The sequence below is a fragment of the Amphiura filiformis genome, chromosome 10, assembly GCF_039555335.1.
Source record: "Amphiura filiformis chromosome 10, Afil_fr2py, whole genome shotgun sequence".
Taxonomy (NCBI): Eukaryota; Metazoa; Echinodermata; class Ophiuroidea; order Amphilepidida; family Amphiuridae; genus Amphiura; species Amphiura filiformis.
The window spans coordinates 51,441,085-51,513,173 of record NC_092637.1 but is presented as its reverse complement, the minus strand read 5'-3'; the positions used below and the strand labels follow the sequence as shown (position 1 = coordinate 51,513,173).

The 72,089-nt window shown below is 36.7% G+C and overlaps 3 protein-coding genes across 3 annotated transcripts; 1 reads left to right on the top strand and 2 right to left on the bottom strand.

Annotated features, from left to right (window-relative positions):
• The first annotated feature begins 20,623 nt into the window (after positions 1 to 20,623).
• On the top strand, positions 20,624 to 43,284 carry LOC140163007 (solute carrier organic anion transporter family member 5A1-like). Its single transcript, XM_072186345.1, has 11 exons — positions 20,624 to 20,803; positions 26,187 to 26,515; positions 28,437 to 28,763; positions 30,130 to 30,480; positions 31,465 to 31,617; positions 33,706 to 33,925; positions 34,777 to 34,969; positions 36,749 to 36,945; positions 38,348 to 38,412; positions 39,388 to 39,608; positions 40,326 to 43,284. Exons 2-11 carry the CDS (start codon positions 26,218 to 26,220, stop codon positions 40,392 to 40,394), a joined length of 2,094 nt encoding a protein of 697 aa, XP_072042446.1. The 5' UTR covers positions 20,624 to 20,803; positions 26,187 to 26,217; the 3' UTR covers positions 40,395 to 43,284.
• Positions 43,285 to 50,537: 7,253 nt separating this feature from the next.
• Positions 50,538 to 51,002, bottom strand: LOC140161960 (uncharacterized). Its single transcript, XM_072185254.1, has one exon. It carries the CDS (start codon positions 51,000 to 51,002, stop codon positions 50,538 to 50,540), a length of 465 nt encoding a protein of 154 aa, XP_072041355.1.
• A 12,386-nt stretch (positions 51,003 to 63,388) lies between these two features.
• LOC140161959 (uncharacterized) lies at positions 63,389 to 64,447 on the bottom strand. The gene has a single exon (XM_072185253.1). The coding sequence runs from the start codon at positions 64,445 to 64,447 to the stop codon at positions 63,389 to 63,391; it is 1,059 nt and encodes a 352-aa protein (XP_072041354.1).
• Between the last annotated feature and the right edge of the window lie 7,642 nt (positions 64,448 to 72,089).

Sequence of the window (72,089 nt, the reverse complement as noted above, 5' to 3'; positions counted from 1 at the left end):
CCTGTAATTTTTTTTTTCAAGCCTGGGAAATAATAAGTTTATTTGGCTTCACAACGCTAAATTATTCATGACTTGCCCAACCTGGTGGTGTAAAGTGCTCCCCATAACATATGAATATTAAGCAATAACGCAATGGCTAATTTAAATAAGAATGCGTCACATGCAAATGAGGATTGCCCTCTCCAGGAATTGCTTCATGGTTGGGCTTATCGAAAGAACAATGCTAGTAAACAACTTGTTATGATAACGGGGGACCAGTTAAAATAAAGTCCAGGATAAATTTAGTTTAAACAATCTTACCCATGCTAACCAAATTAAAAGCATAATATGGGATGTGATCAGGCAAAATCAGTCGGAACTCGGAAATATAAAATTTTCAGTTTTTATAAGCATTTACAAAGCCGGATTCTGCAGTAAGTCCCATTGATTTTGAACAACTAGTTTCAAAGATATTAGCAATTAAATAGTTTCCAAAACAAGTGGAAACAAAAGGAAATATTTTCCTTGTTTGGGTGTATATCAAAATTAATATTTCCGAGTTCCGACTGATTTTGCTTGATTGCATCACATAATGAGCTCTGGAACTGTCTTAACTTTTAACTGGGTATTAAGACTGTTCATATATAATTTGTGATTTCATACGACTAGTGCAATAAAATATCCAATTACGTGCAGACGTTTCGGAAACGGTCAGTTTCCTTTATCGATACTATTGTTGTAATGACGTAACGTACAGCTGATGTTGATGCTGCTTAGCAACCAAGTTGCCAGTTGATTTTCTGGCAGTGATCAGATCGTCAAAAACTTAAAGCCATATTATAACATTTCCTGTAAAGATAGATTAGTATTTATTTATATGTCCCTTTTAATTTTGAGCCGAACAAGTGAGGTAAAGCATAGAAAATTGGCATTCACTACTAGCGCCCATGCATGTTACTCCCGCGGTTGTAATACGGAGCGATCCTAGGGGTGTGTACGTGTGTATCCCGCACGCCGTGTACGTACTGTGCAGTTTGCATACGTGTTCGACTAATATTTCCATCGTAATAATAAAACGCCGGTTCCATCGTTTTATTCAAAATCTTGGATTTTGATAAAACTACAGCCCCTAAAGTCTTGATTTTTGCAGAATATCTTGATTGACTAAAGTACATTACAATCGTGTAAAAACCAGAATACAAATTTTTTTGAGGGCGTTCTCCTCAGCAAATGTTATAATATGGCTTTAAGTTGTTTTGCCCCTCGTCTGTGTTCATGGTGTTGCCCCGCTTCCTGATAGTGATTGCTTCTTTGGTCCGTCTCTCTCTGCCCATCATCTTTAGCCTCATCCCAGTCAATAACATGATTGTTCTCTACCACATGGTCTGTAATAGCTGACTCTCCGATTTTATCAGTCTCAGCTTTATGTTCATCAAGTCAAAATATAAGACTAATTTCATTTAATGGCTATTAGCTATATTGTTGATGAAAGACCATCTCAAAACAGGTATTAATGCTTAAATCATCATTACAGACATTTTGCAACAAATTGAGAAACGATTTGAATTGATTAAAATAAAAGAAATTTGCAATTTCTGTACTCACTAGAAACATGATGTAAACATGAAGGTAATCCTTAAATTTCCATTATTTACCACATCCTCTACCGCTATAACTAAGATTAAAAAACCCTTTAAAAGGGTTAAGCAGCGTCAAGGGATTATCTTTGAAATGTTGAAAACTGTGACGATTCAATTTGGGGGTGGGGGGGGTGGGAAATTGAGGTATTCAAACCAAAGCAATAACGTGTTGACATGAATTTTAAGTTTGTGCGGATTGGTTTAATTACGTACACTGTAAATCTACGTGTTTAGGGTTTCTGTAACACTGTTTAAACACTGCAAGGTGTTTATTTTTCATTTACACAGATAAAGGTATGGTACACCTAACACCAAAGTAAACACATAAACACAGTGAGTAAACACATGAGAGTATTTAGATTCTAAACATTCAACATGTTTACATTCATATTGTTTTGAAAGTAAAATGCACATGTGTTTACTTTGTAAACATTTGGTGTGTTTACTTTCTAAACAATTTTGAAAGTAAACATGTTGAATGTTTAGAATCTAAATACTCTCATATGTTTACTCTTTGTGTTTATGTGTTTACTTTGTGTCAACTTGTAATGTAATAATTATTCTCTTTGAATATAGATAAACTTGTTTTTGCAATAGACCTGCCCTTTAAGCTATATACTGTAAGAACACTTTTAGTAAAGCACTTGTTATCACATAACACAGAGGATGATGGGATACCAATCACTCTGAAGAAGTATGTCGTCCAAGACATACGAAACTGTCAGGTCTGTGTCAAAAAATTTGGGTTTTGTCACGGCATCGCCAATACACGCATATGAAAACTCCAAATTATAATTATCTACAAACCTGATGAATCTCTTCACAACGATACTTTAAGGTATTGTTTAGTTAGTTTCTGTATGGCACATCATATACAGATGTGTTGTAGTAAAAAAGGTAACAATCTTTTTTTTTTGACCTATGACCCACCTGCCATTCCAGTCCAATACCTTAAGACAGCATGGTATAATTCAATTTAAAAACACATAAAAAGATTCGTGGAAGCATGTTTTCAGATTTTATTATAACAGTCAAAAACATAATAATGAGTCACATAATAATGTGATCAAATTATGGCTATCAATATTCTGCACACGACCTTATCAAGCAAAGTGTTATAACAAGATCAGGTTTTGGTGTAGGACCGGTTACATAACTGCGGAATTTCTTTATTACTGAGGTGTTTACTATTCAAATTGTGGGATAGGCTTTTACGACGGGAATTCATAACAATTAGTAGGTTTTTAGCGGGTTCGCCGTCGGACAAGTTTAGAACTGTCAAGCTTTCGTCAGAAGTAGCTCTGACTTCTTCAGGACAAAGTACCTAAGAATGAGACATGTAGACCGCCCCTTGTCTACTGATGACTCTGAAAAGAGCCGTTTGCTGAAGACTGCCCCTTGTCAACAGAAACTAGCAGATCTCGCCTATCTGCTGATTTTGTAAGTTTTGGTGGCTCTGAAAAGAGCCGTTCAATGAAGACTGCCCCTTGTCTACAGAGAACTAGCAGATCTCGCCTATCTGCTAATATAAAGGTTTTGGTGGCTCTGAAAAGAGCCGTTTGCTGAAGACTGCCCCTTGTCTACAGAAACAAGCAGATCTCGCCTATCTGCTGAATTTGTAAGTTTTGGTGGCTCTGAAAAGAGCCGTTTGCTGAAGACTGCCCCTTGTCAACAGAAACAAGCAGATCTCGCCTATCTGCTGATTTTGTAAGTTTTTGGTGGCTCTGAAAAGAGCCGTTCACTGAAGACTGCCCCTTGTCAACAGAAAACAAGCAGACCTCGCCTATCTGCTAAATTAAAGGTTTGTTCGCTCTGAGGAAGAGCTGTTCAATGAAGGCTGCCCCTTGTCAACAGAGAACATGTAGACTGCATATACTGTAATAGAAGTATACGGCTTACCAGGAACCGTTTGGCCACTCATGGACCAATTGATTGATTGTATGCACGATGAGCGTTTATATCACTTAATTGCGGACGTGGTACAGATTAGCGGCTCTGTGATTGGTTGTTTGAAAAATAGAGAGCGCCACATACGATGTGATAAGATTAGCGGCTCTGTGATTGGTTGTTTGAAAATAGAGAGCGCCACATACGACTGATGTCTTTGCCGTCATTTCTATTGATAGTAGAAGTTTCATTAACTCTGATTTCCAACGCTTCACGGGTCAACCTCATCCCCAAGTGAGAAACTTGTGCCAGTTTTGTTGTTTCGTCCCACAGAGGTTCATGGCCTTCTTTGCAAGCATGTTCAGCTAATGCCGAGCCTTCTTCTTTCTTTTGTCTAGTGGCTCTTCGGTGTTCAGATATTCTGACCTTTAGTGGTCGTTTGGTTTGGCCTATGTATTGCTCACCACAACTGCAAGGTATAGAGTACACACATGGTGAACGATCCTTGGGCAGAGGATCTTTTGGGTGGCTTAGGATGTCTCTTAATTTGGCCGACCTAGAGTAGAATGTTTTGACCCCTGATCGGTTTAGAAACCGACAGATTTTGTCTGATACACCTTTGATATATGGCATGAAGGTAACGCCTTTGTGTTCATCGTCCACCAATTCTTCTGATCGTTCTCCTGTCTGTTTCTTGATTGCCTTGTGAATGAGGTTTGAGGGATAGCCATTCTTGTTCAACGCTAGTCACCATATGTCTGCCAAGGTCCATGAGTGGCCAAACGGTTCCTGGTAAGCCGTATACTTCTATTACAGTATATGCAGTCTACATGTTCTCTGTTGACAAGGGGCAGTCTTCATTGAACAGCTCTTCCTCAGAGCGAACAAACCTTTAATTTAGCAGATAGGCCTTTTTGTTGTTTTGGAAAGTACACTAATTTTCATTGGACAAATATTACTCATTCCTTGATAGCGATTGATATCTGACCAATGAAGCACGTCTTCTTAAAATGTTAAATAGAAAGATTTACTAGAGGTTAGAGTACTTTTTAAAGCTGAAATGTAAATAAACACGTCTACATGATGGTGTTTTGCTAACTTGATAAGTATAATAATCTTCAATGCTACATTCCTCCGAGGTAAAATCGACGAATCTGCACAAAACTGGTGTTGTTACTGCCCAATTCAGCATCGAAGTGGTTACGTAATTCTCTTGGTTACCGGATCACGCTATTTTGATATCCTTCGAGTACCATATACTTTGTGTGGTGATTGTTTCGATCGTAGTTCATTACTCTGGCGCGTGATCCCGTTGGCATAGTAACATTACGTAACTTCGATACTGAATTGGCATGGGGGATTAAATCCGCTCAAAAATCGATGGGGGAATTGTATTGTGTTGTAAACTTTCATTATTCTTTTGTCTACGTGTAACACTGGTTGATGGAATGCAGCTTAATATCCCCGCCAAGGCCACATCATTTCACATTTTGGGTGGAATAGACCTATTTAGGGGGATCCAGCCATGGCTGTTATTGAGGTGTAGGAATGCGTGGAATTGGATTCGTCAATATATTAGATACTAATATAACAGACTGCAATTTTTTGCGTGGCATATGAGTGTTTTAACCTGTCCGCAGGCTAGGAAATAACATAGCAGATACAGCGTTTGTAATTAGAGGGATAAACAGTATCTGACAGTTAATAATAATGCGCACCTTGGAATTGAACTTTCACACAATTATTGTACGACTTAAGGGGTACTACACCCTGCCCAATGTTGTGCCTATGTTTGCATTTTTCTCAAAAATTATAGCGCATTGGTGACAAGTAAGATATGCATATTAAAGGGGCAAGGGCTACAACTACTGCACTGGAAATTTTATTTCAGCACAGACAACAGTTGTGGAGTTACAGTCAAGAATGAGGGAAAATCAATATTTGATCAATAAATCAATGACTACTTGCCTTGAGTTGCTGAATTTTCAGTGCAGTAGTTGTAGTCTTTGCCCCTATAATATACATATCTAACTTGTCACCAATACGCTATAATTTTTGAGAAAAATGCAAAAATAGGCACAAAATTGGCTAGGGGTGTAGTACCCCCTTAATAATACGAACCTTGGCATTGAACTTCAGACAATTTGTAAAAATAATTCAACCATGGTATAGCTTTCACCAAATAATAAGCTCTAATGGTTAATAATAACGCAAATAACCGTTACACCTTTCAAACTACCACACCATAATATTATTAGCTTCGTGTGACATGTATATCTCGTGCTTAGCATGTTAGCGCGTGTTACTTACCGAATTTTCCAGAGTAATGAACAGTAATTATTAGTATAGAAATAAATCATAATATCTAAGTAAGAAACGAGCTGTGTGGGTTTCCCGTCTCAGGTTTCCCGCGAAATGGGAAACCTACATATGTAGTCTATACCCCTCACACAGAACAAATTACATCACACATTATAATACAGTGCCAACAAGAACATGTAACAGTTATGTTCACCCCGTACAGGGCCGTCGCTAGAGAATGGTGGGTGGCGGGGGTGGGGGCTGTCACACCCCCAATCGTCAAATCCGTCGGCAAAATCGTGCCGTCGCGACGCGTCGTCGGCAAATCACAGAGAAAGGGGAATAAGGAGGAAAAGGACAGAAAAAGAATGAGGGGGAAGGGAGGAGAAGAGAGAGAAGAGAAGAGAAGAGAAGAAGAGAAGAGAAGAGAAGAAGAGAAGAGAAGAGAAGAGAAGAGAAGAGAAGAGAAGAGAAGAGAAGAGAAGAGAAGAGAAGAGAAGAGAAGAGAAGAGAAGAGAAGAGAAGAGAAGAGAAGAGAAGAGAAGAGAAGAGAAGAGAAGAGAAGAGAAGAGAAGAGAAGAGAAGAGAAAAGAAGAGGGATAAAGGAGAAAAAGAGAAATAGATAAGAAAAGGTAGCAAAGAAGGAGAGAAAATAGTTAAATTGCACGTATAGACGAATCCAATTTCACGCATTCCTACACCTCAATGGCAGCCATGGCTGGGTCCCCGCTGAGCATATCTTGCCTGAAATGTGAAATGATGCGTCCTTGGCGGGAATTTTTAACTGCATTCCATCACCCGTGTTAAAAAGTTTACAACACAATACAATATAACATCGATTTTTAAGCGGCTTTAATCCACCCAATTGGGCAGTCACAAAACTAGCTTGGTGCGCCGGGGACCCAATAATGGCCGACCAAATCCTGACCATGACTTGGCTCGTTGGATTTGTCTATAGTAGGCGTATGCCTAAAAAACATACAGTCGGTCGATCGGAAGTAGTCTTGCAATTATTTTAGGAATTGCTTAAAGGCGGGTCCTCGTCCTAAAAGCATGTGAAAATTACTGCCGACCCGCCGATATGCAGGGCTCGTCGTCACATTTTGAGGGCGCACCACCAAATCACTCCACGATTCATATATGTAACAGTGAAATTCGGTTAAAATAGTCCCCCGCTTATTTGAGCTTGTTGCGGCTTTATTTTAAAAACGTATAGTCAAATTTTGCCCGTTTTCAGCTCACTTGCTTCCGACAAGTATATACATGAAGAAATCTGAGAAAAAGTCCTAATTTTTTTTTTTATTTCAGAGTTGAAGTTCTGGCGCGAATTTGAACAACGTCCGGTTTCCAAAATTTGGTGAATTTTTAGGGTTAAATTTGCACAATTTTTCTTTCGGCAAAATAACAAAAAAAGTCGGTGGTTAGCAATATATTCCGTTAAAAGAATAATATTCTACACATGTTCAGCTTTAATTTGATACCAAGTTTAATAGATGAAATGCGTTTTTCAAGTGCGGGGGAGATCCAAATGTAGGCCTTTTACCGTTTATTTCAATGGGCGCGTTTAAGGGGTTGTTTGGAATGACAGGTGAGTCGGGGGTCAAAAACAAAATTTTTACCCTTTTTGACCTCAGCACATGTGTATGTATGATCTGCCATACAAAAATTAAAAAACAATACCTCAAAGTATCATTTTTAATGTTTTTGTCATAATCACGCTTTTCTACAAATTTCATCTGTTTGTACCGGGGGCGTGTCTGTTGCCAGGTAGGCCTACATGACAGCATAGACACACGTTACAACCTTGAATAATAATACAGAATGACGTTATATTCTTCTTAACCTATCTTAGAACTGCCTATTATTTCAATTGTTATACTGTTCTGGTTGGTTTATTGCATATACTGTATAGAAATTATGCAATATGACGTCGAGCATGACAGAGTCATCTTCATTCAAATAAAATTCAGGTACCCGTAAGGTACCACGGAGCAATTCGCACGATAATACAATAAAACAGATGAAAGGTATGAATGGTTGTGGAATCGAATTGCAGACCTGTCCCTCTGTCACCTTAGAACTGCATCTCGTAGGCAATGGTAGGTAATAAACCAACCGGAACGATATAACAATTGAAATAACAGCATGTCTTGGTCTCAATTCAAGATGTGCAATTTGGACACACCTACTCGTTGGCTGATTTATACTTCAACAGTTCCTCAAAGTGATATCAGAAAAGCCACTATCTCATTGTTCATTGGCCCGCAGTATGCGCTCGCCCCAGGGCACTCAACTTTAGAATTTATGGGTATATGTGCCAACATTTTGTACAAGCGTCGCGAAGTAGGCGCATATCAGTACAAAACGTTGGGTTTTTTAAAAAAAAAAAGGGTCAATTATGTACAATCAAAATGAAAAAGGGGTCATTGGGTATAATATTTTGAAAACTGAAGGTGCCTGGTCATCGGGTATAGTCGGCTTCAAAGAGGGGCATATATTGACAGGCACATACCGTCACCTCTAAAGTTGATGCCCCGGGTGCTCGCATTATATTTTGTTCATGGCTCGGCTTTTAAAACTTCCACACATCACAATAAGGCTATTGAAAAGTGTATAGAATAGCTAATGATAGACTGGTCCCTGCGATTAGTCGCGGACCCGAGCGACAATATAGTAAACACATCGAGTTTATAACACAAGTGACAGTAGTCGTGAATTATGGAGGGTTTCATTGAACTTCTACCAGCAAAATATGGAATAATACTAACACAAGACACCAATCGAGATGATGATACCAGCCATAATGGAAGGCTTGTATTTGACCTTCTTATGAATCCAATTTCGTGGCGAGAAGTTAAAAAGGTAATGTATATTTCAAGAAATTTGGGTTCAAAAATTCCGTATCAGCTCGTATCATCAATTCCGTAAATATGGCGTATAGAGGCACAACTTGACAATAAACTGAACTATTTAAACGTAAAGGACGCACTGGATACACATAAATTTGTGTTTCCTTGCTGGCGGAATAGTTGTAAAACTCTTTTTGTCAAAAAGTTGGACAATTTATGAATTATGATTGGCAAAATAGCGAAAGGAAATAGACTTTTCCAACCATGTAAAACTACACTGGGTTGTTGTCATGGTCGACATACATTAAGACATACGCATGTTCCTAAAGTAGGAGGTAAGTACTATAATTAATTGTTTAAAGTGCTCAACATACCAGCAAAAAGTCATAGGGTCATCAGAGTACAGGGACTTTGTGAAATACTGGGTACAAAAATAAAGTGCGTGAGCCGATATGCAACATCAAATATAAAAGCCGATTTACATAATTTCCCATGACCTTACAGAAGTGATCGTGCTCAAATATAAAACTATAGAGTTTGGTGCTTGATATGCACCATCAATTGTGTACAATAGACATATCATATCAAACCATTAAACAATGAATAAATGAACTGATCGACCAAGAGCCCTTTTGTAGTGTGAGTGAGTGATTAAACAAAATAAATACATGCATAATTATTTACATAAATAAACAAATAAAGATTTAAATAAATAAAACAAGAAATAAATAAATAAGAAAAATTTGAACAAATGGTATCGTAGCATTGCATTCACAAAAACAAACATTGCTGACAGGAGGACTCGAACCAACAATCTTTGCATCACCAGTCTGATGCTCTACCACTGTGCTACGACGTCGTCTAGTGGTGAGGATCTAGTTTTTAGCCTATACAGTGTTCGTATGTGACAATGCGGCCTCGTGAAATGAATTTAAAGTTATTTTGAAATCAATCTTTTTTTTTCAATAGAGCCGTAACATTTTGTTTAAAGATCTCAATTTTTATTTTCTTTAGAGCAGAGACAAATATTTCCCCTTTTCTACAATTTGAGCCCAAAATAAGAATCTACTTCTTTTTATTACTGATTTAATGTTATACGTTTCACAACAGATATTTAGCTGGCATAGTGGTCTTGCACTGTGCTTTTTAAACGGGAGGTACCGAGATCGATTCCCACCTCTGCCTGTAATTTTTTTTCAAGCCTGGGAAATAATAAGTTTATTTGGCTTCACAACGCTAAATTATTCATGACTTGCCCAACCTGGTGGTGTAAAGTGCTCCCCATAACATATGAATATTAAGCAATAACACAATGGCTAATTTAAATAAGAATGCGTCACATGCAAATGAGGGATTGCCCTCTCCAGGAATTGCTTCATGGTTGGGCTTATCGAAAGAACAATGCTAGTAAACAACTTGTTATGATAACGGGGGACCAGTTAAAATAAAGTCCAGGATAAATTTAGTTTAAACAATCTTACCCATGCTAACCAAATTAAAAGCATAATATGGGATGTGATCAGGCAAAATCAGTCGGAACTCGGAAATATAAAATTTTCAGTTTTTATAAGCATTTACAAAGCCGGATTCTGCAGTAAGTCCCATTGATTTTGAACAACTAGTTTCAAAGATATTAGCAATTAAATAGTTTCCAAAACAAGTGGAAACAAAAGGAAATATTTTCCTTGTTTGGGTGTATATCAAAATTAATATTTCCGAGTTCCGACTGATTTTGCTTGATTGCATCACATAATGAGCTCTGGAACTGTCTTAACTTTTAACTGGGTATTAAGACTGTTCATATATAATTTTGTGATTTCATACGACTAGTGCAATAAAATATCCAATTACGTGCAGACGTTTCGGAAACGGTCAGTTTCCTTTATCGATACTATTGTTGTAATGACGTAACGTACAGCTGATGTTGATGCTGCTTAGCAACCAAGTTGCCAGTTGATTTTCTGGCAGTGATCAGATCGTCAAAAACTTAAAGCCATATTATAACATTTCCTGTAAAGATAGATTAGTATTTATTTATATGTCCCCTTTTAATTTTGAGCCGAACAAGTGAGGTAAAGCATAGAAAATTGGCATTCACTACTAGCGCCCATGCATGTTACTCCCGCGGTTGTAATACGGAGCGATCCTAGGGGTGTGTACGTGTGTATCCCGCACGCCGTGTACGTACTGTGCAGTTTGCATACGTGTTCGACTAATATTTCCATCGTAATAATAATCCGCCGGTTCCATCGTTTTATTCAAAATCTTGGATTTTGATAAAACTACAGCCCCTAAAGTCTTGATTTTTGCAGAATATCTTGATTGACTAAAGTACATTACAATCGTGTAAAAACCAGAATACAAATTTTTTTGAGGGCGTTCTCCTCAGCAAATGTTATAATATGGCTTTAAGTTGTTTTGCCCCTCGTCTGTGTTCATGGTGTTGCCCCGCTTCCTGATAGTGATTGCTTCTTTGGTCCGTCTCTCTCTGCCCATCATCTTTAGCCTCATCCCAGTCAATAACATGATTGTTCTCTACCACATGGTCTGTAATAGCTGACTCTCCGATTTTATCAGTCTCAGCTTTATGTTCATCAAGTCAAAATATAAGACTAATTTCATTTAATGGCTATTAGCTATATTGTTGATGAAAGACCATCTCAAAACAGGTATTAATGCTTAAATCATCATTACAGACATTTTGCAACAAATTGAGAAACGATTTGAATTGATTAAAATAAAAGAAATTTGCAATTTCTGTACTCACTAGAAACATGATGTAAACATGAAGGTAATCCTTAAATTTCCATTATTTACCACATCCTCTACCGCTATAACTAAGATTAAAAAACCCTTTAAAAGGGTTAAGCAGCGTCAAGGGATTATCTTTGAAATGTTGAAAACTGTGACGATTCAATTTGGGGGGTGGGGGGGTGGGAAATTGAGGTATTCAAACCAAAGCAATAACGTGTTGACATGAATTTTAAGTTTGTTCGGATTGGTTTAATTACGTACACTGTAAATCTACGTGTTTAGGGTTTCTGTAACACTGTTTAAACACTGCAAGGTGTTTATTTTTTCATTTACACAGATAAAGGTATGGTACACCTAACACCAAAAGTAAACACATAAACACAGTGAGTAAACACATGAGAGTATTTAGATTCTAAACATTCAACATGTTTACATTCATATTGTTTTGAAAGTAAAATGCACATGTGTTTACTTTGTAAACATTTGGTGTGTTTACTTTCTAAACAATTTTGAAAGTAAACATGTTGAATGTTTAGAATCTAAATACTCTCATATGTTTACTCTTTGTGTTTATGTGTTTACTTTGTGTCAACTTGTAATGTAATAATTATTCTCTTTGAATATAGATAAACTTGTTTTTGCAATAGACCTGCCCTTTAAGCTATATACTGTAAGAACACTTTTAGTAAAGCACTTGTTATCACATAACACAGAGGATGATGGGATACCAATCACTCTGAAGAAGTATGTCGTCCAAGACATACGAAACTGTCAGGTCTGTGTCAAAAAATTTGGGTTTTGTCACGGCATCGCCAATACACGCATATGAAAACTCCAAATTATAATTATCTACAAACCTGATGAATCTCTTCACAACGATACTTTAAGGTATTGTTTAGTTAGTTTCTGTATGGCACATCATATACAGATGTGTTGTAGTCAAAAAGGTAACAATCTTTTTTTTGACCTATGACCCACCTGCCATTCCAGTCCAATACCTTAAGACAGCATGGTATAATTCAATTTAAAAACACATAAAAAGATTCGTGGAAGCATGTTTTCAGATTTTATTATAACAGTCAAAAACATAATAATGAGTCACATAATAATGTGATCAAATTATGGCTATCAATATTCTGCACACGACCTTATCAAGCAAAGTGTTATAACAAGATCAGGTTTTGGTGTAGGACCGGTTACATAACTGCGGAATTTCTTTATTACTGAGGTGTTTACTATTCAAATTGTGGGATAGGCTTTTACGACGGGAATTCATAACAATTAGTAGGTTTTTAGCGGGTTCGCCGTCGGACAAGTTTAGAACTGTCAAGCTTTCGTCAGAAGTAGCTCTGACTTCTTCAGGACAAAGTACCTAAGAATGAGACATGTAGACCGCCCCTTGTCTACTGATGACTCTGAAAAGAGCCGTTTGCTGAAGACTGCCCTTGTCAACAGAAACTAGCAGATCTCGCCTATCTGCTGATTTTGTAAGTTTTGGTGGCTCTGAAAAGAGCCGTTCAATGAAGACTGCCCCTTGTCTACAGAGAACTAGCAGATCTCGCCTATCTGCTAATATAAAGGTTTTGGTGGCTCTGAAAAGAGCCGTTTGCTGAAGACTGCCCCTTGTCTACAGAAACAAGCAGATCTCGCCTATCTGCTGAATTTGTAAGTTTTGGTGGCTCTGAAAAGAGCCGTTCGCTGAAGACTGCCCCTTGTCAGCAGAAACAAGCAGATCTCGCCTATCTGCTGATTTTGTAAGTTTTGGTGGCTCTGAAAAGAGCCGTTCACTGAAGACTGCCCCTTGTCAACAGAAAACAAGCAGACCTCGCCTATCTGCTAAATTAAAGGTTTGTTCGCTCTGAGGAAGAGCTGTTCAATGAAGGCTGCCCTTGTCAACAGAGAACATGTAGACTGCATATACTGTAATAGAAGTATACGGCTTACCAGGAACCGTTTGGCCACTCATGGACCAATTGATTGATTGTATGCACGATGAGCGTTTATATCACTTAATTGCGGACGTGGTACAGATTAGCGGCTCTGTGATTGGTTGTTTGAAAATAGAGAGCGCCACATACGATGTGATAAGATTAGCGGCTCTGTGATTGGTTGTTTGAAAATAGAGAGCGCCACATACGACTGATGTCTTTGCCGTCATTTCTATTGATAGTAGAAGTTTCATTAACTCTGATTTCCAACGCTTCACGGGTCAACCTCATCCCCAAGTGAGAAACTTGTGCCAGTTTTGTTGTTTCGTCCCACAGAGGTTCATGGCCTTCTTTGCAAGCATGTTCAGCTAATGCCGAGCCTTCTTCTTTCTTTTGTCTAGTGGCTCTTCGGTGTTCAGATATTCTGACCTTTAGTGGTCGTTTGGTTTGGCCTATGTATTGCTCACCACAACTGCAAGGTATAGAGTACACACATGGTGAACGATCCTTGGGCAGAGGATCTTTTGGGTGGCTTAGGATGTCTCTTAATTTGGCCGACCTAGAGTAGAATGTTTTGACCCCTGATCGGTTTAGAAACCGACAGATTTTGTCTGATACACCTTTGATATATGGCATGAAGGTAACGCCTTTGTGTTCATCGTCCACCAATTCTTCTGATCGTTCTCCTGTCTGTTTCTTGATTGCCTTGTGAATGAGGTTTGAGGGATAGCCATTCTTGTTCAACGCTAGTCACCATATGTCTGCCAAGGTCCATGAGTGGCCAAACGGTTCCTGGTAAGCCGTATACTTCTATTACAGTATATGCAGTCTACATGTTCTCTCTGTTGACAAGGGCAGTCTTCATTGAACAGCTCTTCCTCAGAGCGAACAAACCTTTAATTTAGCAGATAGGCCTTTTTGTTGTTTTGGAAAGTACACTAATTTTCATTGGACAAATATTACTCATTCCTTGATAGCGATTGATATCTGACCAATGAAGCACGTCTTCTTAAAATGTTAAATAGAAAGATTTACTAGAGGTTAGAGTACTTTTTAAAGCTGAAATGTAAATAAACACGTCTACATGATGGTGTTTTGCTAACTTGATAAGTATAATAATCTTCAATGCTACATTCCTCCGAGGTAAAATCGACGAATCTGCACAAAACTGGTGTTGTTACTGCCCAATTCAGCATCGAAGTGGTTACGTAATTCTCTTGGTTACCGGATCACGCTATTTTGATATCCTTCGAGTACCATATACTTTGTGTGGTGATTGTTTCGATCGTAGTTCATTACTCTGGCGCGTGATCCCGTTGGCATAGTAACATTACGTAACTTCGATACTGAATTGGCATGGGGATTAAATCCGCTCAAAAATCGATGGGGAATTGTATTGTGTTGTAAACTTTCATTATTCTTTTGTCTACGTGTAACACTGGTTGATGGAATGCAGCTTAATATCCCCGCCAAGGCCACATCATTTCACATTTTGGGTGGAATAGACCTATTTAGGGGGATCCAGCCATGGCTGTTATTGAGGTGTAGGAATGCGTGGAATTGGATTCGTCAATATATTAGATACTAATATAACAGACTGCAATTTTTTGCGTGGCATATGAGTGTTTTAACCTGTCCGCAGGCTAGGAAATAACATAGCAGATACAGCGTTTGTAATTAGAGGGATAAACAGTATCTGACAGTTAATAATAATGCGCACCTTGGAATTGAACTTTCACACAATTATTGTACGACTTAAGGGGGTACTACACCCCTGCCCAATGTTGTGCCTATGTTTGCATTTTTCTCAAAAATTATAGCGCATTGGTGACAAGTAAGATATGCATATTAAAGGGGCAAGGGCTACAACTACTGCACTGGAAATTTTATTTCAGCACAGACAACAGTTGTGGAGTTACAGTCAAGAATGAGGGAAAATCAATATTTGATCAATAAATCAATGACTACTTGCCTTGAGTTGCTGAATTTTCAGTGCAGTAGTTGTAGTCTTTGCCCCTATAATATACATATCTAACTTGTCACCAATACGCTATAATTTTTGAGAAAAATGCAAAAATAGGCACAAAATTGGCTAGGGGTGTAGTACCCCCTTAATAATACGAACCTTGGCATTGAACTTCAGACAATTTGTAAAAATAATTCAACCATGGTATAGCTTTCACCAAATAATAAGCTCTAATGGTTAATAATAACGCAAATAACCGTTACACCTTTCAAACTACCACACCATAATATTATTAGCTTCGTGTGACATGTATATCTCGTGCTTAGCATGTTAGCGCGTGTTACTTACCGAATTTTCCAGAGTAATGAACAGTAATTATTAGTATAGAAATAAATCATAATATCTAAGTAAGAAACGAGCTGTGTGGGTTTCCCGTCTCAGGGTTCCCGCGAAATGGGAAACCTACATATGTAGTCTATACCCCTCACACAGAACAAATTACATCACACATTATAATACAGTGCCAACAAGAACATGTAACAGTTATGTTCACCCCGTACAGGGCCGTCGCTAGAGAATGGTGGGTGGCGGGGGTGGGGGCTGTCACACCCCCAATCGTCAAATCCGTCGGCAAAATCGTGCCGTCGCGACGCGTCGTCGGCAAATCACAGAGAAAGGGAATAAGGAGGAAAAGGACAGAAAAAGAATGAGGGGAAGGAGGAGGAGAAGAGAGAGAAGAGAAGAGAAGAGAAGAGAAGAGAAGAGAAGAGAGAGAAGAGAAGAGAAGAGAAGAGAAGAGAAGAGAAGAGAAGAGAAGAGAGAGAGAGAAGAGAAGAGAAGAGAAGAAGAGAAGAGAAGAGAAGAGAAGAGAAGAGAAGAGAAGAGAAGAGAAGAGAAGAGAAAGAAGAGAAGAGAAGAGAAGAGAAGAGAAGAGAAGAGAAGAGAAGAGAAGAGAAGAGAAAAGAAGAGGGATAAAGGAGAAAAAGAGAAATAGATAAGAAAAGGTAGCAAAGAAGGAGAGAAAATAGTTAAATTGCACGTATAGACGAATCCAATTTCACGCATTCCTACACCTCAATGGCAGCCATGGCTGGGTCCCCGCTGAGCATATCTTGCCTGAAATGTGAAATGATGCGTCCTTGGCGGGAATTTTTAACTGCATTCCATCACCCGTGTTAAAAAGTTTACAACACAATACAATATAACATCGATTTTTAAGCGGCTTTAATCCACCCAATTGGGCAGTCACAAAACTAGCTTGGTGCGCCGGGGACCCAATAATGGCCGACCAAATCCTGACCATGACTTGGCTCGTTGGATTTGTCTATAGTAGGCGTATGCCTGCAAAACATACTGTGGGTCGATCGGAAGTAGTCTTGCAATTATTTTAGGAATTGCTTAAAGGCGGGTCCTCGTCCTAAAAGCATGTGAAAATTACTGCCGACCCGCCGATATGCAGGGCTCGTCGTCACATTTTGAGGGCGCACCACCAAATCACTCCACGATTCATATATGTAACAGTGAAATTCGGTTAGAATAGTCCCCGCTTATTTGAGCTTGTTGCGGCTTTATTTTAAAAACGTATAGTCAAATTTTGCCCGTTTTCAGCTCACTTGCTTCCGACAAGTATATACATGAAGAAATCTGAGAAAAAGTCCTAATTTTTTTTTATTTCAGAGTTGAAGTTCTGGCGCGAATTTGAACAACGTCCGGTTTCCAAAATTTGGTGAATTTTTAGGGTTAAATTTGCACAATTTTTCTTTCGGCAAAATAACAGAAAAAGTCGGTGGTTAGCAATATATTCCGTTAAAGAATAATATTCTACACATGTTCAGCTTTAATTTGATACCAAGTTTAATAGATGAAATGCGTTTTTCAAGTGCGGGGGAGATCCAAATGTAGGCCTTTTACCGTTTATTTCAATGGGCGCGTTTAAGGGGTTGTTTGGAATGACAGGTGAGTCAGGGGTCAAAAACAAAATTTTTACCTTTTTGACCTCAGCACATGTGTATGTATGATCTGCCATACAAAAATTAAAAAACAATACCTCAAAGTATCATTTTTAATGTTTTTGTCATAATCACGCTTTTCTACAAATTTCATCTGTTTGTACCGGGGGCGTGTCTGTTGCCAGGTAGGCCTACATGACAGCATAGACACACGTTACAACCTTGAATAATAATACAGAATGACGTTATATTCTTCTTAACCTATCTTAGAACTGCCTATTATTTCAATTGTTATACTGTTCTGGTTGGTTTATTGCATATACTGTATAGAAATTATGCAATATGACGTCGAGCATGACAGAGTCATCTTCATTCAAATAAAATTCAGGTACCCGTAAGGTACCACGGAGCAATTCGCACGATAATACAATAAAACAGATGAAAGGTATGAATGGTTGTGGAATCGAATTGCAGACCTGTCCCTCTGTCACCTTAGAACTGCATCTCGTAGGCAATGGTAGGTAATAAACCAACCGGAACGATATAACAATTGAAATAACAGCATGTCTTGGTCTCAATTCAAGATGTGCAATTTGGACACACCTACTCGTTGGCTGATTTATACTTCAACAGTTCCTCAAAGTGATATCAGAAAAGCCACTATCTCATTGTTCATTGGCCCGCAGTATGCGCTCGCCCCGGGGCACTCAACTTTAGAATTTATGGGTATATGTGCCTACATTTTGTACAAGCGTCGCGAAGTAGGCGCATATCAGTACAAAACGTTGGGTTTTTTTAAATAAAAAAGGGTCAATTATGTACAATCAAAATGAAAAAGGGGTCATTGGGTATAATATTTTGAAAACTGAAGGTGCCTGGTCATCGGGTATAGTCGGCTTCAAAGAGGGGCATATATTGACAGGCACATACCGTCACCTCTAAAGTTGATGCCCCCGGGTGCTCGCATTATATTTTGTTCATGGCTCGGCTTTTAAAACTCCCACACATCACAATAAGGCTATTGAAAAGTGTATAGAATAGCTAATGATAGACTGGTCCCTGCGATTAGTCGCGGACCCGAGCGACAATATAGTAAACACATCGAGTTTATAACACAAGTGACAGTAGTCGTGAATTATGGAGGGTTTCATTGAACTTCTACCAGCAAAATATGGAATAATACTAACACAAGACACCAATCGAGATGATGATACCAGCCATAATGGAAGGCTTGTATTTGACCTTCTTATGAATCCAATTTCGTGGCGAGAAGTTAAAAAGGTAATGTATATTTCAAGAAATTTGGGTTCAAAAATTCCGTATCAGCTCGTATCATCAATTCCGTAAATATGGCGTATAGAGGCACAACTTGACAATAAACTGAACTATTTAAACGTAAAGGACGCACTGGATACACATAAATTTGTGTTTCCTTGCTGGCGGAATAGTTGTAAAACTCTTTTTTTGTCAAAAAAGTTGGACAATTTATGAATTATGATTGGCAAAATAGCGAAAGGAAATAGACTTTTCCAACCATGTAAAACTACACTGGGTTGTTGTCATGGTCGACATACATTAAGACATACGCATGTTCCTAAAGTAGGAGGTAAGTACTATAATTAATTGTTTAAAGTGCTCAACATACCAGCAAAAAGTCATAGGGTCATCAGAGTACAGGGACTTTGTGAAATACTGGGTACAAAAATAAAGTGCGTGAGCCGATATGCAACATCAAATATAAAAGCCGATTTACATAATTTCCCATGACCTTACAGAAGTGATCGTGCTCAAATATAAAACTATAGAGTTTGGTGCTTGATATGCACCATCAATTGTGTACTTGTGATCAATATTGCTAGGCAAACAATCACAGCAAACATGCCAAAATCCTCCCATTTCTCCTCCATTTACACACATATAAACCCATCCCTTAATTGATTATTGTATCAAATTGGGTCTTGATCATTGAGAGACGTATATCATGATATCATAGTGTAAAAGGTCAGGGCAAGTAGGCCTATATGGGTTACGGGTGTTGGGTAATTAGAGATAGTCACAAGAACCACCCAACCCGAGAACCGCGAAATCTAGTAATAGTTATGATAATGATGATTAGTGTGTTAATTGTAATAATTTAGTATGTGCAACCATGTTATATTTATTTCATAAATATTCCTATATGTGATGTTGCTGATGTATGTGAAAATAAAACAATAAAAGAATTGTTACCTTTGTTACTACTACCTCTTGAAACTTTCCAAAAGTCTCTGCATGACGGCCCTCCCTTAAGTTATTGGCAATATCACATCGACCTATTTACCCAGCAAACACAAAAACGTTTTTAAAACGTTTTAAATAAGTTATATTTTGGCTTTTGGTTTAGGTAAAAACGTTTTAATAACATTAAAATGTCGGGTTATATAAAGGTCATGATAACGTTTTAAAACGTTTTATATGAAAACACACTATAACAATATTTTTAAATGTTTTCAAAAATGTTATTGTAAACTATTTTTGCAAACATTTTGCCAAATATTTTGTCAATACTTAAATAACATTATGTTAAAATATTTGAACCCAGCAAACACAGAAATGTTCTTAAAATGTTTTTTCAAAACCTTTTATAACATTTAAATGTCGGGTTATATAAAGGTCATTAAAACGTTTTTAAAACGTTATTGCAAATATTTTGGGCAAACATTTTTCGCAAAATATTTTTTCAACCCCAAAATAACATTCTGTTTAGAATGTTTTGTATCAAGTGTTCAAGAATGTTATTGGAATGTTATTAAAACGTTTTATACCCTTTATATAACCCGACATTTAAACGTTTTCTGTAAAACATTTTTGTTTGCTGAGCAGTAGATTATCAAAAATGTTTTTAAGGTTATAAAACGTATTATACTCTTAATATACCCTTCATATAACCCGACATTTAAACGTTTTCTGACAACCTTTTATAACCTTTTGCGAATGATGTCGAAAACGTTTTGTGTTTGCTGGGTACACGCATTTCAGTAATTTTCTTCTTAATGAGATTTTTAGTATGAATACGTTTATCCTGATATGATTTCCGTAAGTCATCCCCCAATTCATTGTCTGTTTTGTCACCCTTAACCCATTTCCTATGGAGTCGTGCTGCGTTTCTTCGCTCCGTAATTGACTCATCAATGTCAACCGAACCAAGAATTACATTTACCTTTGAACTTGAATTAACTTGTAATTCACAATCAACAAGTTTGTCATGGAAAGCTGTGAAATCCTGGTCTTTCTTAATATCCCGGTACATTCTCTTACTATTGCTATCGCCTTTTCCTTTCACAGGATATTGATTACCAGTAGAAATCATTATACAGTGATTATATAATGAGGGAAGCTCATGTCCTTTGTTCTTGATCACCGGAGAGCTGGAGTGTGTTTTCTGATCACCAAGTTCGACAATCACCGTGCTACATGTACTCCGTATATACGGTATAAGGTGTGTTGACGTTGGCAGCCATACTATAAAAAGGAACAAGTTTTTGTGTGTCGTATACCGGTCGTATAACAGGTAAATTTTTCATTATTATCTTTGATTTCCAAAATGAGTGATATATTAGCCATTATATGAGGCCCGTATAACGACAGAATTTATACACAAAGGCAAAAATTTATACGAAACTGATTTATTTATTATAAGAACAACATAAAAAGTCAGATAAATAATTGTGCACTTTCTGATACAAGCATCATTATTTGCACACATGCAGAACATGGTTTATTTTAAGATGTTGAGGCATTTTGGATTTGACCCCTACTGACCGCTAGAGGTCACGAAAGGTCATACAGGGGTAAAACATTAAAATTTCTCGAATCATGTTGAATGGTATACATCAAAATATTCGTCTGATCATATGGATTTCAAAAATATATAATTTGTGCTATCTACTACCTATCGTTACCGAGTTATCTTACTATAAATAGGGAAATGTTGACTATAAATAATATTTAGCATAGTTTTATTTTGGAAATATGTGCCTCTTCAAGCATATAAGCGGCAAGTTCGCGTAAAAGCTGACAACCAAAATAGTTTAGTTAATTCAGATATGCTGAAGTCACACATTTTGTCTGCCAACCCAGCAAACACAAAAACGTTTTTCAAACGTTTTAAATAAGTTATATTTTGGGTTTTGGTTTAGGTCAAAACGTATTAATAACATTAAAATGTCGGGTTATATAAACGTTTTGTATGAAAACACACTACAACAATATTTAAAAAAAAAATATCATAGTAAACTATTTTTGCAAACATTTTTGGCCAAATATTTTGTCAACACTTAAATAACATGTTAAAATATTTGCACCCAGCAAACACAGAAATGTTCTTTAAATGTTTTTTTACAAAAAGTTTTAATAACATTTAAATGTCGGGTTATATATATAGGCCTAAAGGTCGTTAGACTATGGGGCATGGGCATTTATCTTTCACTTCTGTAGTCCCCTCTTGGGCAGAACAAGAAAACATAACAAATCAAGATTTGTACCAAGTTTTCAAAAATGGTTTTGGAATGTTATATTAAAACGTTTTTATACCCTTTATATAACCCGACATTTAAATGTTTGCTGTGCAGTAAATAACCAACAAATGTTTTTTAATGTTATGAAAACGTTTTATACCATTAATGTACCCTTTATATAACCCGAGATTTAAACGTTTTCTGACAACCTTTCATCCCCCTTTTATAACCTTTTGTGAATGATGTCGAAAACGTTTTATGTTTGCTGGGAAGCTATATTGAAACCCAGTGACCCTAAAAAGTCCCCCAAAAAACAAACCCCTACATGCTCATACAGGGGGCAAAAATTAAACATGCTCCAAATTCACTACAAAACATAAAATTATTTGTAAGTATCACACAAATGTAACATAATTGCGCGTAGAACATTATATCTACCAGGTTATGAGGCTCAACAGGTCCAAGGTCAATTTGCATGTTACCCAGGGGTGTAAAATTAAAGTTGCTCTAATTTTCGTAAAAATTGATGCAAACGGTTCCTCAAGTTCAACGGATTCAGGAAAGTAATAGTTTTTACTATCTGATCAAACTAAACTATCAAATATATATAACAAAATTAAGCTAGTTACCCAGCAAACCCAAAACGTTTTCGACATCATATCCAAAAGGTTATAAAAGGTTGTCAAAAAACGTTTAAATGTCGGGTTATATAAAGGGTACATTAATGGTATAAAACGTTTTCATAACATGAAATAACATTTGTTGGTAATTTACTGCACAGCAAACACAAATGTTTTACAGAAAACATTTAAATGTCGGGTTATATAAAGGGTATAAAAACGTGTTAATAACATTCCAAAAACATTTTTGAAATCTTGGTACAAATCATTCTAAACAGAATGTTATTTTGGGGTTGAAAAAATATTTTGCAAAAAATGTTTGTCCAAAATATTTACAATAACGTTTTTAAAATGTTTTCACGACCTTTATATAACACGACATTTAAATGTTACTAAATAGTTTACAATTATATTTCGAAAACATTTTAAAAATATTGTTGTAGTGTGTTTTCATACAAAACGTTTTAAAACGATTTCACGACCTTTATATAACCCGACATTTTAATGCTATTAAAACGTTTTTACCTAAACCAAAACCCAAAATATAACTTATTTAAAACGTTCTAAAAACGTTTTTGTGTTTGCTGGGTACCTACTTTTACACAAACTTGCGCTAGGATCGCGATTTTTCCAAACTAGAACCAGTCTATAAATTAAGTATTTTAAAATTAGGGTGTAGTACCACCTTAAAAGGTGGTACTACACCCCTGGCCAATTTTGTGTGTATTTTTACATTTTTCTCAAAAATTATAGAACATTGGTGACAAGTAAGATATGTATATTATAGGGGCAAAGACTACAACTACATTGAAAATTTTATTTCAGCACAGATAACAGTGGTGGAGTTACAGTCAAAAATGAGGGAACCCAAATATTTGATTAATAAATCAATAACTACCTGTCTCGAGTCACTGAAATGTCAGTGTAGAAACTTGATTCCTTGCCCCTATAATATACATTACTTTTGTTACCAGTGTTTAATTAGTTTTTGAGAAAAATGCAAAAATAGTCAAAAATTGATCAAGGTGTGTCGTACCACCTTAACTTTTCAATTATATAATTTCACTGATAACAAAACAATGTCATTTCAAGGGCAACTAATGCCCTCCGTCAGTACCAAAATCGTATCAAACCACAATTACACTTATTCTGCGTTACACATAACTACTTTCCAGTTTATTTGTACTTTATTTCTTCTTTGAATCACTATTGAACCATGAAAAGGGAGTCTGAACAGGTAAATATTTTCCTTCATATTGTGATGAATAAATAACCCAGGTGATAGCATTTTGTTTTGGCCGCTATCAATGTTTATTCAGGGAATACTTCCACGACTCTTGGTTTGCAGGAAATTGGATTGGATTTCAAATCATGTTTTATACCTGTATATGAATATTATCAATCATCCAGGTAGATCAAAAGAAATCACTTAAGGGGCGGGGTATGAACGTTTGGACAGTATTTATTGTGGGACATTTGAGCACATCAGACATATCGAATTGCATTCTGAATACGAAGAATGTCCTTCTGATATCAAATAATTTTGATTTTTTGAAATTGGCAATGTAATACACATTTTATGGCAAATAATTAAAGATTGAGGGGATTTGCCATTTGGTCTAATACCATTTGGGCTAATATCCAGTTCGTCTACATCCATTTGGTCTAAACCCATTAGGTCTATAACAACTACGTCCAATAATCATTTGGTCCTTTAACCATTTGGTCCGATAACCATTTGGTCCGATAACCATTTAGTCTAATAATCAATAAGTCTAAAACCATTTAGTCTAACAACCATTTAGTCTAATACCCATTTGGTCTATAACCAATAGGTCTAATAGCCATTTGGTCTAATACCCATTTGGTCTACAAACCATTTAGTCTTACAAGCATTTAGTTTATTAATAAATAGACGAAATGGTATTAGACTAACTGGTTATTAGACCATACGAGTATTAGACTTAATGATTATTAGACCAAACGTTTATTAGACCAAATGGTTATTAAAGAAATATTAGACCAAATGGTTATTAGACTATATGGTTAGTAGACATACCGGTTATTAGACCAAACAATATTAGACTAAATGGCTATTAGACTATATGATTATTATACTAAGTGGCAATTAGCCTTTCTGGTAATAGACCAATTGAATATAGACTAAACGGGAATTAGACGAAATGGTATTAGACCAAATGGCAATAGACCAAGATTGATATTTTTGATATTTAACAGTACTCGAAATAAACTTTATAAATCTGATGATATGTACTTAAAGTGTATGTAGGTGGGATGAAAAGCCGACGATCAATTGAAAATTTTGACCTTTCATATTGAAGATATGTATTCTTTTCCCCAAAACACCAAAAAAAAAAAAAAAGGTCTTTTTGGGATAAAAATCCATATCTTCGATATGAAAGGTCAAAATTTTCAATTGATCGTCGGCTTTTCCTCCCAGTTACATACACTTTAAGAATATATCATTAGATTTATAAAATTTACTTCGAGGACTGTTATATATCAAAATGTGAAAAATATCAAATTTTAATAATTTGTCATAACATTTGTATTATATCGTGAATTTCAAAAAATGAAAATTATTTGATATCAGAAAGACATTCTCCGTATTCAGAATGCAATTCGATATGTCTGATGTGCGCTCATGTCCCACAAAAATACTGTCGAAACGCTTAAAAAGCTCAATCCAGATCCCTTAAGCTTCCTACTCTTTGATTTTTATTCTTGCTCAAAGTTGTAAGGCAACTTTAAAAGTCCGTTTATCTGATCAATAGGATCATCCCTCGATGTTTCTGATTGTTGATGAGTTTTTGATATCATATAATGGATCATATTTTTCTTATTACTTTCCTGCAATTTGACGATGTATTTCCGAAGAACTCTTGTTATCTACAGAAGGTGTGAATTATCCTTTGTATACACATCACTTTTGTTCTGAAATGGACCAAGTATATATTAATGACACGCACACACCTCCACCCCACACCACATGTAATCGCCTCCAAACGTGGACGCTGTTGAGGACCATGCAAACGTGGTCGCCTGCATCCGTACTTAATCGACATACCGAGGACGTTTTCCGCCATTTTGTTTGTGTATTTTTGTGTGCATGGAATTTAACTTAGCAACTGCGGACGTTATTTTTTATATACCGATAGGCTTAGAGGTCGTATTTCGTAAATACATTAAGGTCGTTTGCAGACCTCCAGAAACCGAGTACGGTCCCTCATTGCAGGGTGGTCCGCGGTTTGAATGTGAAGTGCGAGTGTGTGTCCTCGTTTGCTGGCAAAAACAAACGCACCCCCTCCACACATACATAACAACATCTTTTGCGCAAAATTCAATGAATTTAAATACAGACATTTAGATGTTGTATTGTCGAAGATTTGCGCTTAGCGCACCACCCAGACCTGCGTTTTGCGTACTAGTTGTAATTTATCAAATACCAACAACTTTCTTTAAAGATGATGACCAATTTGCCTAAAATTGTCAAAATAAAGGACATTATCAATTATTTGGCCATTGTTTCCTTTTGTGGTAGTTTTATACAGATTTCCTATCCTTTATACGAATTGAAGGAAGCAAGTATTCAACATGAGATTTTTCAACTTTTTTTGAAACATAACTAAGCTATATACTTTCGTCTTCTACAGGTAGAAGATACTTGTATATAGGTGTAATATAAGTAATATAACCCATTTTGTCGTGGTAGGGCAGAAATTAATATTATTATTATTATATTGCTGAGTTGAAAGAGTCGAAACACATATTTATTCATAATTATTCTTGTACCCAGATAACATACAGCTGGTAAATCATTTGGAAAAATGACCGAAGATTCAACCTCGGCATCTTGCGGATGTGGTCCTTGCTCACCGTCATGGGCTCGTCGATTCGCCAGTCCCAAAGTTTTCGTCGTCCACGCCGGTATCATGTTTGGTCTCAGCGTTCTCGCAAACACATACCTTGGTGGCGTAATTTCAACAATCGAACGAGCTTTCCAAATTTCGAGTTCTACTGCAGGCGCATTACTGATTGTTGACGATGTGGTTCAATTAGTGCTAATCTTCTTCGTTTCATATTTTGGACACAATGCTCACAGACCACGAATCCTTGCAGTTGGAGGTATGTAATAGAGATATGAACTGTTTCAGCTGCGACGGTATCCCATCATTTTTTTGGGGGGGGGGACGCTTTGGATAATTTCTATAGGTCAAAGAATGCTTCATATATAGTACCAGTAATTTGATACAGTGCTAGACATTTGTAAAGTACAATAACTATTAAGTCAACACAAGGTTCCTCCTCAAAATCCTACTCCTGACCATATACTTAAACAGATCATGGGTTATTGTTACAGTTGGAACCACGCATTCCCTATGTCAGACATGATCTTAATCATCTACACAGGGGTGTATACTTCAAATTTACACTCCATGTCAAGACCTGAGCCCAAGTCCGCTTGACCCCTCAACATGTATACACTAAATAAAGTTGCGTATAGTTTCTTAGGGTTTTATAATGTTTAATACATGTTCCAGGGTTATGAAATAATTTGTTTGTACGTTTTTAAATATAAGTTTACTGTGTATTTTAAGTCGGAATTGAATCTTACTGGAACTTACGTTTTCAAACTCGCTACGTCTAGAAACTCCTGACTTCATCAGGTATTTGACCGCTGAAATGATCACGTGATAGATGGCTAGGCATTGTCTTGCGTGCATGAGATAAGTAAAATCAAGGTTTCTTAAAGGTGATGGCTACTCAACGGGGCTGCTCAACCCGCTCCCAGATGGCTTCCTTAATGCCTCTCCTTTACAATTTTCCTCCCGTTCTAGAATCACGAATTCGTCAATTGATATCATATAGTTTATATAGTTACCACTAAAAGCGGCTGCCACTTAAGGGCTGGGGTATGAACGTTTGGACAGTATTTATTTTGGGACATTAGAGCACATCAGACATATCGAATTGCATTCTGAATACGAAGAATGTCATTCTGATATCAAATAATTTTGATTTTTGAAATTCGCAATTTAATACACATTTTATGGCAAATCATTAAAATTTATATTTTTGATATTAAACAGTACTTGAAGTAAACTTTATAAATCTGATTATTATACTTAAAGTGTATGTAGGTGGGATGAAAAGCCGACGATCAATTGGAAATTTTGACCTTTCGTATTGAAGATATGGATTTTTTTTTCCCAAAACACCCAAAAAAATTAGGTCTTTTTGGGAAAAAATCCATATCTTCAATATGAAAGGTCAAAATTTTCAATTGACCGTCGGCTTTTCCTCCCTGCTACATACACTTTAAGAATATATCATTAGATTTATATAATTTACTTCGAGGACTGTTATATATATCAAAAATTTTAAAATATCAAATTTTTGTAATTTGTCATAAAATTTGTATTATATTGTGATTTTCAAAAAATGAAAATTATTTGATATCAGAAAGACATGCTTCGTATTCAGAATGCAATTCGATATGTCTGAGGTGCTCTCATGTCGCACAAAAAATACTGTCGAAACGCAATAAACGCTCATTTTAGAGCCCTTAAACTCAATAATCATTCAATTTGAAACATGAAATGGTGATAAAGGCATCATATCGCTCATAATAATGCATTATGCTCCAGATTGACACCAACTTGGATTAACTTTGGGTTTTTTTTTCCTGTTTAATTGCTTTAAAACCAAAGCGATTGGGTTTTAAGACATCCCATAAAAGATTGTGTAATTATATTATGAGTGTAAAAGAATAACTTCTCCATAACGCCATGTCTCAGGAGGCCATGCGCGAAACGTTTGATAGAAGCATTTTAGGGTATCATTTTTACACGTTTGATGGTTGTTTTGTTTGCCCTGTGGCGGGAAAAAAGTTTTTCAAAGACCCCCAAAATATTGCGTATTGCAAAGCTTTCTTACTAAAAAAGGCGTAAAATATCAAACCGCTGTTCTTTTTTCCATTTGCTCCTAAGACAAACATATTTGTTTTACTGGGCGCAGTGAATAACTTAATTATTTCTACCTACAGGTACCATTTATGGAATTGGTATGATCATAAGCGCCATGCCGCACTATGCGACAGAGCCACTAGACCCCGCATCCGTTATCTTCGGAAGTGACCAGTTCTCCTCTTCAATGAGGCCAGGTGGAGCTGGTCTTTGCAGTGCCGCTACCGATTTCGGGAATATATCTAATTTTGATGCGTGTGATGGTGGTGGTAATAGGCGTGATCAGTATATATCATTGCTGTCGATTGGCCGGGCTATATCTGGTGCCGGCTCAGCGTGTATTAATCCTCTTATATTCTCCTATTTGGACGATGGGGTTAGCAAAGAGCATCTCACTACATATACAAGTAAGGCTATTCAATTTGTTCGTCAGGCTCAAGTTTTGTAGTAACGTTGGTGCATATATTATGCTGCTAGTTAATCGCGCAGAGCGTACCACGCACGCGCGAAAAAACATTGACGTCACTACTGAACTTGAGGTGAACCAAAGACTTAGTTTGCGTCTTACGTCACTGTCAATCAAATTCTCTACGATCCTTGATTGGTTAATAGCGCGTACAAGGAAGGTCGATTTACCGGGTGCCAATCGGAGAAAAGGAATAACAGTGAATGGCGAAAAAATACGTACTTTTACAAGGTGAAGCAACTTTTCTAGGCATTGTTGATATGTTGCCTTCGCGAAAGAAAGTTTACTACTATAAATACCTAACTTTTGAGATGGTTTGTATGTTTGAAGGTGCAAAATTAACAATAAGGCGCCCGGTTTTACCACCGTGCTCAGCAACTCATATCATCACGACACTTGTAAACAAACCGTGCTCGAGTTTGATTGACAGATGACGTCAGACGGAAACTAGTCTTTTTATCTTTGTCTTTCATTATAGTGTTTTGTCTTTCTTACTAATCTACTGTCGAAGTAAGTTCAGAGTGGAGCTCTGGATGATTTCCAGATTTCACCCTGATCTCTCGGTGCCGAATGTTGTCCTGACTGAGATTCCCGACCTTGATAGCTTCTTAAAATTACAAGGCGAAGTGGTATAAGCCAGTCAGTCGACGACAATGAGAATCACACTTAAAATGTAGTTAGGCCTAAATGTTTGGAATTTAAGGGTAGGCAACACTAAAAAGTGTGGAATAATGTAATTTTTGTTAATTCTTTCTGAATTACCAAAGTATTGAATTTTGGCTTTTATTTGCTTTTTATTTGAATCAATTCGGACATTTGGTTCTGAAGTTGCTGTTAACCAAAGGGAAAAAGTCACGCGAATTGAAATTTATCCTATACTATTGTACTTCATATGTATTGTATTGTTTTCAAGGGGCGATGTTTAAGGAATATTAAAATTAGGATAAAAATTCATTTATTGCATATAAATATAAATATTGCCACCTAATTAGCACATTCAGTGTTTCTAAACTATTAATGTAATTTTCTGCCAGATTTTTTACCTTGTGCATAGCTTTTCTCAGCAACCAGCAAGTCGCTGTGACACATATCTAAAAAAGTTATGAAGAGATGTTTTGACTTTTATTTTTGAAAATTAAATATGATGATTTTTACCAAATGAAGCAAGTGAGGTAAAGCGCCTTACCCAAGTACACATCATATTGGCGCTACCACGCATCGAGCTACTGCTCCACCACGCACTACATAATAATTTGATTTTTCAAACAAGACTAAACTTAACCGTTGGTCATTCACTTCTGTTTCAGCAATCTTGCTCATTTTTGTAGCACTAGGAGCACCAGTTGGTTATTTTCTTAGCGCGCAGACGACATCCCTCTATGTTGACTTCGACAGGGTTCCCGCCGAAAGTATTCCAGGCATTCCTCAGTTTGATCCACGTTGGATAGGAGCCTGGTGGCTAGGATTCCTGGCATGTGGATTCTTCTGGATTTTGTTAGCGTTGCCAATGTGCCTCTATCCAAAAGAATTGCCGAGGTCTGCAGGTCAAAAGTCATATAGTATTGACGTTAAAGAAAAATCTAACGAGGAAAAGATGCCTAGTGCAAATAGGTCTGTCTTCAAGCAGTTTCTGCACCATGTTAAAGGCGTTTTAAAAGGTAAATATTCCTGGAATTTATTTTCGGTTCGACATTCTCCAATAAACTGTGGAGAAATTTCCTGTAACCGATCTACATATCCATTTAACTTGGGCGTTGTTTAGCATGTACCTGGTACTTCCGGTATTTATCTCAAAGTTTAACGACAACGACGATTTGAGTCTTATTGAAAGCTTAAAATGTTAAGCTTTAAAAAAATACCCAGCAAACACAAAACGTTTTGACATCATCCGCAAAAGGTTATAAAAGGTTGCCAGAAAACGTTTAAATGCCAGGTTATATAAAGGGAATATAAAGGGTATAAAACGTGTTTACAAAAGTTGTTGATAACCTACTGCAAATATTCTAATACAGTGTTAATTAAGTGTTGATAAAATATTTGGCAAAAAATGTGTGCAAAAAATATTTTACAATAACATTTTGAAAACATTATAAAAACAATGTTGTAGTGTATTTTCAAATAAAACGTTTTAAAAGGTTTTCATGACCTTTATAATAACCCGACATTCAACGTTATTAAAACGTTTTTATCTAAACCAAAACCCCAAAATATAACCTGTTTCAAACGTTTTGAAAACGTTTTTGTGTTTGCTGGGTAGTTCTTGCTTCACGTTATTGGCACAACGTATTGGACGTAGAACTCAAGCAAGCTCACACTTTAATCCTGAGGTATGCTATTCCTGTGACAAGGTAGTGTTGTCCAAAATCTATGTCCAAAATTGCATGTTACTCATTTCGGCAACAAATGAACGTTTAGTTCTGCCCTCCATAGTAAATGCAGGTGACATTGGGGTAGAATACCTGTTCAATGTAGTTCATAATCAGTTCGGAACCACAGTTCGACTCTCCAAGCCCGTCCCGGTCTAATGGACCCCAAAGGAAATAATCTTCACAATTGACTATCTTAGGTTTCCTTGAGTCGTCAAACCAGAACAGATAAAAACTAAACCAAAACATGCATTACTTTTGTTTTGTCACTTTTAGCTCTCAAGCGCTTGGTAACCAATGTTCCGTTAATGTTTCTGTGTGTGGGCGCCATCGTGGATACTGCAACATTAGCTGCATTGGCGAATTTCCTCATAAAGACTCTTGAAGTTCAATTCGTTCTTAGTCCAGCTTTGGCCTCCATAATTTTCGGTAAGTGACCTTAAGGGATGGGGTATGAACGTTTGGACAGTATTTATTGTGGGACATTAGAGCACATCAGACATATCGAATTGCATTCTGAATACGAAGAATGTCCTTCTGATATCAAATAATTTTGATTTTTGAAATTTGCAATGTAATACACATTATGGCAAATGATTAAAAATTGATATTTTTGAAATATAACAGTCCTCGAAGTAAACTTTATAAATCTGATGATATGTACTTAAAGTGTATGTAGCTGGGATGAAAAGCTGACGATCAATTGAATATTTTGACCTTTCGTAATGAAGATATGGATTTTTTTCCCAAAACATCAAACAAAATTAGGTCTTTTGGGGGAAAACATCCATATCTTCAATATGAAAATTTTTATTATATCGTGAATTGTAAAAAATGAATTGATATCAGCAAGACATTCTTCGTATTCAGAATGCAATTCGATATGTCTGATGTGCTCTCATGTCCCACAAAAAATACTGTCGAAACGCTCAAAACGCTCATTCCAGATCCCGTAAGGGCAGAATAAAGGGAGATACATGAGATTGCTACTTATCAACACTAAGATGTATTCTTTCACTTGAAACTGTTAAAATATACCGGTAACTCTTTAATGTTTCATCTTGTTTCTTTTTAATTCAAAATCATTATTTCAGTCTTTCCAACTCCAAAGAGTCACATGGCTCAAGACAGCTGAAGTAAATTGTCGAGAAATAGGAGTCCGGAATGCGCGAATGCGAAATAGTGGGATTAGCGTCGCGTGATGCGGCGCAAATTTGCGTGTATGTCCAACTCATGCAAGTCGCGTTTGGTATGTCGTTACCGCCAGATTTGCAGCCAAAGTGCCATCCAGGTTTTCAAATTATTGGGATTTTGGCACGCTAAAAGCACACATTTTGGATTCAATAGTGCAAAAAGAATGAAATTAAGACCATGCACCAGATACAGTTTTTCAAGTCTTACCGTTTTAAAATTTAGGTGTTTTTTGTACAATTTGACATACAACGTCGATTTCCCAGAGCTCACTTTTGATGACAACATTGCACGATTTTTGTGACAAGATAACTCGTAATATATGCAAGCAAACGGTATGGTACATTTCATTACATTACATTACATTACACTACATTACATGACATTACATTACACTAAATTACATTACATTACATTACATTACATGACAAGGTCGTTACATTAATGTTACACAAAGGTTTAAGATTAATGCCAATTTAAAATGCCAATTTCGATAGAGACAGACTGCTACTCTTAAGGCATTACTTTCTTTCCTTGCGGGGCAACTATATATTGAAGCTACATTGATAAAGAACTTAACTATGGGAGTCCAGTATCTACAAAAAAACACCCAAGGCCGCAGGATCGGTAGGTCCGAGTCCAGAGATTCCCAGCCATAGTCGAGTTCTTTATAAATGAAGTTACAGTTACAATTGGCCCGCAGGGCAAGAAAGCTATCGATAGCATGTCACATTTTACCCCTTAATTTCCCTCATTCTTCAGGCCATGCCCTCTACGTATCGGGGCTATTGTTTTGGATTGCCAATTGTTTCTTTGCAGCCCTTCTGGGCAACCTTGAACAATATAGTCTTTGAACGGTATTGTTTTCTTTACGGCCGACACCTCCCCAGCATTCCCATTCCTCATTGAGGCATTTCACTTACCAAACATTCTATGGTGTCAAAATCTCTTCAAAACGTAAAATAAACGCACTAAATTTAATTTACAACAACAGAGGCCGCTTTCGTTGAAGACATCTTAAACTGCCGTATATGATCAGTTTAAGATTTTTTAAACTGATTATATACAGCAGTTTAATTTGGAGACCAGGTTGTTTGAGCCCATCAAAGTCTGGAGAAGGTTTCTCACTTTTTCAAAATATTTGTTTTAAGATAAAAAACAAACAAACATAATTCTAACTTCACGTCTCTACTTTATAAAACACTAACCGCAAATTAAAGCTTCCTTAAAAACATGTATTTTTTAATTGTTCTATTTTTTACATGGTGTGAAGATGTTTAAGTGTATAGTTATTGAGTGGGGATTTGTGTTTCTATTCTATTACAGGTATGATAGTTCTTGGTGCAACTTTATTGAGTCATATCACATCGGGTATCATCTGTAGGATGTTCAAGCTCGAATCCTATGGTTGTGCTGTGTTCATTCTCATATGCAATGTATTAGCAGCCTTAATGATGCTTATACTCATGTTCGTCGGGTGCAGCAATCGTGGCATAGCTGGTGTGAATGTTCCCTACACGGATTTATTGGTTACTGGATCTGCCAGGTACATAAAAACAAACGTGCCATGGATGCCATTAGCGCTGGAAGGAAACAAGTCTCGATCCCAGCTGGTTGTACTCCCTCATCCCTAGTATCGGCAAAAGTTGGTTTGAGCTCCGTTCGTTACTAAACAAGGTGACGAAGAAACACAAACCGATTTTTACCGAAACTAAACGATAACGAGCGCTTCTTTCAGGCAATATTTGAGCCAACATGGCCAAGGCTGCACTAATATGACCACGCATTTTTAGCCCGGAAGGAATCCTTTTGTATGGATGGCGGATAGCATCAAAAGATGCCTAAGATAATACGCCTAACCTTGCACGTTCTAGATACAATCTTAAACGTCCAAGATGCAATCTCATACGTCCAAGATACAGTCTTATATTATTTAATCATACTTGCTCATCGCTAGTCTTATATTACGTGTATTTCAATGGGCAGTTCATTTAGTGGTGTTCCCCCTTCTAATGCCTGATACAAATTAGGTCGATGATTTTTAAATCGTAAAAGTTATGTTTCGAATTATTATGACTATGACTCTTTATAAAACCCATGAAAACTAAGATTGCATCTTACATGTCCAAGGTCAGGCGAATAATCTTAGGCGTCTTTTGAAGCTATCCGCCATCCATACTTTTGAGGCATACTTGTAATATTAAAATCGACATGTATTAACGATACACGTCGTACGCATGTAAATAAAGTTCTTACCAAAACCACACAGAAACATAAGAAAACAAAGAAACAGCAAGCACAAAACAAATACGAACATTTTTTTAATTTATGATTATCATTTGCAAAGCAAAAAAAATAACAAATATTAAAACCAATGTGTGTTTGTATTATTTCCAGGAATGAGATTCGCATAGATGGTTCATGTAACGCCAATTGTAGTTGTCCATCCGAGATATTTCGACCTGTTTGTGGCTCTGATGCACTAACCTATATATCACCGTGTCATGCTGGGTGTACCACTAGCACTGTACAACTTATGAATGCTACCTCTACAGGCGGACCCCCCGGTTTTCTTGCTGAAATGAATACCGTAAGATTTTCTTGCCCCTATTAAAGTCCAACCGGCAGTTTAATTTGTTAAATTGGCAGCGTTATTTGTTTAATTCCGCATTAGAAACGATTTAGGGACCGTTCACAAACACTTGTAACACCTTTATAGACCTCGAAAATTTCAAGGTCCCCCGTTTTTGACATGAAAATTATCGGTCAACCCCATAGAAAAGCATATAAACTCAATTTTCCCACGAAATGTGTGGTCATTTTTTGCAGCCCCCCCCCCCTAGGAGGGTCAACAATTTTCAGGGCCCCCCTTTTTGCATCAGCCCCCCCTAACAGGTGCTTGTGAACGGTCCCTTATCCACACATTTGTAATGGATTTTCTAGTGATCAAGTGATACGAAAACAAGTACAGACATTTTTGATATGACGTCACTATGACATGTTAGTGTGCCTTAACAAATCTTGTACAAACATGCGAAATATTAAAGGCAATCACTTCTCATTTGTAGTCATCATAAAAGTAAGTTTGAACTCAATATCACTTCTGAACATGTTTATAGCAAAACCTCTTAACGTATTCGCAGTTTTGGTTTAAACTCGTTCAAGGGCCAAAGACACATAGGTTTTTTTTTCCTGCCCATGGAAGACTTATAATGTTGTTATAAGAGCAAACAGAACTTGACAACCCTCCTCCCTACCATCGAATTTCATCGTCTACCCTACTCGAAATAAGCGCAAGAATGATTTACCCAAGCCATTGGGTTACTTATTTCCCTTGGTAATCTTGGTAAGATTTGTTGGCATATCAAATTCACACTAGACCTGCATACAATGTATGTAATGTCTGTCATTATAGACTCCCTCTTGCATATTTGAAGAGCTTATTTGAAAAGCCCTTAAATAGAGTTATTGGCATGACATTATAGTGTGGGTAAAAATACACATTTTGGCGGTTGTTTAACCTTCATACCACTTTCCCTTCTGGAGATATCATATATTTCCCGTTTTGAGACAGGCGTGAAGTTCAAGCACATGACAAGTAAATGGGGGTTAAAATCGATTGTATTTCTTTCATGCATGTAAAACAATCATCACTTTTCAAGACAAGCCAAACGTGTTTACCAATTACATGTATGCCTAACGCATATGTATGCCGTACTCTTAGCAATCGGGCACATACCATTGAATTACGTGTGGACAAAGTGATTTTTGACCCTCGGACGTAAAACTAGCACCATTTTGTTAATTTAGCTTCTTTTGCTTTCATTTTTCATCACATACTTTTAGAAATATATACATTTAAAACATGTAACAATATTATGAATAGCTCTTCTACAATTCGAGCAACCACCTTCTGAAATTGGGTAAAGTTGTTTTTGGCCCACACCGTAGTTCACAGCATCTTGCGAATGGGAGTGAGCTTTAGCAAAAATGGCATTGCTCAATTCATAGCGAGCGTGTAGAAGAATTCAAATATCACAGATATACTTTTGTAGGTCCTGTGGTTCTTGAGTTATGTTGTAAAGAGGGCTGAAACAACAACACTTTTGTAAAACGTACATAACTCATTAAGAACAATAAATTAAGCAAGTTTTCAAAGTATATGATTGTAGAATGAACTTTTGCAAAACATCAAAGTGTTATTTTTCAATAATATATTGATTCAGATAACGAAAATCGATTTGTTTTTGGCTGCTTCGACCAACAATACCTCGTATACCTTTAAAGTAGATTAGTGTAAGAAAACAGAAACAAGGTTATCTTCGTTTTGAATAATTATGATTGTGTGATTTATCACTTGTTTTTACAGACTTACTTCGATTGTCAATGCATCATGTCCGATATTTCCATGCCAACTGAAAGTATCCCATTAGGCACTGCGACTTCCGGGCAATGTATTGGGGACTGTGACACAAGTAGGATGTTAACTACATTTCTTGTGTTGGTATTCATTGGTATAGCTTTTGGTACCATGGTAGCCAATCCATTTATTTACATAAATATGCGGTGAGTAGCGACGATCGAGCAGTGCAATTCGGTTTCGTTATATTAATGCTCTGCATGCTAGCCATAGGCTTCAACATAAGACGTCCATCAAAATATTTTCTCAAAATATCAAGAGCTATCTTGAGAACCGCTGAACCAATACTAGGCTTATTTGTACTCATTTTAATGCATTTTTCATGCTGATTCCAAATATGGTCATGACAATTCACATTTCTGAAATTTTAGATTTTAATTTTTTTTAACTTGTCGTCTGCAGTCGACACCCGCGTGAAGTAAAATAAAAAACATGATTCACGTCCGGGTTTTGAAAAAAAGGAAGAAGAGGGGGCTTTTTATTATTTTTTTTATCGCAAAATCAGTATAAATACCCATAATTAGAACTGTTTTAGCGTATACAATAATGCCTGGAAAAAGGAGGAGGCCTCTTTTTATTTGTTGTTCTGAGAGATAGGCCCCCTCTAACTATCACAAAACCTTATAAAAGTGTTTCTTGTATATATTAGCAAGGGTATAGAAAGCATCTCTACTTCCTAGACATATTTCTTGAAAAGTTATAACTGAATTTCAAAAATAAAAATAAAATTTAAGAAACCTCAAAAAGGAAGCGGGCGGGGACGTGAAACATGTTTTTTTTTTATTTGGCCTTATATGTGATGAGATCAAGCAAAATCAGACGGAAATCAGCAATCCTAGTTGCCAATAAGGAAAAAAATGTTTGGTTTTGTTTGTCTGCTATGTACACAGTCATTTTCATCATTTTCAGTGTACTTTTGTAGGCCTACTGTTTTCGGCCATCGAACTTTGCCTTTTTTGTTCCTAAATTGGTTTATCGTGTCTTTTTATGGGCACAGCGAATTACATCATGGTAATTTTTGGCTATCGAACATTACCATTAAAATAATTGCGCTAACTTGAAATTCCAAGGACAAGGAACTAGCTGCCTAATTGGTTTATACCTGTACGCTACGGGGATCTGATTCTGGTTGTGATGGTTATTATTTGTGATAGACGAGGACTTTAAACTGCATCCCTGAATGTTCTTTAATGGTTAAGTTGTGTATCTACAGTGGTCATGGTGGTCAGTGAAAATCTGTAAAGTATGCCGAGGCCTGTGGGTTGGCAGTTGGCACCATGGACTATCATAAACCAAAAATTTATTATCAAAAAGGAAAAACAGAACGATAACGGTAAAATGTTCCTCGTGGCGTTGACATAACATAGATCGATAATTTCAGGTTTTCTAATGTGGATTCCCTAAAATAGCATGCGCATATTCGCATGGGTAATGGTTAATCATGTTAATTGCAAAATAAAATTGTCACTTAATTTTGTAATATTTTTTCAATAAAGGCATTTCGCATAATTCATGATCTTGTTTATTATATACATTTTGTGTTTCCAGAGTGGTTGACGAAGAAGACCGATCTGTTGCTTTAGCTTTTAAACAGTTTATCGCAAATATACTAGGTAAGTAAAACATTATTTGAGTACTGGGACCTCTGATAATATGGCTCAGATTGAACTTTCCATATTTCATAAGAAATAAAAACGCAAGGGGCTTTGCAATAATCAGGCGATGGCGGTCAAGATGCCATACATTTTGACATTGTCATTGGTTTTTAACTCAAAGTCAATCTAAATTTGGTAAAATATTACCAAGCAACAGTGTCTCATTGAGTCAGAGAATTGACTCAACGTAAGCACTGTTTCTGAATTGTTTATTTAAAGGAGGATTTCGTGATCCTAGCATCCTCTTTTTATGACATTTTTCAGTAGATATCCACGAAAAAAGCTTATTTCCAAAATTTTAGTTGATTCCGATTTTGCATTTGTGAGTTATGTATGATTATGTGTATTACAATGCTCCATAGACAATGTGTTGTAATTTCGTTCTGGTGCACCAATTCAAATTTGGCGATATTTTTGCTAAACGAATTAATCTGCAAGAAATATTTGGGAAAAGTGGGGGGGATGAGGCTGTGGATCACGAAATGCCCCTTTAATGGCTAAAATACATAGAAGGTGTTAGATTAGAAATAACTGGCAATAATGATAACTCGTAGTGATCCCTCATACTAGCAAAGCAAGGGTAAATTTATAGTTATTTGTTAATATTATGAGACTATTATATAGAGGATGACGATATCGACATTACCAATACACCAGCGTTTATCCAATGGTCGCCGTTCGCACTTGGCGGATCGCGTAGAGCGCTACACGTTTTTATGTTGGGACGGTTTCTAGTATTCGTTAGTATATCAAAATCACTCCAGTATCTTTGCAGCTTGTATTGGAAGGGACGCCATTTTCTCTTCGCCACGCTCAAAGTAGAGAATTTAAAGTGCTTGATAATAATTATGATAAATGGCACTACCCTGCAATGTTAACGTGAGGCAAAATAGTTTACAAAAATCTTTCCAAATGTAATACATTTTCCCACAGGTTCCTTTCCGACCTCAGTCTATTTTGGGGCAATCATCAACTCGGCATGTATATATTGGCAACGTTCATGTGGTGAACGTGGTTCATGTTGGCTGTATGACATTGAGGCATATCGTGAGGGATTCTTTGGGACTTTGCTTGGACTGCGTATTTTATATATATTATGCATGGTCGTTGTTGCAGTGGCTTTGAAACGACAAGCAAGGAGTGCTTCTGCGCAGGTATGTCTCACTCTCTCTCTTTCTTTCTGTTTGACCCAGCGGTGCGGTGTTTTCATTCAAATATTGAAACAAATAAAGCTGACCCACAAGAGCAATAGTATATGTTCTATAAAGGAGATCCCAAGGTTTGATACAATTTTTTCGGGAGGGTGAAAATATCAAAAACGTTCGTTTCGATATATTATTGGCCTTTACCCAAAAATATAGATGATTTTTTTTCTTCCTTAAATCATCTCCTATAACGTCACTGGGCGGGAAAAACCTCATATGTACTTTTTGCCCTTGAACATGGATGAAGCAACCCATTTAATATAAAGTCTACACCTGCAAGGCTTTATCAATTTTCAAGGGCCAAAAGTAAATATGAAGTGTTTCCTGCATGTACTTTTGGCCCTTGAACATGGATGAAGCACCATCTTCAAAGTCTACGCCTACAAGGCTTTATCCATGTTCAAGGGCAAAGAGTACATACGAGGTTTTTCCCGCCCAGTGACGATAAGATCAATGTTTTAATATTATAAAATACACTGCAGTTTTTTTAAAAAGTCAAATGACTTTAAGGAACTCAATAGTATCTTAAAGACAAGTTTGCCGACATTGTTCTAAATTGATTACTTTCAGCTTCAGTTTCAGTCGGGTTCTGATTAGTCGGGTCCCAATATTCAAATGTAGGGTTGTGTAATGGAAATTATATGGCATTGTTTTTACAATTTGCAGGATGATGACCACAGCAGTAATACAGCTGATGCTAGAGTAAACACTGCCTATCAACCAGATATAGCCTAACATTATATGGAGGGTTTTCATTCTACCATGGTCTAAATACTGCAACCTTTGGCGATGGACAGTTTCCGTAACTCTGAATAATATGTGATCTGATGTTTGTCTTTCATTTTTCTTGCGGGGCTTCTTCTTTAATACTAGGGTTAGGTAATGGTGAGGGTTGGGCTAGGTCCGTTATAATGAACCTTATTTTAGACATAGCCTATTTTGAGATGTTTCCTAGGTAACTTAACATGCTATATGGTTACTCCATATTTGACTTGTTTTTACATTTTACATTTTCTTTAAAATCGGCCTATTTTTAACTTTTAAACTTCCCAAGATGTGATCTTTTTGCTTATAACCCAAGAACGTTATGTCGCCGGTAGGTCAAACTCTTCTTTTTCTGATACCTTGAAATGAGAAACAAAAATTGGCGTCCTATTTAATCAGATTTGAGCAACTTTAAAATTTGACCATTGTGTTAACCTTTGAAATTAAATATTGCCGGAGTGTGAATGTGTTATGAGTCCATAAAAGGAAGCTAAAAATGTTGGTTTGGTTGAGTCCTGGGGATGCACATTAAACACTGGTACATACTAGACAAGTACGAAAAAGATTAAATATACATATTTTCTTGCTCGCTACGTCGCTCGCAATATATATCTAGACCATTGTAGGTTTGCATATTGGGATCTCAAATATTTGCCATGTGCAAGATGGGAGTTGGTAATGATTTTTCTTAGCAAACCGAGTGTGGGCCAAAGATGTTTGACAGGCCGTTTGAAAATTTTTACTCCCGGCTCAGCCCCCCAATGTTCTATTTCAGCCTAATTAGTATAGTAAAAAGTCGATATTGCTTGCAATAATTTTACAAGAACAAACTGAAAACCGTGAATTTTACTTGTAGATATTTATCATGCTTATGGTGTGCCTCAATAACCCCCATTGTCATTTTTGATGGTTGATCCTGATCCTCAGCAAGATAAGGTGCTGGGTAAACATTGTATCGCTGAAATGAACGGAAAGGATGGATCTACACTCTACAGTCAGCTTAAGGAATTGGATATCAACGTTTGTACAGTATTTTTTTTGTGGGAGATGAGAGTATACCAGACATATTGAATATCATTCTGAATGCGAATAATATCCTTCTGATATCAAATAATATATTTGAAATACGCGATAAAATACCAATTTTTGTGACAAATTATGTTTAATATTTAACAGTCCTCGAAGTAAACTTTATAAATAACTTTATAAACTTGATATGTACTTAAAGTGTATGGAGTTGACCTTTCATATTGAAAATATACATTTTTTTCCTAAAGACACCTCAATTGTTTTGGTGTTTGAGGGAAAAAAATCCAAAATTAATACAGTTTACTTCGAGGGCTTTTGCATATCAGTATCATTGTTTAATCATTTGCTATATAATGTGTATTATATCGCGAATTTCAAAAATTTTCAATCATTTGATATCAGAAGAAAATTCTTCGTATTCAGAATTCAATTCGATATGTCTGATGTGCTCTCATGTCCCACAGAAAATACTGTCCAAACGTTGCTACCAGAGCCTTTTAAGATCGTTTAAGGTCTTAAAAGAGTCCTTGTAAATATAAATATAAATAAGACCTTGTAAATATAAATCAAAGATATGGTGGCAGACTATTAAAAAAAATCAATGTTCCTTATACTTATACACATGATTAAATAAAATGTATAAATTTGATTAAAATTTTACCACTTCACCTGTGGTTACCATGACAACGAATAAAATACGATTAGACCCAATTTTCACTATTTTTACGTTTCTCACATCTGCAAAATGCTTAAATATTAGGTCATATTTCTGTATGAAGAACATGAATTATCATCTCCGTCTTCCATACAGTGAAGCAACCATCCGCGTCCTTTCCAAATGTTTTTTGCAGGGCAGGTATTATATAGTCCATATATCTTCCTCGAGTCAGTAGAGTAAAATCAAATTTTAAGATTTCTTAAAAACTGTATATTTTTGCAGGAATCTGTTATGCTAGTTGGATTCCTTGCATCATTCCCTTTCTGAATATGTGTACTTTTATTTATTTCTCACCATTTTTAGAGACACAATAAAACAATATCTAAATTACTGACTCGAGAAAGGTATTCAGACCATAAATAAGATATTTAGAAATATCCGTTTTGGTAATTGTTGTACTGGAGTGCAGTGGTGCCAGAAACTTGACCATATAATGTAGTGTGGAAAAATAGGGAATTTCATTGTATACTGTATATAAAATATAACATGAATAGTCATTCGATAATTGTTTCACAGTTGTTTGACGATCGCCGTGTGGCGTGAAACTATGTGATGCGATCAAGCAAAATCAGCCGGAACTCGGAAATATTAAATATTCAGTTTCTTTTAGGATAGTTAAAAGCATTTACAAAGCTGTATTTTACAGAAAACCCCATTGAAATTGAACAACCAATTCAAAAGATATTAGCAATTAAATAGTTTGCAAAACAGCAGGAAACAAAAGGAAATATTTGCTTTGTTTGGCTATATCTCAAAATCAATATTCCCGAGTTCCGAATGATTTTGCTTGATCGCATCACATATGTTTGATAATTTTTAGCGAAAACAATTTATTAGTATATAAAATATAAAAATTCAAAGAACAGACACTCCAGAATAGGTAGTCGTTAGTTTCATGCCTAAAAGGCAATCGTCAGACGAAAGTCTGTTCTTTGAATTTTTATACGATCTCCCTTTTTGGATAGAGCACTGAATTCAAAAAAGTCTTAACAGTACAGTTGTCATTTAAGATATGTATATATTTGTTATTTTTATAATTGTATAGCTCATTGTACATTGTTGGTTAATGAATGGATGAAATAAAAAAAATGATTCATTTTTAATTTACTTTCGCTGACAATCCTGATGTCTGTTCATAATGTATTCAAAAGAAATTAGTTGCAATCTACCATAAATTTGGACATGATTCGATAGTACTTTAACGACAGTTTTGTAAGAAAAACGTCTCTTAGCGAGGCTGCTGTTCATCCTGTTATTTGCTCAAGTAATCTACCAAAAAACGTTTCAAAACGTAAAAAGGGGCCAAAGTTTAAGAAATCTTTCCTGTGTGGCTTTTCACCCTTTTTTCAAACTTGGTCACATTCAATATTTTTGTCATTTTTCCAAAGCCCTACCCTAGCATGAAGAAAGTGTTTGTAAATGATAACCAAGAACTTCCTAACATGTCTTTTCATTACAGGTTAAATACCATTAATAGGCCTGGGCGATACATTGAAATACGACGAGTAACTATTTGTTTTCATGGCATTCGAAAAGACTGCATTAAAATCGCTGAAATTGATCAAGTTATATAGCCCAAAAAGTACTTTTTAGACTGAGTTTGATGCTTCAAAATGGTACATTTTCTCTCATTATATGACATTTTTGTTGTAATAGTACCAAAATTCATACGCACGGTTTCGGTTTTTAGTAAATATTCGCCCTATCATATTGTAACTTTCAGCTTCGAGGGCGCACTGTCATTTTAAGGTGTTTACGGTTCAGTGCGTTGAAACAAGAAAAGTCTCAGGTCAACCTACGTTGAATTTTTGATTTTTTGAGAGTTCTGAATATGAGAAAATTCCACCCGAAATTAGACATTTTACCATTGAAACCCGTGTAATACATAATTAGTGGTATTTAACCTATAGAAACACTGAATTCTATGGATCTGATATTAGTCATGGAGACTTTTCTAGCTATTTTTTGCTTACATTTTTCAATATTTAACTGTATTTGCCCTGCCAAGAAAACGTGCGTCTTCTTCGACTACTAAGGTATGTTTTTAGAACCCGCTGAGGTAGTAACGGGTTGAGGGGGGGACTTGGGTTTACGGCTGGTTTCTGTGATTTCAGGGCTTTTAAATTCAACAACCTTCGCTTGCCTGCGTATACATATAGAAAGCTTAATGATGATGAAAAGTCAATGTTGATGATCATATAGACATGTCACTTTGTTAATTAGACCCACATGCACATTTTGTTGTTGATTTCCTTGCCCTAACTATAGTCTTTGTGTACACGTTGTCTATGGGCCTCTACAGCATCCTGGGCCTCTACAGTGTTGTTTGTACTGTTCACCCTTGACTGCTCATATCCATAAGTACCAGACTTGAGTCTTGTTTATCAGGGACAGTCTGTGTAGCTCAGTGGTTAGAGCGCTCGCCCGACAAGCGAGAGGTCTGGGGTTCAAGTCCCCGCACAGGCAGGTATGTCCGGAGTTTTTTCTCTGGTATATCTGCCTATGCATGTTATGTTTCCATTTGTAAATTCATGTTTAAATGTGCTAGTGTGCGATGCGTAATTCTTCTTTCCCCTGTATATCATACATAGGCCTATACGTGTAAATACAGTATAGGCCTAGGCTAGGCATTTTGCTTAAGCTTTAAGGCGCATGTAAGGCCTATAATAGTCACGTGTAAAATAAAACCTAGTCTTTGTGTACACGTTGTCTATGGGCCTCTACAGCATCCTGTATGGCCGGAACCCTAACTTGATCTATAACTCTATTTTAAACCCATATCTAATCCTCGGACCTAGCCGTATCTCTATCCTTATCCACGAGCCTAGCCCTATAAAAACCCTATTCCTAATGCGAACCTGACCCTAATCAACAATTCTAACACTAATCAGCAAGCCTAAATCGGAACACTAACCCTAAATCAATCTTAATCTGATCTGATCGTGCTAGGACAGGCTACAGATACGAATCCCCAGATCTAGTCCTAGGTTGAAGCAAAAACAGCGAAACAGTCATCATACAGGGTGTCCGAAAATCATTGATATTTTACTCGTCATGCTGTTTTCCAGAAATTTTCTTGTTCAAACATGTAATGCAAATGTCAATGTTTACATTCATGGCATTTTACCCGAGATTGGAGCACTTTTGTGCTTATATAGGTTAAATACCACTAATAGGTCTGGGCGATACATTGAAATACGACGAGTAACTATTTGTTTTCATGGCATTCGAAAAGACTGCATTAAAATCGCTGAAATTGATCAATTATATAGCCCAAAAAGTACTTTTTAGAGTTTGATGCTTCAAAATGGTACATTTTCTCTCATTATTTGACATTTTTGTTGTAATAGTACCAAAATTCATACGCACGGCTTCGGTGTTTAGTAAATATTCGCCCTATCATATTGTAACTTTCAGCTTCGAGGGCGCACTGTCATTTTAAGGTGTTTACGGTTCAGTGCGTTAAAACAAGAAAAGTCTCAGGTCAACCTATGTTGAATTTTTGATCATTTGGCATCTAAATCATATAGGTTCACCTGATATTAGTGGCATTGAACTGTGAGAGTTCTGAATATGAGAAAATTCCACCCGAAACTAGGCATTTTCCCATTGAAACCCGTGTAATACATAATTAGTGGTATTTAACCCACAACAATTTTAGAAACAAAGTAAGGGAGCAAAGAAGAAAAATAAGTCGGTGAGGGTGGGAACGATGTACATGTAATTTATTGTATTTAGCCTTACCCTGCCCAATATTAGAATTTAAATATGATTTGCAAGATTGTAGTGCATATGAACTGAAGAAATATCTTGCACTTGTAATAATTTGGCAAGCAAAAAAAAAAAAAAACCCATCAAAATGTGTCCGAGGTAGTAGAAACACAAATAAGTATTCAAACGTTTTTACTGCCGAGGACACATTATTTGGGTGTAGCGGATTAGGCAGAAATATCTTGAGGGAAATAATCCCACCAAAAAGGTATTCAACAATTTTAGTCAGGAAAAAATGATGCCTCTGTGACTCAGATTTTATTATACTTAGTTGCACTTATCTCAGATAAATTCTTTTTTTTTTTACAGATTAAGAAGGTATATTATGCTTCTCAAATAACCCCCGATCAATATTTTATAATATACGCGTGTAGAAAAACTCAATGGGAACATTTTGACGTAGTTTTAGTAGCCCATTTTAATTTCATTTTTACGACGAGAATTTTAGACTGTCAATACGTGATATTTGAAGTGATTTGGATTCGCAAATGTAAAATACTTAAGGGGAATAATACCCTGATTTTCATCAGTACCCCTCTTCTTTTTTTTTGTTGCAAATTTATGAAGTATATAAATATGTTCATCACCTAATGTCCTGCACTTATAAAATATATCTACATACAAAGTGCTTTTAAACCATTTTAGTAAGTCATTTTAGCCCTATATATTTTTTTGTTTACTGTATCCTAGTAACTCAGATGCGTGTTTCATAACAAACCATAATTTATTCCATTCAACATGTTCAAGTAGGGTACATGAATAGAATACATTAAATCCTTTGTTATACTCTCTATAGAAAATCTAGTGGTGCATGCAAAATATATAACACTGAATAAATTAAATAAACACTTACACAATGGATGCATAGTCATTAGTCAATTTAATACTATAGGTGTTGTTAGGAGAAGAAAAGGCTATTAGGTCACCGGATGTCAGGTTATAGGTCAATTGGTTCAGGTCAAATTTAAGCATCAATTTTGAATACACATGTGAGAATCTGTGATATCATAATGAGGCATAATTTTGATATTCTGTCTTTAACTGGATATATATCGAGAAGTGCAAGGTGGATATACTAATATACCTTGCACAGTGTCAACACCCTGTATTATAAATATTTTTCCAGACAGCTCAATACTCCGTTGAAATCAATATTCTATTATAATTGTCATTCTCAAAATTAAATATATCTCAATTTTTACGTTGGATTTCAAATTTTTTACATTAAAAATGCAGTAAAAGATATCCACAGCAAGCTGCAAGGCCCCGCTAATTAGTGTACTGCTTTTCGAGTGAGTGTACTGGAAACAAAATACACTGGTTTTACCTGAAAACAATTTTTTTTCTTGTAATAGAAACATCATATGGGGTACTAGAGCATGCCCAAATCGTTATAATGTGTAGAATATAGAAACGCTGTGGTATCTCATATGATAGTCATGGTATGCTTAGCCTGAGTCGCTCGGCCTATCTCGAACAAAATCGCGATGCGTAGCTGTTAAAAAACGAGAGGATTCGTTGTACTATCACGGCATTTTTAACACTAAGATATAGGGATGATGACGATGTGCCTTGGGATGTAAATGGTGAGTACAATTTAGAATGCCTAGTTGAGATGGATTTCACAAATAAATACAAAATAGTTACCAAAATCACAAAAGTTAAGCTTACGGAAAACTACCCAATATGGTGGTATAGGTGACAAGAAATATTTTTTTTTTCAACATTGCTGTAGTATGGTTGTGGTAACCTGTTACCTGTGGCTTAATTAAGTTTCAGTGAAAAAAATTTATAGCTCAACATTGAAAATAGAAGCATTTTAACCAGTTCCTTTTTTGATAGTTGTTGAGCCTCAAGTTCATGAAGTCATAAAAGAAATCAGGAACCACTTATTCCCATTTTACATATCAACTTTATTTCCCTAATGTGTTAGCAACACATATCCAAAATTTGAACGAAATCCGTTGATAGTAAGCTTTCCAAAATGAAGTGAATTTAAATCATCAGTGATGTACCACCTTTTGGCTTCTATTAAAAGCATGTAAGCTACGTTGATACCGATGCCACCAATAAAACGAGAAGATTTGCCCCTTCATTTTGCATACCACTTTGTCCAATTTTTTTTTGTAATTTCTTCACAAAATGCAAAAAAAAAAAAAAAAAAATCAATGGGTGTAGTACCCCCTTAAACAAACTGAGTAAAACGTACACCGATTTCCTGGTGCTATTTCAAATCGAATCTTCTGAGCTGGAAAGGTTAGATTGTATAACGCACATTGCACAAAGTTAGCCTTCAAATTATTCGACACGGACACTGGCACAGGGACATTTGAATGAGACATAGAATTGAAGAGATAAATCTCTGGGTCACCACCACACTAAGTCTGCCCTGACAAATGTTTGAATATATCAATTCTCGCTATTCGCAATAAGGGCGCCGCCAGCGGTTTGCGATGTAATCGTGATGTATCATGGGAAAAGGTCGACATCCAAGTCCGCGCAATACGAATATTACCATGCTATTACATAGGAACACGTGACATAGTTTGTCAAAATAAAGGTGTTACACGCGAATCGATACTCAATAATACTTAATAATGTGATTTGAAATGTGCACTTGGATGTCGACCTTTTCCCATGATACATCACGATTTTCCCATGATACATCACGATTACATCGCAAACCGCTGGCGGCGCCCTTATTGCGAATAGCGAGAATTGAAAAGAAACGTGATGTTGAAAAACATGTTATTCACCTACAGTGTCAAAATCGTGCAATCCATTGATGCTTTTACTTGTTACTTGCAGTTCAACATATGACCATATTTTAAAAGTTGCAGTAAACCTATAAGCCGGTAAGTCATTCATCTGTGGCTCACCACATGTCACTTTTGGATCTATTTTTTAAACTAATCGTCGTTTTGACTATTGCTAACAGAGTATTATTTTGATTAGTTTACAATAATCACTCTAGGAACATTTTATATCGCATAGGGTTGAATTTGTCTAATTGATCACGAGATGTTTTAATATTTGCTCTGTATTTTTAATTTTAAAATAAAATAAAATATGAACGTGAACTGTAAATATTACATTTTAAGTGTTATAAATGTTATTGAAATGTAAATAAAATGTTTCTATAGTATTGTATTGTAATTTACTACAGCATTTTCAATACGTATTTGGTGGTAAGAATCGGCAGAATTTTCTTTCCGAATGAAATTACCGTTTCAAGGATTCCCTATCGTATTTATGATTATAAACATGTCACGATATTATTAATAACGCATCACTAAATCACCTTTAATTCTACATACTGTTTGCTTTGAAGAATTTAAGGAGATATTAGAAACATTATTATATTAGTGACGGTGGCACTTGTGTTCAATAACTAATTGTACCATGGAAGTAGATCGAGATTAGAGAGGATATGAAACGTAAACCAAACATGATAGAAAGAAAGATTTGTACATGTTTGCATTTGTGAAATTAAACGCGTATTCCGATTCTGGTTATATTTTCCTTTTGAAAGCAGGAAGTACATTTAGGCAGAACGCCGAGTTATGTTAGAGAGAGTCAGCGTAGCTGATAAAAACAACATTGTTTCATACCAATAATTAAAGTTGTCATTTTAACGCTTTACGGTGTCAAGTAACGCGCTTTCACTCATTAAAATGTTATTTTATGAAACGTAATGAATTGAAGTGGGAATTAACCAATTGAACCAATCACGATTCATGAGTGATAAATCGTGATGTGCATATTCATTTCATCTTTATGTGGCAGTTCCACCGAGAATAAGGGATTCCCTGTTGAAATCTAAAAAATATATACATTATGTTATAAGCCATTTGCAGGCATTTTAGAGGTCAGTGAACTGTGAAATACAACATTAATTCTAAAAATCCACAAATGACAGATTGCAATGTTTTCTTCAAGGGAGAACACTGGTATTCAAGCAATGTTGTTAGATACATTTTGCAAGTTTGATTGTTGGATTTGTCACTATTCTGCATCAAAAGTGAGGATCAAACATTCTCGAAAAAAGGAAAGCAAACTTAAAAATTGCACCAAGGCCACGGTGATCGGTTATGGGACACCTGGAACTTTGCAAGCATCGTAACAAAAATCATTGCACAGAAGGACTGGAAATTATAGGGATATTAAGAACATCATACCATAATATCGAGGTCAATAACCAGAAAGCCTTTAATCTTCAAGAAATGCCAAGAACATGTTTTTTTTGCGAACTTAACCTATTTACAACTCACAATGAAAGTGTCTGATTTAACTCAAATTTGGTTCTATAACCGAGAAGATGTATCCTAATACCAAATGTTAAGTATAATTAAGAATAGTGGAATGTAAGATATTCTTTAGTATTCCTTTAAGTACTGAGTTACGTCTTTCTGAAACTATAATCTCTGAGTTACAGTGACCAGCAAATTGCAGTCATCCTTTCCTGATTTTATCAGTTACCTTTGAGAGTTCTCCATACAGTTCTTTATTTGTGGTATGTGTCCTCCAGCTTATATCAATAGCTGATCTGAGTAGCCTGGTGTAACAGCCGTCCAACAACTTGTGGATCTTGGTTGTCACTGTCCATGTTTCAGGATGCTTTCTACTGTTGCTTGGAACAGCTTGACTTTAATCTGCCTTGGAAGGTGGGATTTCCAGATTTTAGTGAGCTTATAACATTCCCTCCATGCCAGTGCATTCCTTGTTTTGATGTCCTGCTCACTGCTTTTGACCCAAGCTCCAAGATTGAAGTCTTTTACAACTTCCAAACTGGTTCCATCTGCAGTTCTTACATCCACATCAGTCTGTTGATTGAATGCCATGCATCTAGTCTGTTTGGTATTCACGTGCAGATCTACTCGTAGAGCAGCTTTCCCTATCCTTTCCAGTAGCTCCTGAGCTTGACTGGCAGTGTCAGATACTAACGCTATATCGTCCGCAAATTCCAAGTCAGTAACACATAGTGGTCCAACCCTTCTACTGAGTCTGGGATTTGCTGTAAAGCCTAGGTTCTCCTCTCTACCATCTATAGCAGATCTCATGCAATATTCTAGCACAATTATAAACAGATAAGGAGCAAGAGTACCCACTTGAAGAACTCCTGCAAGGATGTTGAATTCCTCTGTTTATCCATCAGGAGTCACAACCTTTGTTCTTGTGTTCTGGCAGGTGTCTTTTATGGCTTTCACAATTATGTTGGGTAGTCCATATGCCTTGAGTATTTTGACCATTTTCATTCTATGTATTGTATCGAATGCTTTCTTAAAATCATTAAATGCCATTACTGCAGTGAGATTTTTGTCCTAAATTCTCTCTATTATTCTTCTAAGTGCAAAAATCTGGCCCACAGTTGATCTGTTTTCTCTAAACCCGCATTGGTTTTGTCTGAGTTTGCTGTCTACCCAGCAGACACAAAAGCGTTTTAAAAACGTTATAAATACGTTATATTTTGGCCTTTGGTTTAGGTAATAACGTTTTAATAACATTAAAATGTCGGGTTATATAAAGGTCATGAAAACGTTTTAAAACGTTTTATATGAAAACACACTACAACAATATTTTTTAAATGTTTTTAAAAATGTTATTCGCAAACGTTTTTTGCCGAATATTTTGTCAACACTTATTAAATAACATTATGTTAAAATATTTGCACTCAGCAAACACAGAAATGTTCTTAAAATGTTTTATTCGTTTATAAAGGTCATGAAAACGTTTTTAAAACGTTATTGCAAATATTTTGGGCAAACATTTTTCGCAAAATATTTTTCAACCCCAAAATAACATTCTGTCTACAATGTTTTTTATCAAGTTTTCAAGAACGTTTTTCGAATGTTATTAAAACGTTTTTATACCCTTTATATAACCCGACATTTAAATGTTTTCTGTAAAACATTTTGTGTTGGTGGGCAGTACATTATTAAAAAATGTTTTTAAATGTTATGAAAACGTTTTATACCCTTAATATACCCTTTATATACCCCGACATTTAAACATTTTCTGACAACCTTTGATAACCTTTTGCGAATGATGTCGAAAACGTTTTGTGTTTGCTGGGTATGTTAGACCGATTCTTGAGTACGCCAGTGTTGTGTGGCATTCAAGCATTTCAATCAAGCAATCTAAAGACCTTGAGTCTATCCAAAAGAGAGCATGTAGAACAATACCATCCTGGGAGCTGACAGGAGATTACAGTTCATATCGTTATAGTTACTATAAAGTATAAACAAAACCGGTTCATCCTCCATGTCTGATTTAGGTCAATTTTAGTGATTGACAGAAGAAAAAAGAAAGGAAAAATTGGAAAGAAAACATATAAAACAGATAAAGTCATGACTAAGTCATGACAATTGTGTTGATATATTCCCGTTGAAATGAACAAAGAACGTGTCACAGAAACGTGTCAATAGTAAATCTGTTTTCAAACGTCTTTCTATTTATTCATTTTTATTTTTATTTATTACACTTTCAATTAATGATAATGTAATACTTTTGAATAGAGCTTTATTTATTAAACAATACCATCGATACATTTAGGCATACATATATAATTACAGTCTATATCGAGGGCTTAGAGCAAGAAATAGCTATGTCCAAAAATGGCATTCTGAGAAAATCGAGTTTGAAAGTTTGATCACAGCTGAAAAATCAGAAAATCTAGCATAAACAATAATGTTCCAGATATCTGTTACCAGTACTGTTTCAAAGTTAATGCTAGGGTCTAATACTTATTGGTCCACTGGGTGTGGCACAAAATGGCCGAAATGGACATAACCAGTTCTTGCACAAAATTATAGTAAGACTTCTAGTGAAAAACTGGACATAACAGGCATCGGTAATTTTTTTTCAAATTGTAAAATTTATTTAACAAACAAAACTGGGCAGTACCAGGACCCATCAACCAGTTGCTGATGACATAATGTAACTCAACATAAAGAGAGAGTGTAATAATAATCACGCTGGACAAAAAAACAACTTTATGGACATAAACTGGACATAGCCAGTTCTGGCATTAATATAAAACAGATTTTGGACATAAACACTATTGACATTGCTAGGGCGCCCTCTTTTGTTTACTTTTGGGCTTAGTCCCTCCTAGTAGAGAAAGAGTATCAGTAAACATACCTCACAGTGTACTTAACTCATTTTGGCCAAAAGTGGACATAGCTACTTCTTGCTCTAAGCCCTCGATATAAAATATATCGAGGGCTTAGAGCAAGAAGTAGCTACTTCGAGTCACCGGCACTAGCTTTGATGTTCAGCGTGATCTGCGTTAGCTCAGCGTTACTCGATGCGTGTACATACTTCTACGAGCGCGATCAACGTGCCGCATATGTAAACGCAAGAAACCACGATAAGTCAACGCAGCACACGCTGAACTTCAAAGCTAGTGCCGGTGACTCGAGGTAGATATACAGACTATAGTCTTCACTATTCCGAGCTTATGAAGTATGCTCAGACCGTATTATAGAGCATTCCCGAATTAGGTTACAACTAAAGGGAGTACCAAGGCATGAACAAATTCATTACAAGAATTACTACTATATTATCACTACTTCTAATAAACACATCAAAAGTCCCCACCACTTTGAGTGGTTATAAATTTGAAGACAAATTACTTAAAATATTAAAATTGATTTAAACAGTTGGATAATTTTATTAGCTCCAGTTAACACTACACTTGTTTAAATATATTCTGAATGATTGAGAAATTTAAGATTGAATGGAATTTGTACCGTTAATCCGTGATGAATCTACCCTTTTACAGTATCGTATACGCGATCGCAAGCTCGGACACGCATTAAGAGTGAGCGAGTAAAATTATTGGTCATGCCTGGAACCTGTGCGCGCTTACACGCTTACAAGTTGAATTAATTTAGTATTTTTGGGGTAGCGGCTGAATATTGCCGTTTTATTCTGTTTTATTGCTGATATTAACAGAGAAATCGCCGATCTTTTTGTAAGGCTGAGTGGCAATGATGACTCGCGAAGTAAACCATGTAGACGACGCGGACGCATCGTTGTTAAACGGTAATGAACAACGGTGAAACATGATTGAATCCCTAATAGGTGGTACTACACCCCTGATAAATTTTGTGACTAATTTTCATTTTTATCAAAAAATAACTACACTCTAGTAGCAAAAGGTATGTATATTATAGGGGCAAAGAATCCAATTACTTCACTCAAATTTCAGTGATTCAAGACAAGTGGTTCATTATATAATTATGTTAAGAAATGAGGTACAATCTAGCGGCACCTCTTTTCTTATCATAAATAACGTACCACTTGTCTTGAGTCACTAAAATTCCAGTGTAGTACCTGGATTCCTTGCCTCTATAATATACATAAATTTTGTCACCAGTGTGTTATTATTTGTTGAGAAAAATGCAAAAATAGTCACAAAAAGGGTGTAGTACCACCTGAATCATGTACTTTAAACAAAACCTCTCCAAGTCAAAGAGACAAAGATTACTAGATTACTTGGGTCAATGACCAAGGACATAACTGTTGTCCAACCTTGTCACATCCAAATGTTTTTCTAATGATCGATAAAAGTAAAAAAATACGTTATAATGCGAATAATAGAGACTTTGCGAAATGAAGTTAGAAAATTTACTTTAACTGGAACGGCAACCTCAGAAATATCGATTGGATTTCTTGCTCAAATTTACTCCAACGCGAACGTATGGTTGTTTACTGCAACAAGAGCGTATTGTCGCTTAAACTCGGGACATGTGTATCAATGTGCGTTCAAAAGAAGGGCATGTGTAAGAGCTTGTAACCGACTACATCAAACTGTCTCTCTTTTGTTTAGTCAAGTGGTTATTAGTCCCACTTCAAGACAAAAGACTCTACCTTAAGAGCTTCGTTTGAGTAAACATGAATGAACTCGCGATACCACTCAACATGGATTATGTCGGGACCCGCCGTTAATCTCCTTATCATATTATTTTGAAACTGGCTATACGTTTCAATTAATATTCTTACGATAGTTTTAGGCCTATATGCCTATATATTATTTAATAATGGCTCGTCAGCTTTGTCAATTTCATATTTCAATTTATTATGCACATTCTTTATTTATTTCCCCTCCTTCTGAATCTCTCTCCCCTTCCCCTCCTGTGTCCCCTTCCCGACTTTCTCCATATTTCCCCCTCCTTCTCCCCTCTATCTGTACTCGCTCTCTCAAACTTGACCCTCCTATAATTACCCACTCGCACTCCTGTTTCCCCCTCCCCAGTGACTTTGTCAGGGTTTTTCTGTTAGGAGGGCGTGGGCCGATTCTCAAAGGCAAACGTTTTTACAAAATTGGGCTTAAAATGGCAGAAAAAGGTCTAAAAGCGTAAAATATCACTGCGGCCAGCATCCAAAAGGGGAGGGTCAAGAAGGAGGACAAGATGTCCCACGTGGGAGCTGCCCACTCCCTTTGGCTACCGGCAAAGCACCTCCCTGTCCACTTCCAATGCCCTCCCTCTCCTCCTCCCTACCCCCTCTCTTACCAGGCACAACCTATGACATGTTATATATACAAATGTTATGCACCTGCTTTACTCTTCCAGAAGTATCGTATACTGCTGGCTCAAGTAAAACCAGGCCATTTTACGGGAACTTATTCCCCTTGGCGTTGAAGTCAAGTCCAAAACTTGGTTCCGCAAACTGATTTGGTGTACGTCATAGAGCACACACAAAAGTATATATCAAGTGTGACGTTTGGAACAAAAATTATTTTGATCTAATTCAATTAATAATTTTCAGCAACATGTAGCATGTTTTTTACCCAAACCAAATTAGATTTCCAATAATTGGTCTATTAACTAGATAATACATAAGTGGTAATTATGTAGCTTATGAGGAAATATGCAAACTATTGTTCTAAATTATGACGTATTTTCATCATAATTTACGGCACACTATAGATTCTCGCGTTAACTTTAACTTCAAGCGGCTTTAATGGCAGAGTGGTTTTGAATAATCCTCTAGACGTTAAAGTTTGTGGTTTCTAACTTCATTTCGCAAAGTCTCTAATAATAAAAGCTATGTGCGCGAGTCTCCTGAGACAAACCTCTTTTTTGCCTTGTTTTAACCTTCATAATCTTACATATGGCTCATTTTCTGTACCTGAATTTGTTGACTTCTTTTTTGGATTTGCTAAAGTGTCTCTGTACTCCCTGGGCATTTTTGGGATTGGGAACTGCCAGAACCTGACCAGGAAGAATTATGAAATAATGTTATGGATAAAGTATGCTGAAAACTTCGTAAGTTAAATTTACTGGGAAGTTTTTGACATCTAAGACACCTACGCAGACGTTCACGATGAGTCGAGCTGAGGATAAAAACCAACCACGGATTAAGGCTTGAATTTGCCAAAGACATGAAATAGTAAAAATGCCGAAACTTGATAAAGGGCTCACCTGTAAATTCATTCCTTGGTTTGAAATGGAACATTAAACTGTATACAAAACATGGGAGCCAAAAGAAACAGAAGAATATCGTTATTACAATGGACATAGAAGCCAACCTCTTACGCGCCTTTGAGTGTTTTTTGAAAGTGTCGTTTGTTTCTGTAAATGTTTTCGTGCTTGCCATAAGAAATTGTGCCATTCTTGTATAGTTAATTGCAATATATATTAGAGGAATCAGGTAAAGTAAGAACAATTTACATATTGCAAATATTTGGGCTCTTTTACTTCCAGGCTCTACTGATTGACAGCTAATGGTGATGTTAAAAATTCCTTTTACTGTCGTGAAATTAGTCGTCAAAACCGGCGCAGCAACTAATAACCCTAAAAGCCACGCAAGTATCGCCCAACATAATGTAACATGTATGGTACGAGGCTTGCGAGAATGCACCTCGTGAACTATTGCCGAATATCGCTCTTGGCTCAAAGCGACTAATGAATATACGCATGCGCATTGACAAACAGTAGGAGCGAAGTTTCTTAGAGCGCATGGTATTCTACCGCTTAACCAACATGGGTGGATCTCATTCTCGAAATGTATAGGTCCCGTCACCAGTATGTAGGCAAGATCTGCAATTGCAAGGTTACTGATTAAAATGTTTGGAGCATTACGCAGATGTCTGTCTTTTAAGATGATAATCAGCAGGGTAACGTTTCCAAGGACTCCGAATACGATAAAAATGATAAATATAGCTAGTCTCCAAATGTAGTCCTCTCGAATAGCACAAATGCCATTTAAGATAAAGTTTAAATAGTCGTCGTCAGAAATACTATATTCGGAACTGATTATATCCAATACGGTGCTATCATTCATCGCCATTGTTTGTTAAATTTTTGGCTGACATTTCTGCTTTTGAGTAGAATCCTTTCTCCCTTGAAGGGTAAGTTTAGTTCTACTCAGTACATTATCCAGAAACAAATTGTCACACAACACAAATATGCAGATTGTGAAATCTATATTCACAATATATTCAATAATGAGAAGTCTTTAAATTCATATTAAGTCATCAATATTGTCACTCTGATCACCCCATTTGGTGACTTGATATGTGGTGGTATTTTATGTCGTCATATCGTCTTTCCAATTACCGTTACAATTTCACAGTTTTCAAAAAATAACGAGATGTATGTAACACTTACGGCTTTGTATCCTCTTGATAAACAGAGAAATGATCTAGAGTGACACTCAATTCCCAAACGATTGCGTAATATCAATCAACAGATAAAATAAAGGTATATAACCTAACACTCTTCTTCTTGCAAAACAACCTTCGTACCGGTATCCATGTTATCTCAAGTTGTGGAAAACATATTAGTAACACCAAGGTGTAAATAATCCAATCATTTTTCGCCTATTTTCGTCGGATAAAAGTCCGCTTTAGAATTGGATGCATTCTTTCGTGCCCAATGATAGCGGTAATGAAACTGCAATGAATTAAATTACATAGAAGTGCATAATCAGTCACTGGGTATAATTCCTTGTAGTACCTTACCTACACCCAAAAAATATCGCAAAACGTTGCTTATTCCGATTTACCTTTTACCTTACAAACAGTTGGGCACTCTTATTGTACCAGCATCGTACATGTTTGAGCAACTTCTAATTCTCAATGTGTCAATAGTATCTTCGTCGCTTAAAATGATCAAACCAGCCTTCGCCTTTGTGACCTTCTAGTATAGTTTCGAACTCTACAGTCCATCGCTCTTCCTAACATGGTTGTAGTTGAGGCCCTCATCAAATGGACACAGCTATGAGTTGCAGGTCTAATAAATCTACCTCTGAAATCAATATGGACATGGTGAATTTCCCTCGCACGTTCAAAAGTGTTGTCTTTGTTGTATTTTAGTATCATTCCAATGGCAGGCAGTCTTGTATGTTACTATCAGAATAAATCATCAACAAACTGATTGTATAGAGAATGAAATGTCAAAATGTCTACAGTACAAAACTTTCGTATGCCATACTATAACAGACGAAAATTCCTTGTGCCATGATAGAATACACTGGAATGTCTTAGTCGCACCATTGTTTTGCTTCTCGTATATATACTCAAGTATTGATTGCTAGCAGTTTCCAAGTATTGCCTCTGGCAACATTTCCAAAGACGCCAAATACCATAAAAATTACAAATATATCGTCTCCAAAATATAGTCTTCTCGAATAGCACAGATGCCATTTAAGATAAAGTTTATATAGTCGTCGTCAGAACTATATTCAGGACGTGCTATCATTCATCGCCATAGTTTGTAAACTTTTTTGGCTGGCACTTCTGCTTTTGACAAGAATCATGGTGACTCTGCCTCCTACGTTCAAAAGTGTTGTCTTTGTTGTATTTCAGTATTATTCCAATGGCTGCCAGCCTTGTATTTCACTACCATAATATATTATCAACAAACTGATTGTGTAGAGAATGCATAACTGCTAACAATGTTAGTACTGACAGATCCAAGTAACTGCAATACATTATTGCGAACACACCTAAGAATAGTCTCTCTGCAGATCAATATATCATTTGAAAAAGTATACAAATTGTATTCTCTAGTGTTTCCTAATGACATACTACCGAAGACACCTCCTTGTGCTATGGCAGAGCACACTGGAATCTCTTGGTTGCACCATTGTTTTGTTTCTCCTATATACGAAATGTGACACTCAACTATTGATTGCTTGCAATTTCCATGGATTGCCTCTGTAGTTTTGTATGTCTTCTCTTTGTTACGATTGAAATGAAAACCACCATTACGTCAAAGAAGATACACTGGTCCGTTTCAAGGAGCTGGGTAGATAAAATTTAAGAACATGCTGGATAGACCTCTACATAAATCCAGTGGTTTCAAAGTTCTTCAAAACAACTTACAGGCGGCTTCCGGAATCACTTCTCAGGATCTCTCAATCTTGACGAATTTTGATTAAATTGTCTAAGTTTGAGCCAAGTATGTTAAAACTCTCCCACAAACATCCAATATTATCACCTACTTTCCGGGCAAGTTGAAATGTTTGCAGTAGCACGTTTTAAGCCACAACAACTTGTCCAATCAACTTACCAGTTTTCATAAGTAAACCGAAGGTATTGGGCTACTCATGTAAGCAGAGTGACTGCTGGCAATTAAAGGAAGAGGTATCATTATACAATTGCTTATAATAGCTGGGGCCTATATAAAATACACAACCCACGCAAACATAAATGCGATCGAGCTAAATAAGTTTGAAGTCGATTACATATTTGATAGTTTGATCGCATTCTATTACATGATCCATTCTCATAGCTTTATTTTGCCTGAAAAGCTAATCATAATTAGAGTCACGCTGTAGCATGACCAGCAAGTTTTTAAAAAAACTACTGATAAAGAAGAATAAACAGATGCACCGCGGGACTATATTTACACGAAACAAAACGCTATTGTTCTATGATATTTTTCGCTGGGTATAAAATATATCTAAAACCATGCTAAATCTTATTTACTGTCCAAAGTGTAATATTTTAATAACTCATTAATTCAAAAAGTTACATCAATCTTACAGTCAATCCGATTGTTTGATAATAAACAAACATTCTTGCTTTATTTCACGCAGTATTTCATAGCCAAAATTAGTGGAAAATCATAGCTAATCATACTGATATCCACAATCTTTCGACACTGCTACAGCCATACATGGCTGTCACTGTCGCACTACTTTTTGAGATTCACTTTCAAATATACCCTAGCATTTTCCTGGATACCCTACATACAAATCTTGAGTCTTGAGTCTTGAGTCTTGAGATGATTACTCCATAAGTAAGCTGACGCTTGTCCTTGGAGAATGTGCTGTGCAGAAGTGCCTCGGGTGCTCAGAAATTACATTGGTGCAAGTAAAAAACCATGGCTGCCTACAGATTCTGGTGGGTGGAGGTGGGTTGCATCTCCCTCAGCACTGGAAGGGCCAGCGTCTGAAACTGCTTTATAGAAGATGCTTGAACCACTGTTGTTGGTAGACGGTTCCAGATGGGTATTGTTCGAACAAAAAACGAATACTTGTACGTATTCACACGAGATTGGATGTTATTGTAGCTCAAGATATTGTTTGCTCTTCCTTGTCGGGTAGCTGGTATGACACAAGATCCCTGGATCTGGATCCCATTCACCAAAAAATCAAGTTTTTCACAATTCTTTTATTCTTTCCGGACCACAGCACAGAATACATTCATATTAATAAATACTTCACTTTCACATGTCGTTATATCGGGTCGTTCCCGTGGCGAAGCGGTTAAGGTCCTGGACTTCTAATCCATTTATGACTTTTTGCTCAAGTTCGAAACTTCCCACTACTTTTTTTTAATGTTTATTAACCAATTTATTGTCATAAATCAAGAATAACACCATCTCGAACATCCATTGCTATTGTGATATTATATTTTTTTTCATCAAACAAACATGTTTGATTTTTATTCATATTTAGACCTAGGCCTACTTTCACCATCCAGATGCTTTCACCATGCCTGACTATCATGACATCTTCGTCATTTAAAACACATTTATCAGTGGCTCTGTCCACAGCTCTGTCTGAAATTATATTTGTAATAAATATTATAAATTGTCACAAATTAAAATCACAAACCGCGAAAGATCGCCAACAACTGCCGCTCAATACTGATATCAACTAGATTTCCCCGCAGGGCTATAAAGAACCACAAACCGCGACATTTGGATATCCAACTAGATTGTCCAGCAGGGCTACAAAAAATCACACACCACGAACTATGGATATCCAACAAGCTTAAACTATAAATTAGCTCCCGATAGAGGGCAGGGCTTGATAAGGGAAATTAAAATCAAAAACGGCGAAAGATCGCTGACAACCGCCGCTTAATAGGGATATCCAACTAGATTGCCCCGCAGGGCTACAAAGAACCACAAACCGCGAAATTTGGATATCCAACCAGATTGCCCGCAGGCTTATCAATTATAAAGAACAACAAACCGCGAAATATGGATATCCAACAAATTAAAATCACAAACCGCGAAAGATCGCCAACAACTGCCGCTCAATATTTATATCCAACTAGATAGCCCCGCAGGGCTATAAAGAACCACAAACCGCGAAATTTGGATATCCCGCAGGGCTACAAAGAATCACACACCACGAAATATGGATATCCAACAAGCTTAAACTGTAAATTAGCTCCCGATAGAGGGCAGGGCTTGATAAGGGAAATTAAAATCACAAACCGCGAAAGATCGCCGACAACCGCCGCTTAATAGGGATATCCAACTAGATTGCCCCGCAGGGCCACAAAGAACCACAAACCGCGAAATTTGTATATCCAACTAGATTGCCCGCAGGCCTATAGATTATAAAGAACCACAAACCGCGAAATATGGATATCCAACAAGCTTAAACTATAAATTAGCTCCCGATAGAGGGCAGGGCTTGATGAAAACCACAAACCACGAAAGATCGCCGACAACCGTCGCTTAATAGGAATATCCAACTAGGTTGCCCCGAAGGGCTACAAAGAACCACAAACCGCGAAAGTGGGATAGCCAAGTAGATTACCCCGCAGGGCTACAAAGAACCACAAACATTAAAACACGATTATCTTGCCCAGTCGGGGCATTTAGCCGCTTCCGTAGTATAGGCTTAAATATATGCGTATTTACCAGTTCCAACTTGAAGTAAATCGGACTTACTCTCTGTGTCTCTCTGGCATTGTCAACATTGGGTGTGTGTTGTTCATATTTACATTTTCTTTACATATTTACGTTGCCTTGAATAATTAAAGTATATTAAAATATATATTGATCATTGTGTACGCGTCAGTCACGTGTGACGAGCAAGTTTTAAAAATAAACGACTGATAAAGTTTTGTTTAATTATTTATTGTCATAAATTAAGAACAGCAACTTCAAACGTCTATTTTTCGTTTTATTCGTTTTGTGGAGCACTTTGTAACCTGATGACTTTCCAAGCTGGGAGCTGCTTGGCTACATTCATAAAAAGAAAAGAAATCTACCAAAAAAAACCCGTTGACAACGTAAAGAAATCAGCAAGTTTAAAAAAACTCACCTCGGCTCACTTTTTGAAACTTGGTCCCATTTTGAATACCAACAGCAAATCAGTGTTTTTATTTTATTTCAACAGAATACAGCGTTTCCAACAAGATTACAAGCCTACCACACTTCTGGAAATGTTTTAAATTGATATAAATATGATGAAGTTTAAATCAATACCTTTTACAAAATGGGACCAAGTTTCAAAAAGTGAGCCGAGGTGAGTTTTTTTAAACTTGCTGATTTCTTTACGTTGTCAACGTTTTTTTGGTAGATTAGACTTACGGTTACAGAGATATGACCATTATAGGGTAATTATTTTATTTTTGATAGACAAATCCAGAGAATAAAACTCACGTTTCTTAGCTTTCGATAGCAGGGTATGCCATCTGCATCACAGGTGCTTTCCAGGCTCACTCAGAACTGGTAGTCTCGTTCCTACGATGTGATGTATGCTTAATCAGTGAGTCATATACGTGGTCAAGAGAATACATTCCAATGTCCCTGTTCATGGTTTTGTCGCCCCCTCTGCGAATCCATATTGCTTCGCGGATCTTGCTGGTGTGTTGATTTGAGTCCTTGTCTATGATTTTCGCCCCCTCCCAGTTGATAACATGGTTTTCTTGAGAAATGTGGTCAGTAATGGCGGACTTGTTTTGTTCTGTCAATGATTCCTTTCTTTTTGCTCTGGTGTAATTTCTGTTGCTTCTTATCTTCTCGGCGTCCTTTTGATGTTCTTTCAGTCTTGTTGCAAACGCTCTACCTGTTTCGCCCACATACATTTTGTCGCATCCTTTGCAATCCACTCTGTATACCACTTCACAGGTCTCGTTGGGATCCCGCTTATCTTTTGGATGCACTAGAAGGCTCTTTAACGTGTTGTGGGGTTTCATGGCAGTAGCGATCCGGTGTTTCCAAAAAATGCGTTGAAGCTTTTCCTAAAGTCCTTCAATGTATGGAATGACGACCATTCCTTTAGATGGATCGTTGTCTGATTTTTTGGTTTTTGTGTCTTTCTTAGCTTTGTTTTTCATTTGTTGTTTGACCTTTTCAATTGTCCATTTTGGGTAGCCGCAGTTTGCAAGGGCTATTCTTATTCTTTCCTCCTCTTCCTTTTTGTCTTCGTCTTCAGTCACTATGTTCTGCATTCTATCTAAGAGTGTTCTTATAACGCCGAGTTTTTGGTGAAGAGGATGTTGTGAGGTAAAGTTCAAGTATTGGTCTGTGTGGGTCTTTTTACGGTAGACCAATAACTTGACTGTTCCATCTGGTTTTCGAACGATCAGGGTGTCAAGGAATGGTATCTTTCTATCGTCCTCCTCTTCATGGGTGAATTTTATGTTTCCGGTGGGGTCTATGGAATTGAGGTGTTCGGTTAGCTGCTCGGTTGTGCCCTTTTGGATGATTTCGAGGACATCATCGACATAACGCCGCCATAATTTTGGTTTGCAATCTAGTGGTGCGTTGACAATGGCCTGTTCTTCCAACCACTCCATATAAATGTTGGCGATTATGGCACTTACTGGGCTACCCATAGCTGTCCCGAAGCGTTGGCGATATATGTTGCCACGGAAAGAGAAGTATGTAGTTGTCACAGTAAACTCAAGTAATTCCATAACGTCTTCCACACTGAGATTTGTGCGTGATGGAAGAGAAATATCTTGTTCTAGTTTCGTCTTGATGACTTCCAACGCTTTCTCTACCGGAGTGTTAGTAAAAAGAGATACAACATCGTGTGAGTTGAACATGTCTCCTTCATCTATGTAAATGCCTGTTAGCTCTTCTGCGAGAGATTTTGAGTTGGTCACGTGGTGTTCAGTATTCCCTGCGATTGGTGCAAGGATCTCTGCTAAGGCTTTTGAAGTTTGATAACTTACACTGCCGATACAATCTACAATTGGTCTTATTTGGGTCACCCTGTTTGTGTATTTTTGTAGTGCAGTGTAAACGAGTGGTGTTCTCGCCTGTGGGATAAAGTAACCGGTACTGTCCTTCATCAATCTTCTTCTCAGATTTTAGCCTTTGTAAAATGCTGACAAGCTTCCTTTTGTAACTTGGGGTGGGGTCTTTTTTGAGCTTTTCGTAAGTTCTTTCATCGCTCAACATGGTTTCCACTTTGTTCTCGTACGTGTCTTTTGATTGCACAACAGTACATTTTCCTTTATCGGCCCCCATAATGAGAAGATCATTTGACTTCTGAAGCTCTTTGAGGGCAATTCTTTCATCTTTGGAAATGTTTGAAGTGGGTATTTTGGCTGACTTAAGTGTGCCTGCAACTTCCATACGAAGGTTTTGTGCTTCATCGGCAGGTAGTTTTGCACAGGCTGTCTCACATGCCACGATGAATTCATCATTGGGAATCCTATCGGCTGACACAGCAAAGCCTAAACCCCGTGATAACAATTTCTGTTGAGGATCGGTAAGCTCTTTTTCTGATATATTTCTTACCCATTTTTCTCGCCATTTCTTGAGTTGCGTGCCGCTTAGGTCAAGGTCCTTGTTGTTTTCTGCTGTGATTTTTTCTTCCTTTTTGGATTTGAGCTTGTTTAACTTGGAGATGTGACGTTCTTTCGTCTTCTTTGATTCGCGTTTTACTTTGTTTACAATGTGCCGCTCTACTTCACACTGTACTTCCGGGTCTGTAATTTGCAGTGTTTCTAGATCATTATACTTCGATTTTCTCTTCTTCCAACCATTTGACTTTGTTTCTTACTACTCGGATACGTTCTTTGACTAATTCCTTTTCCGCTTTGTTGATGATGTTTTTAGCTTTTGTTGTGTTGATTGGGCAGCGAATCCACAAACTTGACGGTGTAATGTTGTTGTCCTTACACCGGTGCGTGAATGTCAGATGTTGCCGATGACGCACTAGTTTTTGGTCTGTATTCTCAAGATCACGTATGAGTTTGACTGCTTTCTGGCCATGACGACTTCGTATAACACTGAAAAGTTTCATCTGTAGGATTGTTCGTAATAATTATTTTATTTTTGATAGACAAATCCAGAGAATAAAACTCACGTTTCTTAGCTTTCGATAGCAGGGTATGCCATCTTGATCACAGGTGCTTTCCAGGCTCACTGCATCTCCCGCGGGAACTGGTAGTCTCGTTCCTACGATGTGATGTATGCTTTTCAGCATTATAGTGTAATTCAGAACAATAAAAGACGAAGAAGGTTGAATACTAATATTTGCTATTATAAAATCAATATTGCCGACATCCGACTCATTTTGCTTGATCACATCACCCTTTGCCACCCTTATGTTGATACCCACTACATTTAAACTTGAACGGTATCACCAGAAGCAGTGCTTTTAAATTTTAATTACTAACCGCATCAGTGGTCGTGAGCTTTATATCTAGTCATTTAACTTCTAGTCATATATTAATAATTGATAATCTACGTGACATCATGACATTGCATTTAAATGAGCATATTAGAACGGACCCTTGTGTATAAAGGTCATGGGAGCAGGTTGTGGAAGTTCTGATTAATTGGTATGGAACAATTACTCCTTTGTGTGAATATGATAATTATTAGAAATAAATTAATGTTGATTTTTACCTCGGGACACCAATGACATGATTATAAAGAGAAATGTCAAGGGGTTAACAAACAATGTGAATATTTATAACCAACAATGCTATAAGCTACTTTGAGTAAGAGCTTAACAGTGGGATATGATTTGGATATTTATTTATTTTAAACGCTAATGAAACTGTTTGAAGCAAATATCTTGGTGTAGATTAGTCATCCAGTTAATAACATAAATTATAGGTAAAGTTAAAGCAATAATGTGTGATTTGCATAAAGAATATATTCTTGTTTAAATGTTTGTTTTCACTGATCACATTATCCCCTTTTAATTTCGAGCCAAACAAATGAGGTATAACGAAGAAAATTGCGATTCACTCCAACGCCTACAATGCGTGTACTACGCTCGCCGATCGTAACAGGTATACTGCACGGAGCATATCGCGCTCGACGTGTGTACATACAACATCCACGGTACCGGTACATGTTAGCAAGTACTCGATCGCTGAACTCTGAATAAAACCGGGTCGACGGTCGGTCCCGGTATTGAGCCAGAAGCCCTAATCTGTACGCCACAATACGATAAAAAGACATCAAGGTGACTGCTCCAAAAGAATATCGTTAGAAAAAATAAAATAATTGAACATGGAGTATCTTACGCTCTACAATTCCCTATATACATTTCCACGTGGAATTGTATGTTTCAAGAAGAGGCATACCATAGATATTAGATTCTACACTTTGTAGGAACGATCCTTCAGAAAACACATATATAGATCAAACTATTTAAAGTAATTAACCTCCAGTATTTAAAAATGAACAGCCATAATTGCTTATTAAGGGCTTCGAGATCTAAATAGTTGACACGTTAACTGCTTGTTTGTTATTTAGATAGTAAAAGTCAGGGTTCGCAGGTTTTTGCCGCAGGTGAAAAAAAACCCGCGGTTTTAACCACATGGCCAAAACAATATTTGCCAGTTTTTGCAAAATGTCATTATTATTGGAAATGTTTTAAAGGTTACTTGATGAAAGATGAAATTGATATCAAAAACGCTGGTCGTCACGTTCGAAAACATACGCCAACCATTACCTAAGAGCAACAGGTGTCACTGGATCACAACAAGTGGATACCACTCTGAACTAAGTGTCTTCCGATATTAGAGAAGAAATGAGCGCAGCAATAGCTTTCAATACCATTCATTCTCTTGCAAACCCAAGTAGTCATGCATATATTGAGCCGGTTCCGGGGGCTAGACTTATACATACAGCTGAAGCTATCAAACAGCAGCTGCAGCCAGCAAGTATCTATCTAGTAATAATCAGCCTGTAGTTGGCATGCATATTGATACCTGATGAATAACCCATGTGGGATCTTATCTGACAATTTAGAAGTATTGATAGATACCTAAGAGGATAGCAGTTTGCAGGACATTGACATCATGTATAAAAGCTGACATGAACACAAACATCCGGCAGACTTTGATTTTACACAGTTGCACGGTTAACTGTTACGATACCTATAAGCAATAATTGATTGAAGCTTCTTGTACATTATGTTGACGACTTGTTAAGAATGCTGAAGACTTGTGTTGAATTTCGGATTTAAAAGTGCCCAAAGTCTACTTGAATTATTTATTGTTGTCAGGCTATATAAAGGTTATGTTATATAGATTTGCTTGACGTCTGATGTGTGAATGAACATGATGAGACTAAGCTGGGCGACCTTGGCAGCACGGATGGTTCCATTGTCATGAAAGGTAAGTATAGGTTCCTTTTATTTATTGACTTCTTGGCCCCAAAATCTTGTGAAAACACAATATCAAATGACTAAAATCTATTGATGAGTTATATAAAACCAATATTATCAAAGTCAAACTTTTACAACCTTCAATTATTTGAATAAAAAAAAAAAAACCTAAGCTCATAACATAATAACAATTAGTGATATGATATTCCTATTGCCCTGTGGGAAATTAAGAGATGTCTTTTGTAATGCATCATCAATATTGAAAGCAATGTTGTGCTTATTGTGAACATGGTAACGAAAATTACTTATGTAGACCATAAGGAATCATGTCAGATCAAGTCATAAGAGTGTAGCCCTCCATATGATAAATTGCGTTTGGAATAAGGTGAATGGAACCTTGGATATCCTTAGGTAGGACCCGAAGAATTCCCATTTATTCTGCTTGTCCGGGGAACTGAGGGTAAGGATTGTTTTAAAACCTTAATAAATAAATTATAATTTCAATGTACAATCTTAAAAATAATTGTTCATCTGATTTTAATTTTTGGGCAATAACTCTGCAGTTTCGTCATCGATTTGGCACACATGTCAGCAAAATGATTTGCCATCATCACACGGCTATCTGATGGCATGTAAAATTGTAAAACTACGTCATTTTAAAGAACGATTGAACACTGATGGCGCTATTCATCTTAAATCTTTCTTCATCTTTTCAAGGTGTAAACACTGGTATAATTGCATTAAAACACCAGAAAAAGAGTAACAAATTGCAAGGAATGTTTCAAAAACCTTTTTATCATGAAATGTGAGGAATAACTTATAATATTTGGCTAAATAAAATAACAAATATATACTGCGCCAATAAAGTATCCTTACACTTCGAAAATATCACAATTTCCACACTGAACAATATTGGGGTAATTTGTTTTCTTAATAGACGCCCTATCTAATTCTGCACATTATGACACCACATTGAATCCACTGTGACTTCAAGAAGCAAAGTTACAAGCATTTGATTAGACGAAGGTCCAGTTTTAAAAGTGACAAACTGGCCTATTCAAAACTCCACAGACTAGATATCTGGTTTGAGAGTGGTGAATGGCTAATGTATGCGTTTGGCTTTAATTAAGATCAAAAGGACCAAAAGAAAACTTAAACAAAAGAACTGACAAATAAAATGAAAGTTATGAAAAGTACAGAGAAGCAAAAACTGAAATAAAAACTGCTTTAAATAACGATTCATTAAAGAAGCTGTGTTGTCTCTTTGTTTCGCTTGTTGGAACCTTGTTGCGCCTTGTATAGGCCAGTTTGTCACTTTTAAAACTGTACCTTCGTCTATTCAATTGCTTGTAACTTTACTTCTTGAGGTCACATTGGATTTAATGCGGTGCCATAATGTGCAGGATTATATAGTGCATCTATCAAAAAAACAAATTTACCCCAATATTGTTCAGTTTTGAAATTATGATTATTTTTCCAAGTGTAAGGATATTTTATTGGTGCAGTATATATGAATAGTGTCCTCAATTTGAACACAAATATACAGATTATTGAATAAAAATTACCACAACAAAGCAGGAAATCTATGTTACAATTGCTGTTACTTTAGGCAAAATCTCTCCAAATCAAGGACTTCAGACAAAGATTTCTTCTAGATCCCTTAGGTCAATGATCAAGCACATTTTTTCCAACTGTGTCACAGGCTAATTTTGTTTTTCTGATGATTAAAAAAGCAAGAAATACGTTTAAAAGCTATTTTAAAAGCTATATGTTCAGGTATCCTGGCTCTCTTTTGCCTTGTTTTTACCTTGAAAACTTATTTTCTTTTTTTTTATAAACCGGATTTGCTTAGTGACTCTGTACTCCCCAAACCTTTTTTGGGACTGAAAGCTGATAGAACCTGGCCAGGAAGAATTACGAAATATTTTCATGGACAAAGTATGCTGAAAACTTCGCAACTGAAATTTACTCGGAGGTTTTTGACATCTAAGACACTTACTCAGACGTTCACGATGAGCAGAGCTAAGGATAAACAACAACCACCGATTAAGGCGTGAATTTGCTAGAGACATGAAATAGTATAAATGCCGAAACTTCTTCTGGGATGGTAGATTTTCACAGAAAAGAGATGATAAATATTCTTTCTTGTCTTCTGAAGAGATGTGTGTATTTCCATTGACCTTCAGTACTAGTATTTTAGACTTTCTACCCTTCCGAGCCAGTCTACGTGCTGTCCATCACCAGCTCTTTGACCCTGTTTTCAGTTCAGTTGTCATCTTTTCCCACATCCGTATTTTATGGGAGGATATTTGTGATGTTAGAGCAAGCTGTCTCCGAGCCGCCTTTTGTCAAAAGCTCATTCCACAGGAGGGCAGCCAGGTCGTTTCTTAAGTTGTTTCACTCAGCCTTCATGTAAGTCAGTTTTGACAAGGAAGTGGTCTGAAGTACCCATGATGCACTCGGTCTTAGTTGATGTTTATAGATTTGGTGCATCGGCCATGACGAGGTGAAGACGATTTCCCACTTGGGGTTGGTTCATTGACAATTTGAGTCAGTCAATGAGAATTACACAGATTCAGTGCAATCCTGCCTTCTTCATCAGATGGAGCTCTACTGCCAAGCCATTCCCGATGATGATAGTTGAAATCACCAGCTAAGATGCAGATGTTGACCTTCGCTCTGGGTAGCAGGCGGTCTAGGTTTCTGTCATACCACGCAAGTGCTCCTTTTCTTTTCTTTTGAAGGCAGTACACCAAGAAAAATAGCACAGTTCCACTTTCGGATTGTATGGAGAACACCATCAGCTCGTGTAACTTTAGTTCTAAGTTGGTTTCTCTCACTATAGGAATGCCATTTTTGTAATACGTAAGACAACCTCCTCAACCACTGTCATCACCCCTGTCTCTACGCATGGAAGAATAGCCATTAATATTGATATGTGAGCTATCATGTGGCACAGAGGTGTCAAGTTTCGATTCAGTAATCAGGATTAGATCTGGCTTTGAAGAAGGTGGAGTGAGGTGAATCCTTGCCTGTAGCTGTCTAATGTTGGATCTTACACCTTCTAGCGACAAACTGTGTAGAAATATGGATGCCAGCCTTTAAAGGAGGTTGTAAAGAAGCACCCTACGGGAAACCAGCACAAGATATATAACACGATTAACACATCATCTCCACAAACTGTGCGGGCAAAGGTCATTATCTGCGTCTTCGACATTGCTCTGCAACAAAGTGACCCTTTCTAAGAATTAGCTCTGACAAACAATAGGAGCAAAGTTGTCTCGGTCCCAGCCCGTTTGCGTTCCTCAGTCACTAAACCATAGATGATCTATGACTAAACAACCCTTGAAAAGCTATTGCTGATTGGTTAATGAATAAATAAAACTGTTTTCAATTGGCTATAGGACGTGACTTGTGTAAGTGACACTAAACATCATAGGCCCTTAACTATTTTGTAGATACCACAAACGCAAAATGTACGCTAGCTTTAAGCTACTGAGGCGCCAATCCTCTGATATCGCCTTTTATATCAGCGACTCTCAGCGCGTACTCATCACGTACATTGTGTGGAATTATGTAACCGCATAGCTGTCCATCAACCGCTGCATGCGTTGAAGCCCAGCGCTGAGTGACAGCCAAAATTTAACTCAATTTTTCAGTGAGTTAATTTCAGCCAATCAGAAAAGACGTACTACGAGGTTGTCGTAGGACGGTTTGTTTAGTGACGAAGGAGTACAAATGGGCTGGGACCGAGACGGTTTGTTAGTGACGAAGGAGCACAAATCGGTTGGGACCAAGACTAGGGGCGAAGTTCTGTAGAGCGCATGGCATTCTGCTGCTTAACCTACACGGATGGATCTCATTCTCGAAATGTATAGGTTCCGTCACCAGTATATAGGCGAAATATGTTTGGAGCATTGCACAGAGGCCTGACGATCAGCAGCGTTTCCGAAGACGCCGAATACCATACAAATTACAAATATAGCTACATTGTAGTTGCCAAAAGTAGCTTTCTCGAATAGCACAGATGCCATTTTAAATAAAGTTTATATAGTCGCCTGAGCTATGGCCGATATTGATTACATCAAATATGGTGCTATTGTGTATCGCCATTGTGGTTTTTTTTTTACTGAAATTCCTACTTTTCACAAAAAACAGCGTACAATACTTTTTTCCTTTGTCATTTCAAATAAGAAATAGAATATATAATTTGAACTTCGTACGACGTGTGCGGGATCAATCAAAAGAATAAATATATGTATCTGGTAACTTTGTAAGTTACCAGAAAAGACTTTTTATATGTCATAAAAACTGAAAAACAAAACAAAACAAAAAAAAAATACTAAATTACAGCGTTC

What these genes read in the sequence shown, in the direction of transcription:
- LOC140163007 (XM_072186345.1), top strand. Translation starts at nt 26,218, where the DNA reads ATGACCGAAGATTCAACCTCGGCATCTTGCGGATGTGGTCCTTGCTCA. An exon ending in ACGAATCCTTGCAGTTGGAG is followed by an intron (nt 26,516 to 28,436) that starts GTATGTAATAGA and finishes TTCTACCTACAG; the next exon opens with GTACCATTTATGGAATTGGT. An exon ending in TTTGGCCTCCATAATTTTCG is followed by an intron (nt 31,618 to 33,705) that starts GTAAGTGACCTT and finishes ATTCTATTACAG; the next exon opens with GTATGATAGTTCTTGGTGCA.
- LOC140161960 (XM_072185254.1), bottom strand. Translation starts at nt 51,002, where the DNA reads ATGAGATCTGCTATAGATGGTAGAGAGGAGAACCTAGGCTTTACAGCA.
- LOC140161959 (XM_072185253.1), bottom strand. Translation starts at nt 64,447, where the DNA reads ATGAAGGACAGTACCGGTTACTTTATCCCACAGGCGAGAACACCACTC.